Source organism: Mustela erminea, chromosome 7 (assembly GCF_009829155.1).
Source record: "Mustela erminea isolate mMusErm1 chromosome 7, mMusErm1.Pri, whole genome shotgun sequence".
NCBI classification, from domain to species: Eukaryota; Metazoa; Chordata; class Mammalia; order Carnivora; family Mustelidae; genus Mustela; species Mustela erminea.
Window position 1 is genome coordinate 53,984,751 of NC_045620.1, and position 72,089 is coordinate 54,056,839.

The following is a 72,089-nucleotide window of genomic DNA, read 5'->3' on the forward strand; positions in this document are numbered from 1 at the left end:
TGGGGTGCTGACATAAAGCCTCACAGATGCACTCCTCTTAGAACTCATTGGGGTGACTCTTGAGCTCTTTAGGCTTTTGATGCCTGAAAGCTGATTGCCCTGAGGCTTTGTGATTCCTTCCCCAAGATCCTACTACTTGTCTGTGCCTTTTATGTTGAATCCTTTGTATGTTCAGAAGATGTTTCTTCCACTTAACTTCTGATTCCTGTTTCTCCTTGAAAGACCCTACACTCTTTTTCTTGGCTTTCTAGATTGCAAACTCCTGATTAACTCACACACCTCATGCTATAAAGCATAGAGAATCCATTAGCATTCTCCCACCCTCCAGGGCTACTTTGAAACACTGTTTCTCCTCTTGGAAACTTTCTCTTTAAAGGTCAATAGCTACCTTTTATCATCATCCTCTCTTTTTGTTTCTGTAATTGACAAAACTTTCTGGAAGGCCTCTTTATTCACTGAGGACTTTCTTTTTTAAAGAGTTTTATTTATTTATTTATTTGAGAGACAGCAGGAGAGCATGAGAGCGAGCACAAGCAGGTAGAGGGGCAGAGAGAGAAGGAGAAGCAGACTTCCTGCTAAGCAGGGAGCCTGATGCAAGGCTTGAGTCCTGGACCCTCGGATCACCACTGAGCTAACGGCAGACAGACACTCAACCGACTAAGCCATCCAGGTGCCCGTTATTGAGGACTTACGTAGAGGACTCTACACCTTTTTTCCTTTTTTTTTTTTTTAACTTTCTTTTTTTTTCTTTTATTTTTTCAGTGTTCCAAGATTCATTGTTTATGCACCACACCCAGTGCTCCATGCAATACGTGTCCTCCATAATACCCACCACCAGGCTCACTGAACCCCCACGGCCTCTTCCTTCCCAAACCCTCAGTTAAGTTTTTCAGAATCGTCAGTCTCTCATGTTTCATCTCCCTTTCCAATTTACCCCAATTCATTTTCCTTTCCTTTTCCTAACATCCTCCATGTTATTCCTTATGCTCCACCTTTCTTTAATGCTATGCCTTCATTTTAACTTTCATATTATTTAATTGTTGCCTCCCACTCCTATAGCTATGTTCTGGATTTTTAATGACCCAGACCTTTGGCAGAACTTCTTAGCTTAGACTTCTACACTGAAACAGTGCATGGCCAAATTGTTTTTCCAAATGTCAACCTTTCTTGCCATCTGTCTGCAAACTATAATTCTACTTGGAGATTGTAAACACTGAACAAAAATAACATCTCTACAATAATTAACTTCCACATTATATTTGAAGATACAAATAATATTTTTCTTTCAGGAACAAAACAGGCTTATTTTTAAGCCTCAGAGTAACTCATTCCTTAAGGCCTATTGCCAATGTTTATGTATCATAATTTTGCTTCCTGATTTATGTACTAGTTTTGCAGTCTGTATAGTAGAAAAAACAACAGAACTAAATATGGTTTTTTTTTTCTCATTTTGCTTATTTCACCTGGGATAAGAAAATATCAAAGATAATATGTGCTGAAAGGTGACACTCTGCACCTACAAATTTTAAAAAAATATTTATTTACTTTGGAGAGAGAGAGGGGGGTGGGGAGGGGCAGAGGGAGAGGGAAAAGGATACTCCAGCAGAGTCCCCACTGAACACAGAACTGACATGGAGCTTGTTCTCAGGACAATGACCTGAGCTGAAATCAACTGACTGAGCCACTTGGGTGCCCCTTCACCTGCAAATTTTGAAAGCAACTTGAAGTATGTTTCCATAACACAGCTATTCATACCCACTAAAAGATTTCCTCTGGAGTGTGTGTGTGTGTAATATATATATAACCTATATGTGTGTATAACCTATATATAACATATATAAGTAATATATATTTAAAATACACTCTGCAGAGGAAATAACATTTTTTATTTTTAATTTAATTTAATTTTTAAAAAAATTATGCTTCCTTACCTTACCGCTGGGCACTTTTCCTGTCCATCTGAACTAAATTCTGATGAAAAACATTTTTTAAATCTTATTAATTTAATTGTATTTTTTCAGTCATTTTTTAAAATTTTATTTTATTTTACTTAAATTCAATTAATTAACATATGGAATATTATTGGCTTCAGAGTTTCATCATTTGTGATGGAACTAGAGGGAAGTCACGTTTTGAAGAGAATCATTCTTTTGCTGTCCTGAAAGGACAGAGTTCAAATTCCAATAAGGAATCATAATAAAGAAGGCTGGCTTCCCTGAGCAATTTGCATTCTCTATTCTCAACTCTGTTAACATAAGATGTTGCTTTGGGATAATGCAGCTTTAGCTTCACTCTGTCCCACTCTGCCACGTGCCCCCTCATGGGCAGCACTCACAGAAAAATATCAGCTTTAGCCCTGAGAAGTTCCACAGGAAGAGAAATGGGTTCATGTGACAGCTCTGCCATTTATTCGTCTGTCCCTAGGCCGGTGTTCAGCCTCTGTAAGTGATGAGCTTATTAAGGCTCTGCTCTTTCAAAGTCTCCCAGGGGACGGTTCTCTGTCTCTTTGGCATTCTGTGCTCAGTATGAAGCAGTCAAGAAGTTCCTGTTTAGCTAAGTGTCTGGTTGTGCTCAGCTGTGTCCTTTGTTTTAGCTTGCACACCAGGTTTGGTTGGTGAAGGTGTCCTTCCATAAGTGAAGTCTTAGAAATGGAAGCTGTTGGGCCAGTGTATAATTCGTGCAGGCCTTTCTTCCTTGGCCTGGCTGACTTCAAGGTGAGCAGGAAAAAATCAAATGGAAAAAATTGCAAAATAATGCCATTCAGTAAATACTTGGAAGTGGAAGACATTGACCCTACCAAGTCAAGTCAGAGTTTGGAGCCACCTGTAGGTTTTAGTTTGGTGTTGATAATCCCCTACCTCCTCAAAGTGTCACTGCTGAAGGCTGTGGTAGATTTCCAGAAGCTGGAGTAGATACTTTGTTACTAGAAGCTCAGAAAGTCATGCTATGTACCTCTCAGCAGGAGGGTTACTTCAATTTTTTTTTGAAATGTATCAAGTGTCAAAAAAACACATCCAGTATTAACATATGGCAAAATTGGCTGCAGAAGCAGCTGAAGCCTCAATATTTTCTCCTTTGGACTGTTTCATTTTTTCAGTAAATTACCCTTGTGGAAGAAAACATATTATCACCATCCACATTTTGATTTACTGTCAATAAGATGACAGCCTAAGACTTACAAATAATTACAGTCATATCTCTATCACTTTATCTTTTTGCATTGCTGAAAAATAAGGAAACACAAGAATATATACATATATTGAAATTTGTATGTATTTGTAGTTATATATTATATATTTCTTTGGTTTCTGGTTGAGATTATGTGTGCAACACCAGGATTGATGGATATGCCCCGACCTACTCTTCACTCCACCTCCACCCGAAATGAGTGAGTGACCTACAGCATAGTTCATCAAAGGTTGTACCTTTAAAGAGCAAACACTTTCACTCAAGATTCAACTAGGGTCACTTTCTGTTACTCTGCCTCAAGTGAAGAAATATATACTAAGGGTGCTTCACTGATGACTGTTTTTTCTCTAAAGAATTTCCTCTTTAGAGAAAAGTCTTTTGGAATCCTTGAAGATAAAATGAGTCCGTTGATATGTAAATTGTAAATTTATTATATGAATGTTATGGAACTAAGTGACAATGTTAATGAAAATATTTGAGACCAGTAAATCCTAACGCCTGGGACCTAGGTAGGAGAGTCTGACTTAATGCCTTCTGGAGATGTGATAGGACCTTGGGTTCTTAAAAGTGTTCCCAGGAAATTTTAATGTGACCCAAGGTAAGAATCATGCTATGAAACTCTTCAGATTAAATAAACAGAATATTCCTTTATGAAACTAGAATTCTAGACAAAAGAGAAGAAAATACACAGAAACACACATACATGCACACACAGAGTTCCTAGTTTCCAATTTGCTCTTAAATGTATTATTACATTTCTTCTGCATTAAAAAATTATAATTTTCCACTTTAAAAACATTGTTCTTGAAAAAGAAATAGAGAACCAATAAGAGTCTTGTCATCTGTAATTCTTTATAGTTTACAAATGTTCTCCATTTAATACTATCTTCCTAATTAATCTTCATGACGTCCCATTTAACAGACAGTAGAACTAAGAAGTTATGAGCTGCTTTGTACATAGTGCATTAATCACCAATAGGTATTATTGAAACAGAAGTGAAAAAATACAAATTTTAAAATCTTATTAAAAATTAAAAATTTTAATTCATAAGAAAGCTTATGAATATTTTTATTTTATTTTTTCAGGTATCCTTGTCCACTTTTGGTATCACAGTAATGCTGGCCTCATAAAATGTGTTTAGAATTGTTTACTCTTATTTTTTGCAAAAGTTTAAAAAGGATTGATATGAATTCTTTTTTGAATGACTAACCATAAGAGACTCTTAATCTCAGGAAACAAACAGGGTTGCTGGAGGGGAGGCATGTGGGATGGATGGGATAGTTGGGTGATGGACATTGGGAAGGGCATGTGCTATGGTGAGTGCTGTGAATTGTGTAAGACTGATGATTCACAGACCTGTACTCCTGAAACAAATAATACATTATATGTTTAATGATTAGTAGAATTCACTAGTGAACCCATCTGGTCCTGCACTTTTGTTTGTTTGAGGTTTTTGATTACTGATTTAATCTCCTTACTAGTAATTGGTCTGTTCAGATTTTCTATTTTTTCATGATTCAGTTGTGGAACTGATTTATCCATTTCTTATAGGTATCCAATTTGTTGGTATATAATAGTTCATAGATGTCTCTTGGTGTCTTCTGCATTTCTATGCTATCAGTTGTAAAATTTCCTCTTTCATTTCTAATTTTATTTGAATCCTCTCTTTTTCTTGGTGAATCTAATGAAAATTTTGTCAATTTTGTTTATCTTTTCAAAAAACAAAAACTAAAAAAAAATTAAAGAAAAAAATTCTTAATTTCATTGATCTTGTCTGTTATCTTTTTAGTCTTTATTTCATTTATTTCTACTCTGATCTGTGTTACTTCTTTCTTTCCACTAGCTTTGGGCTTAGTTTGTTTTCTTCTTGTAGTTCCTTGAGGTATAAAGTTAAATTGTTTTTTTTTTTTTTGAGGTTTTTCCTTGTTTCTTGACGAAGTATATATCACTGTGAACTTCTCTATTAGAACTGCTTTTGTTGTACCCCAGACTTTCAGTATGTTGTGCTTCCATTTTCATTTGTCTCAAAGTATTGTTTTTTAAATTTCTCTTTTGATTTCATCTTTGATCCACTCATGGCTTTAGTATGTTGCTTAATCACATATTTATGAATTTTCCAGCTTTCTTCTTGTCATTGATTGCCAGCTTCATGTCATTGTCAGAAAAAATACTTGGTATGATTTCAATCTTCTTAAATTTGCTAAGACATGGTTAATCAACTGATTAAGATATGATGTATCCTAGAAAACATTACCTCTGTACTTGAGAAGAATATATACAAGCACACCTATGAGAAATTGAGGGCTTAGTTCCAGACCATGACAATAAAGTGAATATTGAAATAAAGCAAGTCATGTGATTTTTAAAAAATTTTGTAGTGCATGTAAAAAAATGCTACTATATTGTAGTCTATTAGGTGTGTATTAACATCATGTCTAAAAAAAGTACATATTTTCATTTAAAAAAAAGTTATTTCTAAAGTGTTCGCCATTATCTGAACTTTCAACAAGTCATAATCACTGATCACAGATTATCATAACAAATATAATAATAATGAGAAAGTTTGAACCATTGTAAGAACTGCCAAAATGAGACATAGAAAGAAGAAGTCAGAAAATGCTGTTGGAAAAATGGCACTGATGAACTTGTTCAATGCAGTGTTGTCCAAAACCTTCAGTATGCAAAAAACCACAGCATCTGAAATACAGTAAAGCAAAGTGCAATAAAACAAGGTATGCCTATATTCTGCTGCTTTGGGATGAAGCATTCTATGTGTCCTGTTAGTTAGGTTCTGTTAGGTATGTTAGTTTCCTTTGGTATAAATTATATGTCAAGTCCATTGTTTCCTTTTTGATTTTCCTATCTGGATCCATTGTTGAAGGAGGGATATTGAAATTCCCTACTATTATTGTATTATTGTTTATTATTCTCTTCTGGTCTGTTAGTATTCGCTTAATTTATTTAGGTGCTCTGATATTGGAGATATATTATATATATCATCTAAGTGATATAGATAATATAGTAATATATATATTAAAATTCTTATATCTTCTTGATGAATTGACCACTTTATCATTATCTAATTACCTTCTTTGTCTCTTACAGTTTTTTACTTTATGTCTATTTCTTCTGCTATAAGTGTAGCTTCGCTTGCTCTTTTTTGGTTTCCATTTGCATGGAATATGCAAATTTTCCTCCTTTTTCCATCCATTTTCCATCCTTTTTCTTTGAGCCTATCTATGTTCTTGAAGCTGACATGAGTTTCTTGTGGGCAACATATGGGTAAGTCTTTTTTTTTTTTTTAAATCCACTCTACTACTCTGTGTTTTCTGATTAAAATTAATCCATTTACACTTGATGTAATTACTGATAGGTAAATACTTAGGATTATTATCTTATTAATTTTTTTCTGTTTTGTAGTTTTTTTGTTCCTTTCTTTCTGGACACCATCCTTCAAGAACTGGTGAGTTTCTGTATACATATACTTTGATTACCTTCTCTTTATCTTGTACATATTTACTATAGATTTCTGTTTTGTGGTTAGCCTGAGGCTTACTTGATTGACCCATCTTACTAATATAACAGTCTATTTTAAGCTAACAACTTAACTTTGGTTGCATAAAAAACTCTCCACTCTTATCCCCCTTACCCATTTTATAATTTTAATGTCACAATTTACATCTCTTTATATTGTGTATTGTTAAACAAATTATTGCATAGCTATTTTTAATACTTTTGTCCTTTAACCTTTATATCAGAGTTAATTCTCCACCATACTACAGTATTAAAGTATGATAAATCTGACTTCATGCTATGCTTTACCAGAGTGCTGTATATTTTCATATGTTTTCTTGTTACTAATTGGCATCTTTTCCTTTCAGCTTGAAGAACTCATTTCTTGTAACACAGGTCCAGTAGTGCTGAACTCCTTGTTTGTTTGGATAAGTTTCATCTTGCCTTCATTTCTGAAGGACACCTTTGTTGGCTAAAGTATTCTTGGTTGGTAGTTTATTCTTTCAATACATTGTATCATCCCACTTTTCTGCTGAGAAATTTGTTTATAACCTTATGTTCCCTTATAGGAAAAATGTTTCTCTTTTGTTGTTTTAAAGTTTATTTTTGTCTTTGATTTTAGATAGTTTCATTATAATAGTCATTGTAGAAGGTCATTTTGGATTGAAATTATGGGGCATCTACTAACTTGGATGTCCAAATCTCTTTCTAGGGTTGGGAAGTTCTTGGCTGTTATTTCTCTAGGTAAGCTTTCTCTGTAAGAAAGGTAAGCCCTTTCTTCTCCATTTGGGACTCTCTTTCTAGGATTGGGAAGTTCTTGGCTGTTATTTCTCTAGGTAAGCTTTCTCTGTAAGAAAGGTAAGCCCTTTATTCTCAATTTGGGACTCTGGTAATGTGTAGATTGTTTCTCTTATTTCTCTTGTTTCTCTTCCTGTGAGTGCCATAGACTTTCTTTATTCCTTTTCATCCTTATTTTCTGTTTGCTTCTCAGACAGAATAGCTGAAAATGATCTATTTTCAAGCTCACTGATTCTTTCTTCCCCTTGCTTCAGGTGGTTATTGAAGCTCTATTGCATTCTTCAGTCCCATCACTGTATTCTTTGTATTCTTAAGATCGAAAATTCTATTTGATTCTTCTTTATTTTTTATATTTTTACTGAACTTCTCATTTTGTTATATTGTTTTTCTGATTTTGTCAAATTCTTTATCTGTGTTCCTTTATAGCTCTCTGAGCGTCTTCAGAAGTGTTTTAAATTGTTTGTCAGGTAATTCATGTATCTCTATTTCTTTGGTGTCTATAAGTGGAAATTTACGTGTCCCTTTGATGATGTAATGTTTTCCTGATTCTTCATGATCCCCATAGCCTTGTGCAAGTGTTGCAAGTGTCTGCACATTTGGAGAAGCCATCACTGTTTCCAGACTTGATCGACTGACTCTAGTAAAGAAAGCTCTTCACCTCCTGGTGGGAGAACCATGAAGTGTACTGTAGCACTAGGTCTAGTCAAGCAGGACCATATGGTAGCTCCAAGTCTGGGGTGGCATGATGTCTCATTGGTCCAGGCCTCTGAAGTCCCCTATCAACAACTGCATGGTCCTTGGTGAGTGCTATGGAGCCTGAAGTGGCTGTAAGGCCTATACATCTCCAGTCCAATGGCTAGGAGCAATGGCAGGCAGCATTGTGGCTAATGCTGGTGTTCTGTACATGTTTGGTTAAGAGGGCCAGCTGCAGATGCCTGTGTAATAGTTGGGACTAATTGGAAACACAAGATCTTGGGTCAGCTGTGGCTGTGCTGGCAGCTGTGGGGACCCTACCTGTCAGTATGTACTCTCTGGGCTACAGAGTCTCCTCATGGGTGCATGCATGGCAATTGAGGGTGGTGGAGGGATTTGGCTGCTGGTGTGAAAGTGCATAACTGGCAGGGCTTGCTGGAGGCAAGTCCAGTGGTATGGGCCAGTGATAGGAGCCAGGGCTAGAGTTAGGCCTACAACTGTGTGGGCTAGCTGCAGATGAGCCAATGGTTCAGGCCAGGTATGAGACAGGGCCAGATCTGGGCCCACAAGCATCTGTTAGGACCTAGGTTTTTTGGGTGTACTTCTGTGTCTGCAGGACCTTGCCATGGGCACATACATGGTGGCAGAGTCTGGTGAAGTGTAGTGCACAGCTGGAGGGATTGCCCCTAAGCAAATACATGAAGACAGGGGTTACCTAACAAAGTCTAGGCTAGTGTTTTGTGCTCACACAGCTGCAGAGGCTTGGGCTTGTTATTGGTACAGTTCCTGGGCTCTGGTATGGTGGTAGTGGATAGGGTGCAGGAGGGACTCAAATGACTGGCATCTGAGAATGCAAATACTTATGGGGAGAACACCTGGTAAATCTGCAGTGGGTTTATGACTGCTGGGCTGCTATACATTTCTTCAGAGAGGAAAGCTACTGGGGTCTTCTGCAGAAGTCATGGGGACCTCAGTCATTCAGCATGGCTGGTACCAGTAGCCCTTGATTTTATTCCTTGATCTCTGTTTATCTTAGCTTTACCAGATTCTGAGTGGGGTAAATTTGAAGCAGGCCTTCATATGGTTCCCCAAAGGCTGGGAAGCTGGTTGTTCCTCCTGCTCTCCAGTGATGAATATTCTTTTTAGCTGGGGAGCTCCCATATGGTGCTCAGCAGTGCTGGCCTGGAGAATGGGATGATGCAAGCAAAATGAAATTGTTCTTCCTTACCTTTTTTGCAGTTATTCTCGGGTTTTCCCACTGTGTTCCTGAAGTTTCTTAAGTGGACTCCTGAGCTCTCCCCAGGATGTTTTTATTCTTAGATAGATGTCTAATTATTGATCTTTGTGGGGAAATGGAGCCTGGGGTCTCCTACTTTGCCACTCTGGTGATGTCCTAGAGTCTTTTTGTAATATGGTTTATTAAATGAAATAGGAATGTGTTTCTCAGAAATACAAACCCTCTGCTTCGTAATAATTATAGTTAGAAGTATTGCTGTAGCTGGTGCAACCACTCTGGAAAACAGCATGGAGAGTCCTCAAAATGTTGAAAATAGAGCTACCTTATGATCTAGCAATTGCACTATTGGGTATTTACCCTAAAGATACAAATGTACTGAGCCGAAGGGGCACATGCACCCAAAGCTTTATAGCAACAATGTCCACAATAGCCAAACTATGGAAAGAACCTAGATGTCCATCAACTGATGAATGGATAAAGAAGAGGTGGTATATATACACAATGGAATACTATGCAGCCATCAAAAGAAATGAAATCTTGCCATTTGCGATGACATGGATGGAACTAGAGGGGATTATGCTTAGCGGAATAAGTCAATCAGAGAAATACAACTATTATATGATCTCCCTGATATGAGGAAGTGGAGATGCAACACGGGGGGTTTGGGGGGCAGGAAAAGAATAAATGAAACAAGATGAGATCAAGAGGGAGACAAACCATAAGAGACTCTTAATCTCACAAAACAAACTGAGGGTTTCAGCGGGGAGGGGGTTAAGGAGAGGGTGGTGGGGTTATGGACATTGGGGAGGGTATGTGCTATGGTGAGTCCTTGAAATGTGTAAACCTGGCGATTCACAGACCTGTACCCCTGAAACTAATAATACATTATATGTTTATAAAAAAATAAAAAAATTAAAATTAAAAAAGAAAAAATTAAAATTAAAAAAGAAAAAAGAAGTATTATTATAGCCTTATCTTTGATTTCTACTAGTACCCAATAAAATTGTTGCCTGCTCTCTTAAAATTGACTAAATGATTCTATTTCCACCCCAGAAATAGCCTTAAGAGCCTCAGAGCCTTTTTGTTGGCTAACCAAGCATACTATTTTTGTACTAGGCAATATCTAGAATGGTACTTCTGATCTTTGGCCTTATTAATTTTTTCAGAGGAAAGATATCTGAGTTCCACAATTCCCTAAGCATCAGTAAGTTTTCTTTGCATAACAACTGGGTTAATATGGACAAAATAATGTTTTTAGGGAATTGGGTTGGCTTCTGTTCACATCTGTTCTCCTATAATAAAAGCCAGAATGGACTATGTGTACAGTTCTGTTTCTTCTGAACCCTTAATTATCTCCCTTAATATCTCTAGTAGGGAACTGCAAAGAGCAAAGGCAAGGAATCTCATGATTTGCTTCCTCTCTATTCAATGCAATTTTTGATGTATCTATAAGGAACATAAATTAGGACACTTCCCCTGAATTATCTGAAGTCCTTTGTAAGATATGTCTGAAATCAACAATATTGTTCTATAGGCAAGAGTCCAGATAAGATGAATAGCTTCCACATAAATGATAGATGAGTTCATGCTCTCATGGAAGTTATTCCTTCAGTGAAGAGGTAGAAATTAATTCACAGAATATGGTATCTTATAACCATGTGCATTATGACCATGGTTTTGATAAGCAATGGCTTTTGCCTGTAAAATTAAAAGCATTCTTTTATTTTCTGTTGTTTGAGTTTATGTTAGCTCTAGATTTTGTAGACATGCCTAAATATGGTTTTAGAGACCATGAGAATGTTGTGCTCTTAGAATATTAGCAGAGTTGACATGCCCAAATATTGGGAAAATACATTTTTAAAAATGGAAGCTATGTAGATAGTTTCTCTCTTTCTCCTGGCCTAAATAGGGCTTTGTAGGTTTGCCACCTTTATTCCGCTCATCCAAGTATAAAGAGAAGATACAGGCTTCAGGAAGAAAAAAAAAAAAATCCATGAGGACAAAAGGTGACAGGAATTTACTATATTAATCAGATCACTTGTTACTTCCCATATGGCATCATCTGTACCTATTTGAGTGGCAAGAGTGTGACATTTCTGTTACATTTTTCCATCAAAATTGTGAGTAGGGAGGCTATACCACTTTGTGGCATAGAAAAATGTTTGTTTCAAGTTTAAGGGAAATGCAGATTTTGTTCAATAAAGCAAATACATGTTAAATAGTAAGAACTTTGTAATATTTGAGTAGGCTGACTCAGCAGTTGGTGAATATCCTTGACCAGTATGTTCCAAGATGGACTGAAGGACCACCTGGAAGGAAGGAATAGGTAAACATTATTTACAGATCCAGAAATTTTAACCAACTTTTTCAAGAATGCAGTGGATCTCTTTTCCTGGGAAAGCTTGGAAAAGGAAAGAAAAGGAAACCAACTATAGCCCTACCAGTGCACGTGCTTTCAGGGCCATGACTAACACTCATTGTCTCCCTTCTCTCCTAGACATCTTAAATGCCCTCACTAGCAAGTCTGCTGGTGGTGACACATATTTCATTCCTGAGGGGTCTAAGGATGAGACTCCATGTCCATTTTCAGGTATATTTGTTGAACTTGCTCATTTTTATCCTCTCAAGTGAGCAAGAGAATACCAAAAAGCACAGAGCAGTTGCTTGGGTGCTAAACGTATTCCTCCCTGCTCTCACTGGGTAAAAGCAGTTCTAGCTCCATCTTACAATCAGAACCAATATCCCCATTAAAATGATAACTTTTCTTCTTGCCTGCTAGAGCCTTGGTAAATGAGCTCAAGTGCCCAGGTGACAGCAGTAGCTTTTAATGCAATGAGATTCTTGCTGGTTTCATTGGCAAAAGTGATTTATCATTGGGGTCAGGATTTCCAACTATGCAGAGTTCAGAGCTATAGGGTCATATAGGGTCATATAGGGTTATATAGGTCCATTGGGTCAATAGGAATATTGGTTAGTAGGATCAGTTCTGCTTCTCCATTCCTTGGTTTCCAGACACATCTATTTTTCCAACTGGGTACACAGCACCAGGTAAAGTTCTCTAATCCAAGGTGTACACTGCATTTTAGAATATGGCACTGTATTTTCATAAAGTCTTTCCTCTGAAGCAGTGTTTCACTTGTACTTTCAGAAGGTTGTTATATTCTGACAGGCAGGCAGCTTCTGGGTTATATGTTGTAGAATGTGACCAAAGAATCGCATGTACTTGCATACCCCCTTTGTTGTAAAGTAGGTCCCTTGGTTTGATGTGAGATTATTAGGGATCCTGTGTCAGAGGAGCAACCACTCTATAATCTCTTAGATGGAGATGATATATATCATATATGATATATATCTATATATATATCTATATATACATATAGATTTTTCTGGGTATGGGTTGCCTTTCTTGACAGCATCTCCATCTAAGATATCTATATATCTATATATAGATATATATAGATATCATTCTTGTCAGAATTAATTATTTATTCTTCAAGAGTGGAAGAAACCCAATGACATCAACTTGCCGTAGTGTGGCCTGTTGGTTGCCTCAAGGAATGATGCCATATCACACCTCTGTTAGTCTCTGTTCCTGGTAGGCTAGACATGTGGGCGGTAGTATCTAGATCAGCTTGGCAAAAAGGAGCCTGTGTCGCCAGTCTCATCTATAGCCTCTACTCTTGCCACAATAGCCAGTTCATTAATGTGGTCACCATGTCAGCACTTAAGTGGCCAATGACAAGGAATGTGTTGTATACTCAGTTATTGCTGTCTCTTCCAGACAAGAAGCTAATTGATGGGGGCAGTTGCCTAAGGTACAGGATCTCTGGCAGGGACCGCTAGAGATGGTGTGAACTCATTACTAGAATAGCTGTAGAAACATGAAAATGTTTGGGTCTGGCTCAGTGAAGTTGAAATGCCAGAATTGCCATATTAGATAGTAGAGGAAGGGATTAAAACATTCTAGGAAATGCGCTTACTGGGGTGGAATACACAGTAGTGCTGGAAATTCAGTGGTGCTTTCCTTTGTATGCCAAAGCAGAGGGTAGCGGGGGCTCACTGAGAACGGTTAGAGTACGGGGTAGGACCACAAAACTGTAGAGACCTTGGGGCTGCTGGGTGACTCAGTCAGTTAAGCCTCTGCTTTCAGCTAAGTCATGATCTTAGTGTCCTGAGATCAAGTCCCGCATCTGGCTCCCTGCTAAGCAGTGAGGCCGCTTCTTGTCTCTGCCCTTCTTCTGTGATCTCTCTTATTCTCACTTTCTCTCAAATATATAAATAAATATCTTAAAAACAAAGGAAAACAGACAAACAAAAAAGTAGTAGAGTCCAAATGGAGGCACTCAATTATCAGGAGGCAGGAGACACAATTATTGGAATAGGCAACAAGATTCAGGGGCCATTAAGGGTACCTCATTCATAAAAAGTATGGTAATGGTGTATGGCATACAATGTGAATACTCCACAGGTGAGAGATGAGGAAAATTACTTCTTTTTTACAGAGGTGAAGAACATAGCTGTCTCCTTGGAAGGAATTAACAGGCATTCCAAACTTTTTTTTTTTTTTTTAAGATTTCATTTATTTATTTGACAGACAGAGATCACAAGTAGGCAGAGAGGCAGGCAAGGGGCGGAGGGAAGCAGGCTCTCTGCTGAGCGGAAAGCCCAATGCAGGGCTCAATCCCAGGACCCTGAGACAGTGAGTTCACTGAGCCAAAGGCAGAGGCTTAACCCAATGAGTCACCTAGGCACTCCTAATTCCAACCCTTTTGATATTTATTTATTTATTTATTTAAAGATTTTGTTTATTTGACAGAGTTTGAGAGAGATCACAAGTAGGCAGAGAGGCAGGGGTTGTGGGGGTGGGAAGAAGACTCCCTGCTGAGCAGAGAGCCCAATGCGTAGTTTGATCCCAGGACCCTGAGATCGTGACCTGAGCTGAGGGCAGAGCCTTACCCCACTGAGCCACCTAGGCACCCCACAACACTTTTGACATTTAATGAAAATCTCTCCAAAACTCAGAAAAACTCAAAATTTGGCTTTTATGACTTAGAGACTCTTCCACGTTCTGAACCTCATTTCTGTTGAAATGTAAATATGTAGTAAGAGAACTCTCCAGGGCTCCTGACATCCTTGGAGGTTATCCAGAAACCTACTGTGAGTATTCATTCGATATAGGAGATGTTTTGGTCAATTGGTATAAGAGAAATTTTCTTACACTTTGGGTCCGATCCATTACCTAGAAAAATGGCCTCAGAGCTAATGCTCATGGTATTTAGAGTTTCAGAAGCTTGTACTCTCACAGGAACACTGAAAGAAGGCAAGTCTTGTTTCCGCTGTTGTATGCAGCTGTGTCAGACGTATGCATTTTCCTAACCAGTGCCATAATCAAGTGAGAGGACAGGTCCATCACCACAATTTTCTCTTGCCATTCCCTTCATCCTTTGGTTCACAGGAAATGGGGAATTTGAGATCCAGAAAATTCGATAATTTGAATAGTTCCAGGATGAGTAATGAAGTATGTTTGAACTGATTTGGAGGAGAGATGTATACTCATGTAGTTGTTAAATTCCAGGTCAAAGAGATGCTCTAAAATCATCGTTTACAGAGAATTACTCTGCACCAAGAAAGGTCAATTAGCTGATCTAAGATTAAACCATGAATGAAGGGTAATATCTCCTAACTTCTTGTTCAATTAGGGATGAAGGTAAGAAAGTAGAATTCCTAATAGGTCAGCAAAATGAATTTTGAAAACTTGTTTCACTTCAGCCTTTATTGTTTAAAATTCTCTATTTTTTTTCTTAAATTAGAAGGTAGAATGAGCTAAAATTAATTTTAAGGTTTTTTTCTAGCCACCTTTCTAAAAATAGTGATCTTAGAATTATTTTGTAGGTAATAGGTATAAAAACAATAGAAGTCTGAATCAAACATGCAGAAGGCTACATAGTCAGATAGGTGGTTTTATTTTATATTATGTTTCAAAATCTCTAGTAGGAACTGGTTTGCTGGAGCTTTATAGCTTTCTCTGAAAACTGAAATGTGGAAAATACTAAACATAGTGTTACTTAATAGAAATTTTATTCAAAAACTAACATGAAGTGAAAAACAAGTTGTTAACAAAATGGAAGCCTATGTGGGTTAGATTTTTTTCTGAAGGCTAAATGTCAACTCAACTTTGAGTAACAGAAAATAGTTCATGTGGCATCCATTGTATCTAATCACGCTCTGTGAACACAGACAAATGTGGTTGTGGCTGCAATTGTTTTGCCTGCGTTCAACCCAAAGTGCTTCCTACACTTAAGTCATAGCTTATATTTTATGCCCATGGCCATCTGTGGTCAGGACATCTTAACCTACATAGAATAATATGGTTTGCAATGCTTTCTTGATCCCAATATTTTTAAATTTCATGTTAATTTCTATTGGTGTCTATCAGCACATTTCCACTCCCACCCCCAACAAACATTTATGAGCTTTGAAGGCCAGCTTCAAGTGGTTTTCAAAAAACAAAATTTCCTTTTTCAATCTCCTACCATTTTTTTCTTCCTTTAAAAAATTTTATTGAGTCATGTGATGCTTTTAAATGGGATGACCATAAATATACACAACAGCCAAATTAATGAAACTTTTGATTGACTTTTCCAAACTTCCCACAGACTTTCCATTTATTACTCTGATCACAAAGTACTCTTGGGAGTGGTATTGCCTGAGAATTCCCACACGAATAATGAGATAAATTTTCCCACAGACTTCGTCACTCCTTCTTAAGTTCATATTCATACATCGACCACAACTGTGGTGCATGCTGAGCTGCACTAAAATTCTGCTACATTGGGTTCTTGGAAAGACAAATAAAGCAAATATAACCTATGTGTCAATGTACTTTAAAACACGACTCTTCTCTCTTCATCCCTAATTTAGAATCCAGACTTAAAAGTAGTTGAATATGACAACTCGACATATTGACAGGCAAAATAACTTCCCAAATAACCAGATGTGTTTTGTCCAATTATCCCAGTTGGAGATCTAGTTTTATAGTTCCATATTTTTACACTTATTAAGTGTGTTTTATATACCATATAGCCTTTAAGGTATCCTATAATTTCATCCTAGTAACAGATAAATGTAATTCTCATTTGGAAAACTGAGGCTTTAGAGGTTAAGTGCCTTGACTAAGACTATGACTGTTGTGATCCTCAGTCGGAGGCAGAGCTGCTGTTTGAAGCCATATGTTCTTCTTCTGCATTTCTACTCTTACCTACTGTCTTCCAAGTGATGCTGCAATCAGGCCAGAGGCTAGTGAGTCCAAGCCATTCACTCACTCCAGCTGCACTTTGCAGCACCTCTGGGAGGCTATTTTCAGTTATTCCTTTCATTAATATCCACTATTCTATCATGGTTAGCCTTTTGGTCCTATCTGGTTTATGTTTTTAACTACTTCTAGTTCAAAAATTCATAAATCAACAGCTTCAAAATACATAAGGTGTTACTTATTTTAAATAGGTAACCATAGCTTTCCAACCAAAAACCAAAACAAAATTACCATATACTTCTTGATTATAAAGAATTTAAATACTAGAAGTTGGATGTTTTTACTGATTTGGGGTTCTTCTTCGGGTGATTGTATAAAACATGAAGATATAATCATTTATCATGATCTTATAATTCTTTGGACCTCTCTCAGATTATCTGCCTTAGAGGAGAATGCTACCAATCAAATTAAACTCTCTTAACTCCAGGGTTAAAATGAAGAAAGCATACACAGGCTCCAATACACATTGTCTTTTCTAGCTCTGAATACTTTCCTCCATAGTATAGCTTTGTGATAAAGCAAAATATAGGATCTCTGAAATGTGTCCATAATGACAGACAAACTGGTATATTTCTTCCTGTAACTACTTATTCTTTCCTTCATTCATCCTTAAGCTCATTCTAGGTCCCTCCTCTCTATATATATCCAAAGGCAGAATTGCTTATGATTAAGGTGTAAGGGGCAGTTCTTCTGAGGATACATATAATTATACTTTTCAAGATTCTTAGAGTTAGTAAGATATATAAAGTATATATAGAACATAATGAAGACAGTTCTTTAGTTAGTGATTGCTTGTGTATCCTAGATCAATAATTATCAGACAGCTCTTTGGTTTTTAAGATGCAGATATTTTGATATTTATGGAATAGATATTCTGTCTACTGATATGCTTGACTCAAAGAAAGTCCTGTGTGCAGTGACAGAACTTCTTTTCCAGGAATAGCAATTCATATTTTTTGAGATATAATATCATATATTTCCTTAAGATTTATGCAAGGTGAAACTTTTCCATTTCATATTTTTATATGTTCCAGCAGTGAGATGGTTTATTTTAATTCCATTGCATAGTTGTCTCCAAGCACCACTTATATTTATTTTAAGAGAGGGCCGCAAAAAGCCACGCCTGGACAATGATCTCCTGAATTGCACCAGCACAATTTAATACAATACCATTACATTGAAAACATTTACATGTATAGCTGCAAATCTACTTATTTTAAGCACAGTTTATATAATATTTTGACAGACAAAAATATATGTTTAGAACCATTATTTGTATCTGTCTGTTCAGTAGCAAATTTACAATAAATTATACAGTATGCAGGAATAAATTTTCTCAGAGACTAAAAAAAAAAGTCACACTTTATGTTTAAAATACAATGCAAATTCATTATTTCCAAATAAAACAGCTAATAGCCATTAGCGTAGATTCACTTATTTCAAGCTTACATTCATTTGACATTCACATAAAATTCATTACTTTTAACAGTAGCAACAAAGTAGAATTTTGACATTGAGTGTTTGAAAGCTTGTTGACTTATCAGTCCAGCTATAAGCTTGATGTTTTGGAAAACATGTGTGTGGAGAAGAACACATTAAAATTACCCAAAAAAAACATGTTACAATTATTGTAGAAGTATGAAAATAAAATATATGTTTTATCCTAATGCTTTATCCACAGGTATTGCCTCCAGAGGTTAATATAGCCAGTGTCTAAAATGTTTCTGTTGTTTTATTTTCATTGAGAATGGGTTTTTGAAAATTAGACTCACTGAGTGAAGCTGGAAGAATACAAAGCCACCAGCATTACCCGTGAAGTCAAAACAGCAGAGATGAGCATAAGGCATTGTCTTCTGAGAGTCACAACTTTGTTCCTTCCTTGGAAATGGGAAAATGTGCATGTGAATGTGCCTAACAACTCTGTGATCATTGTTTCATTCCTTCTGATCAACATTTTTTGTCCTTTTAAAAAAATCACCTTACTCGGGATGCCTGGGTGGCTCAGTTGGTTAAGCAGCTGCCTTCGGCCCAGGTCATGATCCCAGAGTCCTGGGATCGAGTCCCACATCGGGCTCCTTGATTGGCAGGGAGCCTGCTTCTCCCTCTGCCTCTACCTGCCGCTCTGTCTGCCTGTGCTCACTCTCGCTCCTCTCTCTCTCTGATAAATAAATAAAAAATCTTAAAAAAAAATCGCCTTACTAATATTTAGCATATTTATTAGTGGATTTTATACTAAACTAGCTTTTTTTGTAAATTTAGTTTGAGAGTAGGTATGAAATAACACATGAAGTAAAAATAGGGCATTATTTATTGGTCTATATTATTTGTGACAATATATTATTTAAGCGATTTAGTTTTTAATATTTTGGACAAGGTAAACCCTTTCCCCCACTTTATCTTTCTATTGTTACAAAAATGAATGGAATGGAAGAAATTTTCACTGTTAATATTTATTCTATTTCCCCAGATTTAAATATGGTTATTGCACATATCTGAACATATTTGGACAACTGTTGCCCAGTAAAGTTGCAAACTATAACATCTTCAGAGAGACTAAATCCCTGTTGTATTTTCTTATGGGCGATGTTTTCCATGGAAGTTGCCACCTTAATAGGTTGAAACAAAAACTCAGGGTGATGGAGTGCATCGAAACAATTATTCAGGCAGTGTGTTGGAGAGCATGGCACATGTGAAGGATCAGAGGTACCAGGAACAGCAGTCCCCAGCAAGTCATCACTTCCGTGCCGAATGTTTCCATCATTGTACTTTGTCCTTTGTGAGCTTCCTGTCCTGGGTTCTTCTCTCCATCCATGTCGTAGAATCTTGGGATTCCCACACTTACCATTTCCAAAAATGTGCTCCTTCCAAGTACTCCATTGGGCACTAGGCGTAAAGAAAATTCTGAGCAAACAGAAAAGTGAAAGGAATTTTCTTTTCACTTAAACATAGATGATGTTCTATAAAGATTCTGAATGCAACATCATATTCTCCATCAAGCTTTTATAAAGCATTAAAGTATGGGACATTATAACATGTAAAATTATTTAATTCCTATTTTAAAAAATTACCCTGTGAATTTAACTCATGTTTAATAACAAAGAGATGTATTATTTGATGCTTTTAGACAATTATAATTTTTTAATAGGAATTCTAGCTTCCTGGACACAATTTTTATACTTAATGCTGAACATGGAATTAACTTTATTTTGTCTATGAATTGCAAAACAAATGTTTTTGGACAATGTGCTTTAGTTTAAATAAGTCATGTTGCCTTTCCTTATTGGATGAAATGCTAAGATCATATTTTAGCTCATCAATTCACTCTGTTTTTATAGACACAGCTCTGGTTATTTCTATAATGTGGCCTCTGAGAAAGAATTTAAAATTCTAAAATGGATACAAACCATTGCATATATATATATATATATATTTATATATTTTTTAACTCCAGAAAAGGAGAAAAGTAATATTTAATGACCAACCTCATGAAAGTTATGTGGACACCAAATGTTAAAATTGATGGCTTTTCCCCCTTAGGACTTATTTTTACTTTCTGCTTTCTTCTGCATTTTAAAATTCACTACTCTCCGTAGTGGTGATTTGTCTAGTACCTAAGACCGGCTTTTGCAAGAATTACCGCAGAGTCACTCTCTTGACACTAAACCATCCTCATGAATGAATGTCCAAAATTAAGTGAATTTTGTTTTTTTAGTGTTATCAGGAGGTGCTGTTTATCTCTCATTAACTTTAACTGGTGCTATGCTGCTACCTCACTTTCTATATGGCTCAATTTTACTTCCAGTACCAGGTTAGATAGGAAGCCAAGACATTACTTCTTTTGTCATGAAGCAAAACTACAAAAGCTTCAGATGAAGGTAAAAACCCACTCTTCTTCCTGTCACTTTCTGCTTAATGGCCTTCTTGATTTACTGCTTTCAGGTTGCCGAATTATCATGACTTCCATCCTCCAGGTACGTGTCTCAATGCATATGGTAGTTGTTAGACATACTCCAAGGAGATAGTGCTCTTCTACAAAGATGGATTCTACTTTTCTATTACCTTGTACCTAAAGAAATGACACAACACAATATTTTTTATGTGTTTGCTTTGTCTGTGCTCAGAATAATACATGCCACTACCAAAAGAGAAACGAATTGCTTATTCAGCAAATGTTCTAGTTAAGAACGTGAAAGAAGGAATTAATCATCACATCAGGACAATCAGTGGTTAATTTGTTGCACCATTCATTGGAGTGATGGCAAGTTCCTCTCCTGACTTCACTGTGACAATAAACTAGACCCACTAGTGCATTAGCAGACAGGTCTTGATCAAGTCCACCTAGATTCCTTGGTTCTTTCTTATCTACTTTTTTTTTTTTCAGAATAAAGATAAATAATCTGTTTGGCCCTGTGTTCTTTGAGGGGGGCTTAATTCAATTTTGAATACTTAAGAAAACTAACTAGAGTCAGAATCAAGTGAGGATGAGAAATATTGATGAGAAAGCAAGCTGTTGCTTTTACAGATGCTTCCTTCTCGCTTGGTTTGCATTTGTGCAATTGCACTTCTATATGGATTTTTGTCCTCCTGAATGCTGTTCACTTTTAAAGTATATTTTTTATATGCTGCAACCCATCCCTCCCGGACTAGCCTTCCGTGGTACTCAGTTTGTGAAAGCAGTATTTAATTTGGATGGGGGTGTTACGCGTTATCTTCAGTCCCAGACCCCTCTGGGCTGGAGTCGATGTCAACGAAGGCCTCCTTATTGGTAAACGTGGAGCTGAGAGTTAGGCTTTGTCGGGGCTTCACAGGGGCAAGTTCATCCAATTTAATATTTTCATTTTTGACCAGAATTGTCTTATCCATGTTTTCTTCACTGTGCCTTGCGACAACAGCATCAAACACATCTAATTTGGGAGGCAAGCTTCCACTTTCAAATAGGTATTTGGCTAGATAGGAGATGCAAATGTTGGATAAGAAAGAGGTAATCATGGCGAGGGTTTTAAATGGGAATCTCTGATTGTATATGCCGTTCTTATCAGAGTAGTAGCCAGGGTAAAAGATCAAGGGCTGAAGGTACAGATATGGCTCCCCACCGGTGATTCTCAAGAAAAGGCCAGACACGTAACCCGCCACAGCCCCGTACGTGTTGGTTCCCTTGACGAAGAGCACACAGAGCAGCTGGGGGAAGATGATGATGTAAACGAGGTCTGAGCTGAGGTACCAGAGCCCGTACACGGTCTTCGTGAGTAAGGCCATGGCTGTGGCGGACGCTCCAAACACAAACACCGTGATTCGCATGACCCAGATGATTTCCTTGTCTGATGCCTGCAAGAAATTGCCACAGTGACAGCTTTTCACACAGTGCATTGGTTCATTTACGTGAAGAGTGAGATGCCTCTCTGTGCTTTAAAACTGGTCTAAACAGTTGCCCTGGTTCATATAGTTCAATGTGGGCAAAATCAGCCTAAACCACAGCAGAGGAAGTAAGCCATCTAGGTGGCCTCCCTGGTGGGCCTTTGGGAGGGGTTTCTCTGTGCCATGTGCAGAAGCATGGGCAGCTACATGTTTCCCTGAATGTGCATGGGAGAGGGGCGTGAGCTACTGTGCCATCATAGGGAAATAATAATGCAAGAAAGGTCTTCACATAACGGAGTTTACATATTAAGGAATAATTCCTAGGTGGCTGTGAGGAGGCACAGCCCACTCTTGCTTGCTGTGTCCTGGGAGTCCCATCATCTTTAAGTCTAGCCACCCTAAAAACAAGTGGGGCCATTTTGTTCACTATGACCTAGAAAAACTAAAAAAACTAGAGAAAGACAAAGCCTTAGTGAAGGAGGAAGGTGAATAGGTTTATTGGCTCCTTAGTGACACAACAGTGCTCTTCTGCACCGACTTGATTCAGTCTGGTCAGTCACACCGAGGGCAGTTTTCTTATCAATGTAGACTTGGGAGTTCAACTGCACAAATGCCTACCAAATAACTTGCTCACTATGTTCTGCTTCAAGTTCTTTTTTTTTTTTTATCATACTTCATTAAACTCAAAGTTTTTTGATACTTTAGGTTTCATGACTCTTTCATTAGAAAGACAAGCAATGTAAATTATAGCAATATGAATGTACCTCTCAAAAAATACTCGTGTTGATATGTTCCTTTCCATATGAACATGAATGATAACATGCATTAAAAATGTTTATGTACAGCTTAAATAAAATTCAGCATTATTTAACCTTGTGTGCTTAATCAAACTAGGGTCTGATTTTAATATAGGATATTACTATATATACAATACTACAGACACAATAAATATAAAGGTAACAACAACAACAACAGCAACAACAACAATAATGTTATGTCTGAAAAAAACCATTCTTACATTTTGTCTGAATGAAAGCTGGTAGATGTTCCGGGCAAACATGGAACTTGCTGACAAGATGGAAGAATCTGCTGAGGACATAACAGCAGCAGAAACTGCACCAAGACCAAAGAAAGAAATGTACACAGGGCAGAGGTACTTCAGAACAATTGGTAAAATCATGTCCGCTTCATTGTTGTCTTTGGGATCTAGAGGCCCATATGAAGTCTGGTTCCAGTCTGTTGAACAGAAAAAAACAAATATAAAAACATCCAAAGAAATGTATATTCTTTATCCATCTGGGGGTCATCCTATCTACTAAGAGCTTTTGAAATTTAGAATGTATTAATAAGTCTAATTAGAGGAGAAGTCTATAATTAGGTCTAGAAATCTAACTAGGTATGTTGGTCTAAGTGGGTGGGAAGTCCATTGTCTTATATATAATCCTGGCTTCTAATGGGTTTGGGTACACTTAGCCTTATTCATAAGACCTGTTATCTATCTATCTGTTTATCTATCTGTCATCTATCTAATCATCTATCAATCATCATCTATCATCTACCTGCCTATCTATCTTTCAATCATCAGTTTTCTATCTACTTATCTGCCTAGTTATTACCTATTTCTCTTCTGTAATTATGACATAAAATTGTACAGAATCACAGATCACAAATATTATAAGACAAAAGCATGGAGTATTTCTTCAACCAGTTGGAGATGTGAGAGGACACTCAGTGATCCAGTCCTCAGTCACACATGCATTAATGTTTAGGCAATAGTGGAGATATTCTCACCCATCCTTTTCCTGTATATAAACTTGGTTTTGGAGCACCCTCAGCATTATTTTTCCCTCAACTAAATTCCTTCTTGCATTGGATTCCACTTATTGGAAACAGGGGGCAGGGTAGATAAAGGAAAGTCCTTGTTTATTGAGTAGAAAGTGCAGGTATGAGACTGCACTTCAGAAGGATTTTGGAATCTGTGTAAAGGGACTCAAAACATAAAAGATAGAAAAAGTCTCAAGGAAACAGGAGGGCATGGGCACCAGAGATGCCCAGACAACAGTTTGCAGCGCATCTCTAAGTCTGTGGGACAGGCTGTTAAAAACAATGTTAAAAGCAAGTTTGACATTGGGAGGATGAGAGAGAAATGGGCAGAAAATGGCAAGTGCTTGATTTTATTTTTTTTTTAAAGATTTTATTTATTTATTTGACAGAGAGAGATCACAAGTAGGCAGAGAGGCAGGCAGAGAGAGAGAGAGAGAGAGGAAGAAGCAGGCTCCCTGCTGAGCAGAGAGTCTGATGAGGGACTCGATCCCAGGACCCTGGGATCATGACCTGAGCCGAAGGCAGCGGCTTAACCCACTGAGCCACCCAGGCACCCCTAGTGCTTGATTTTAATAAAGCAAGAAGAAGAAAGAAGAATCATCACTGGATTCATTCAGTGGTTCACAAGCCTTAATGAACATTGGGATCTCTCAGGCATGCCTTTACAATGCAGAATATCCTGAAAGATTCTGATAGCATAGGTCTGAATGATGACACGATTTGCCAAGTCTGGGAAGTCACCAATTATAGTTAGTGCAATATATTAACCTTTGGAGTAAAATTTTATTACAGAGTGTTACCAGTTTATTTTATTTCACAAAATAACAATGTGAAGCTGATTTAGAAATTACATACATAAATTGTGCAACCACTACATTTTTATAAAATAAATAATATATATGTGCCTGAAAATGTTTTTTAAAACCACAAAGCCAAAGTAAACAGCATGTAGTTTCTTCAAATATATAAAAGGTTTTTTGAAAAAAATAAAATAAGAAAATGTGCTTTCAAGTTTTTAAGCTTGAAACTTAGAAATTATATCTGATATTGATACTACAAGGAAAATAAGACACTGTATTTTTTGTTTAAGAAAGTTTATGTCTTTTTATTGTAATTGAAGGTGTTGCATGGTCAATTAAACACTATCAGCATTATTTTCCAAAATTTTCCATTATTCTTTTAAATGCAGCCAAAACCCCGAGTGTTTTGACTTATACAAACCTATCCATTACCAGTCGAAGACTCACCAACATTAATATTATTCTTTTTCAACAGAATCTGAGATGAACCACTAGTAAAATAAGGTATAAGATTATTTACATTTTATGATGAGTTGGTCTGCTGAACTCTAGAATTCATAGAATAAATTACATCTTCAAACTGACTTTTTAGCTAGTGAAATTCTGCATTGTGCTAATTAATCTGTTTTTTTCTTATTAAGTAGAAAATGGCCATTAAGATTTTATTGTAAAGGGTACAAAAATATCTTGTGCACCATGCAAGATAGAGAAAATCATGGTGAAAACAAACAAAAAAAATAAGTTTATCTTTGAATATATAGTTCTTTTTTTATTATGTTATATTTTTCACCATATAGTACATCATTAGTTGTTGATGTAGTGTTCCATGCTTCATTGTTTGGGTATAACACCCAGTACTGTTTACTCATACTATTGTGTACTGAAGAATACAATGGAATCTTTAAATGTACATTAATATTGCTCCTTTTTTATTTGCTGAACTTTGATGGTATAATTCCAGGAGCAAATAAGAGTAGTTTCCCTTGGATCTTACCACTTTTTTCTTCCTCCATTTTCTACTATGGTTGTTCAAAGCTATACTTTGTTGAAGCCAATTTTATACATTCATTGAGACTATTATGGTGCCAGAAATAACAACCAAGAATGTGTACTCAATCCAAGAAAAAAACAGAGTTCACATTAGTTTTTTTCTGTCTGTTGTCCTACAACACACACACACACACACACACACACACACAGAGGCACACCCACACACAGACAGAAGTCAGATCTGTTTTCTGATTGTGACTTAAGTGCTATCTTTTGCTCTAAGACACACAATGACCTTTGTCAGTCATCTTTTTAAGTGTTTGCTTATGTCATGAAGGAACAATTGGAATGGAAAATATACACATGACCCATGACTGCTCTTGTAAATGTTACATAATCCAGTAAGTAGCTCTATTAATTGAAAATCAAAATAGCGGTGAGTTTATCACCCTGTAACATCTCTACAAAGCACAGTGGAGTGAGGGGTAAACTTCTTTAGTTTGTTTTAATGATATCTACCTACAGGAATTCTTTGAATTTGGGTTACTGTGATGTATTTTCATGAATGCTCATGGAAGTTATATAGCATAGATATGTAAGTGTCAGGAATAATTAACAATTTCAATTAAATTAAGGGTGATATTTTTAAAATGTTTTAGATAGAGGCTAACTAGGAGATAAGCATCTTACGATGCTCTTTTTTACCAAATTTGAATAAATTATTCTCTAAATCTCAGTGCCTTAATTTTACCTTTACCTGCACACTTATTGGTTTATTTCTCCAAGAAAGAAAACTCTTAATTAACAAACAATTACAAATATAAAGCGAAAATCTCAAGTTCAAACTGGTCCTTAGGTGTCATTAAATTTCTAAGCCAGTAGATTTCAAATCAGGTTAAGTTTGACCAACCAAGGGGCTTTAAAAAAAACCCTAGTCTCTGGCTCCACCTTATATTATTAAAATAAAATCCCTGTGGGGTAGGGTAGAAAGAGTTATTTTTTAAAGCATCTTTTCTCCTCCCCAGATGATGTCAATGTGTACTTTTGTTGAGAACCACTGTTGACAGAATTACATATACACAATTGATAAGTATATCAACATGAAGGGGTATGCTCACATATGTTTTACTGGTGGGGAGAGCATTAAAAACTGGAGACACTGAGCTATGATACAATTACTTGAATGCTATAATAAAGGTCTCTATATGAATATGATGAGAAACATTCAAGCAAGTGGAAGTAAGAGGATCAGTGGGAGAGGGAGGGTAGCTGGGTGGTAATTGGTCATTTCAGTGAAATCTCAGTGGGTCAGTTAGTGGAGTTCCAAGAGATATACCTGTTGATGCTCCAATGGCCCCAATGAGTATGGCTGGTAGAGCCATCACCAGGCATCCAAAAGCTGCCAGGAAAGACAGCACCTGAGCATAAGTGGCTGAGGATGAAGAGAGGACCCTCTGGAAGTAGGCCTGCCATGGGATTCCACCCAGCATCTGCATGGGAACAAAAGAGACTCAGAATGAATTGGAGCCGAGCAATATGTATTAGGATTTTTAAATAAGATTTTTTAATAGTCACATTCACAATAGTCATATGTATGATTCTTATGTACCATAAATGGTCCTACCTGCCAAACACCTCAATTGCAGTCACGTTGTTGTCCTGTTTTCAACTGTGCAGAATTTCCTGAAGTTTTTTCCTTCATTACATAGCCCAATCTTTTCTATTCTTTAATTTACCTACTTCAAACTGCACTACAACTATCCAGAACTCTTCAATTTGTATTCACCTGGAGGTTTTAACCATCATAATTTTATTTTTAAAAAATTAAGATTCTGAAAGGAGTAACTTTAATTTGAATTAATAAAACCCAATAAATATTTCTGGACCAGGTAGTATGATGGTTTTGAGGGGAATGGTTCTTGCTCTGGAGCTCCCTGTTCACTGGAAGAGTCAATGAAATGCAGCATTTTCCAAAGCAGGGTGTGCAGGGTGCTCAAGACAATATAAAGAGCATCAAAGGAAAATGAGAATTTCTATTTATACTCAATTTTACCTCATACTTACATGTTACTTTTTCAATTAAATGATATAACATAGTAGTACACTATGTGTAAGTAATTCATAACTACACATACCTACATCAGGATTATGCTCAAAATTCTTATTGAGGATATACAATCATAAAAGTTTTGGAGACAGTGAACTGTAATGTAATTTGTTGCCTTCTATAAGGATGTATGAATGGGAAGAAAATTGAGAACAATTAATTAATTAGGGTTAACAGAGGCGGGGGAAAAGTGGGAGGAAGGACAACTGCATAGTAATCAGGAAAACCTACAGAATTGACCTGGAGTCAGTTCTTAAGCATTGAGAGGGTATCACAAGGTAGAGATGGAGAGAGAAGAGAGCACCTAGCAGAGAATTCAGCGTGAAAAAGGAAGAAAGAAAAAAAGCAATGAAGCAGCGCTGAGACCACTGTTTCTTTAGTTTAATTAAAGGTTAGGGAGTGGCTAAAGAGGAGGCTGGGGAATACCTTCCCTATGATTACAGCCATGGTTCTTTGACTTGCTTAGAGTCGGTGTTCCATACATACTTATCATATGAATGAGTGAACTGGTGAATAAATTTCCATATTCCAATGTACTGAAGCTGTTTCTTTATTTGCCTGTCTTCTCTCACTGGGCTCTAAATTCTGGGATGTATTGTTTATCACTTCCACCTCTGTGCTGACAGTGCTTGTCATGTATTGATTCCAGGATAATCTCCTCATATAAAAGCTATACATGTTCGAAAGTAAAAAAAAAAAAAAAAAAAAAAAAGTAAAAGAAGGAATTCTAAAATTCATAATCCATGCCTCAAGTCTATACTCTTCCAAAACTTTTCCTTTGGTTTGTAACTTGTTAATCAATATAGATCTTCCTTGACTTATGTTGGTGTTATATCTCAATAAACCCATTGTAAGCTGAAAAAATCTGAAGTCAAAATCCAAAATGCATTTAATACACCTAAACTATTGAACGCCATAGTTCAACCTAGCCTACCTTAACGTGCTTAGAACACTGACATTAGCCTATAGTTTGGCAAGTCATTTAACATAAATGTTAGATACTTTGTAATGAAGTCTTGATCATTTTATATAATTCGTTGAATATTATACCTAAAGTGAATAGCAGCTTGGTGTATGGGTTCAGAATGTTTGTCAGTGTATCTGTTCACCCTCATGGCTGACTGGGAGCTGTGGCTGGCTGCTGGTGCCCAGCACAACGAGAGAGGATCATACCACATACTGCTAGCCCAGGAAAAGACCAAAATTCGAAGTATGGTTTCTACTGAATCCTATCGCCTTCTCACCACTGCAAAGCTGAAAACCTGTTAAGTCAAACCATTACAAGTCAGGACTGTATGAATATCACTAACATTTTCTATGCCAATGAATATTCACCAATAATTTCAATGCCTGTATGAATTGAAACACTCTAATTTTTTTGCCAAACTCTCTGGACATTTAAGTCATCAGAGCTTTGTAAGTAAGGTAAAATCTGACCTCCACGGACAAACAGAAGCCCTGATGTGAAAGGTGGAAGATGGATTAGGACAAGTGAGATGCAGGTGGGCTGCTACATGGAGACTGTGAAGGGCTACCACAATAGGCCAGGGGAGGACTGCTATCAGGGAGCAGGTTCAAGGTGGGGCTGGGAGATCCTTCAGAGGTATCCAGAGTAGGACTCCACAAGTCATTTATGACAAATGGAAGTTCAGGGAGACAGTTGGAAGATCAGAGACCCTTGGTGAAACATTTTGAGGCATACTTTAGCAGTCATTGGATATAATACATTATTTTGAAGATTAATAAATCTGAGGACTAAAGTGTAGTGTAGGAGAAATGACTTCAGGGTCTTGATGCTTTATTTCAATCCCTCTCAGACAAGGGTGTGATTATCAACAGACTACCTATCTTCCCTGAGTGCCATAATCTCCTCCATATCATCATAAATATATCCTGCCATGCAGATATAATTTCACATACATGTTATATTTAACTCCTTTCTCCATTCAATTCATAATCACCCCACCACTGGAAACAACCTATTTACATGTTTTCCTGTCTTCTTACCAGAAATTTTTCTTTTTCTTTCTTCCTTTCTTTCTTTCTTTTTTTTTTTTTTTTAAGATTTTATTTATTTATTTAACAGATGGAGATCACAAGTAGGCAGAGAGGCAGGCAGAGAGGGAGGGAGGAAGCAGGTTCCCTGCCAAGCGGAGAGCCTGATGTGAGGCTCGATCCCAGGACCCTGGGATCATGACCTGAGCTGAAGGCAGAGGCTTAACCCTCTGAGCCACCCAGGCGCCCCTTACCAGGAATTTTTCTACTGGGACAGACACATTGACTTTAAGTGCTGAAATTTAGCAAAGTGCAACAAATACAAAGTGAAATCACAAAATATCATGAGCCCTTTAAAAAGGAAACAAAAATAATTTCCCCTTCACTTTGATATAAACATTAATCTATTTATTTTGAAATTAAATACAATGTTTTATTTTTGTAAGTAACCCCTCCAGTTAGCAAAATCACAAAATATGGCAGGTTCTTTTGGCTCTTCTGTCAATCTGTGATCTGCCTTTATTGTTTCTGTGCCCCACGTCTCACTACCAACACCTTCACCCCAAAGTTCTGCATGTTCCTAAGCTGTCTCTGACTTCCCAGCGCTTCTTTGTTGGCATCTTTCTTGAATGACACCTCTTTTCCCAACTTCTTTGTGCACCAAAGACCTTTTGACAATAATTTGTTTATCAGTAATTAGGGACTAAATGGGTTACTTACTCCGAAATACAGATTAAAACTTTCAGATGGCGTGGCCCCAGGTTGGGGAAGTCTCTGGGGGTAGGGCATGCTGTTTCTGACTTACAGCACAACAGAAATATGGATGCACCATACATCACACTATAGACATTCTCCCTTTAAGGCTTCACTTTCTCTCCACTTTGACACTAGTCAGCTGCCACAGTAAGTGGCCCCATCTTCCAACAAGAAGCAGTCAGTGCAGAAAGAGATATGAGCCAGTAGGTGAAATTTACATACAAGCCTTAAATCTTAAAAATGTATTTGATTTTAGGAAAAATGAGATTGCAGTCCTCAGGTAAGGGCATTACTTACCAACAGCAGAAAACTATCAAGCCAAGTGTAGACTTCAAATGATTCAATGGTCCCCAGCCAAGGCTTTTGATACTTGGTATGCATAGCAGTGTACCCAATGTCAGTAACTGCAGAATGTGACAGGGCAAAAGGGACGCTGATCCACTGCAACCAAAGAGGGGCATGACAGAGTTAAGCTACGACTTTTGCCACACATTTTATTTTTTCATAGACCACACAGCTCAGTTTTTCCTTTGGTCAGACAGAGAAGAACCTGGAATCACGTTCTTTGTGGGACGCCATGAAATTCTGATTTAAAAAGTTAGAGTAACATATTACCTATGCCTGCATTTATTTACACCATGTCCTATCAGTTATAGAAGCAGTCAGCCAACCTTTGGGAAGAAAACATTAAATTTAAGAACATGAAGTATATCGATATATAAATTTTCATGTTTTCTTTGAATTAGAGAAAGATGTCCGTTTATTAAAGTGACAAGGAAAGATCTGATTGAGAATTTGGTGGGGAAGACAAAACTCCAAGGATGAGCCCAGTGCTAATAAAAAATAAGGAACAGAATGGGGAGGCCTTCTATGTGGATCAAGGTAAAGAGGAGAACCTATGGGGTGAGCCCTCAGTTCTTTTGCATGACAAGGTGTGCTGACATGGGAGTGGCCTAGGGAAATGGGATAGATAAACCTAAACACATGGCAAGAAATTTGAATTGAAAGCAAAGGGGTTTATATTTTGTTCTGTAGCAACTGGAGGCATTTCTCCTGAGTTGTAAAAAGATTTTAGTAGATTTCATCTGCATTTTAATATCATAGATGTGAACAGTGAGATTAGGAGAAGGAGGAATCAGGAAAAATAGTAGGTGCACTGAAATGACCTACATAAAAGCCTTAAATAGAGCCATCATATTGGAAATGGAAAGACACTGGTATTGAAAAGGGTTCTGAAGGGAGATTGAGCAGCCCTTGGATTATAGCAGGAAGAGATCAGAGAGAGAAAATGAACAGATGAACTTTAAGTTTACAGTGGTGGGGCTCCAAGGATGGTGATAAGATCAACAGAATTGGAGAATTTGAGAAAAGGAGATAGTTTAAGGTGTGAATTGATTCATTAATTATGTATGCATGTATAGCCTTTTGCAGCTTGGAAAACAAACCAAGCTTGGCCTTCTACTCAGTCAAGTCAATTGTCTCTTAACTAGTAACTAAGACAACTCGATTCCTCACCAGTTTAGTCACATTTCGTAGAAGAAAACCACTCTAACATCTGTCTGCACAGGTATTTGTCCCATCACCTTTATGCTGGCATGCTTGATTTATAGTCCCATGTATTTTAAGTTCTGGTCTCATGAAAGGCAATGAGAAATTACATATATCATCAGTAAGTAGCTTCATCCCCTGGCATTGTCTGTCTTTCTTTCTTTCTTTTAAAATTTATTTATTTGACAGAGAGAGAGATCACAAGCCAGCAGAGCAGCAGGAAGAGAGAGAGGGGAAAGCAGGCTCCCTGCTGAGCAGAGAGGGCTGATCCTGGGCCTGATCCTGGGCCTGATCCCAGGACCCTGAGATCATGACCTGAGCTGAAGGCAGACGCTTAAGTGACTGAGCTACCCAGGTGCCACAGCATTGCCTTTCTTAAAATACCAAGTACATCAGCTAAGAGATCTGTCATTGCCAAACCAAACTTGCTTCCAGTGTTCCAAACAGAGATCTATTTCTGGAAGTTTATGATGATGCTAAGGAGAATTCTGAATTTCAGCACTGTCCACTTGCTTCTCACAATTTAAAAATAAGAAAATAGGAGCAAATTAAATTGACTTGAATTCAACAAAGCTACTAGTGAATGAGATTCCATGACATGCACATAGATGCTAAGGGAAAAAGAGGAAATGTGATCATAGCTAGCATATGTCAGTTTATGGCTAAGCTGTAATTTTAGTTGTAGTCCATTCTTTTAAAAATTTCTTCCCATTATTGAAGATGCTAGAAAATAAAAAAAAATGAATATGAGATTTGACTTCACTTTTCATTTCTGTCTAGTGTAAGCATGAAAATAAAGAGCTTTTCATTCTGAGAAAAAGAAGGAAAAAAGAGAAGTCTCAAAAAGTGCTTTAATCATCCATGAGAAGGAAGTCATGATGTGCAGTCTCAGCTTCTCTCCATGGCTTTTCTCCAAGGGCACTGGCCCAACAGGCTGCACAGCTGGGATAACAATCATGTGTATGAACTCACTACAGTGCCCAGCATGGAGTGCTCACGACATTTTTTGGGTTATGTCCTAGATGTTGGATATTATTATATGTGTGATAATACAGTCTTCACATTTAAGATTTTGAGTTTGCAAAGCCTCATCATTGACTAAAATGTGTTCATAATACACAAAAGCACTTTTAATGTAGTATCAATAATATGTCTCATAATTATGTAGCACTTTTTACTGAATAAAACACACATATATTACATAATCTAGTTTAGGACCTAAAAGCAAAACATGATAAATCTTGTTAGTGCCTTATATTATTAAACATTTTCTTTGTTTTTAGACCCCCCCAAATAATAAAGATTAATATTGAAACCCACAGTTTTTTGAATGGGATAATTTCTGTCTTATTAACAGTCTTATGGATCAATTAAAATGATTACAGGGAAAGATTAAGAGACCAATGCAGGGGGTATCTGGGTGGCTCAGTCAGTTAAGCATCTGCCTTCAGCTCAGGTCATGATCCTTGGGTCCTTGGATTGAGCCCCACATTGCGCTCCTTGCTCAGTGACATTTTAACTCTGAGTAAAATGTGTTGCCTTCAAACTCAAGGAAGGGCACACATAGGTTTCCTTCAAATGTAGGCATGAAGGAAAGGAAGCTCTAGACCTTTCTAAGAATTAAACTGAGAGCATATTTTCTGTCAAAAAAATAAGAAAATGACTACAGTTTTTTGTCCAATTACTTTGCTAATAAATTTGAAATTTCAAATGCTACATGACTTACTATGTGTTAATCATGATGGAAAATAACATTTTTATTAATTTTTGCTGAGTTCATATAAAATGCCACATTACTGTTTAGAAAGAAGAAGGAGAAGAAAGTAAAAGAAGAAAGTCTGTGACTGGTTCCACTTACCAGGCCTATGAAGATGCAAAAAAGCTGAACAACATCGGTGTAGGCCACGGAATAGAGACCACCCACCAGCGTGTACAGAGTGGCGATCAGTGCAGAGACAATGACAGAAGCTTGCACGTTGACGTTAATGATCACGCTGATGGTGGCTCCTGAAGAAAGCAGACAAGAGAATTCTGTAGTCAAGGTACTCAAGTGGATTCCACTTTCTGTTCAAGGATATACTGAATGTTCAGTGACAGCAGGTACTTCCCCATGTCATGTGAAATATATTGGATGATAATAGTTAATGTAAGTTTTCATATAAAAATCTTAAAATCTCTATAACTTGCATATCTGTATATATATATGTATATATATATACACACTTATGTATATAATACATATTATTTTAAAATATCCTTTCTTTCTGAAATTGATGCTTTGGTAACTTGTTCATGTGGGACACCCAAAATCCATGACATAACTTTAAAATTCCATGATATATACTAGCTATATGCAATGTATTTAGTCATATCCTCAAAATAAGCACAATCACCCATTTTCCATTTTGCATTAACTCTGACCCCGCTAGCTTTTTAAATTTATTTTTATTCTTTTAAAGATGTATTTATTTATTTATTTATTTGTTTGTTTGTTTATTTGACACTCAGAGATCACAAGTAGGCAGAGAGGCAGGAAGAGAGAGAGGAGGAAGCAGGCTCCCTGCTGAGCAGAGAGCCCGATGCGGGACTTGATCCCACGACCCTGAGATCATGACCTTGAGATCATGACCCAAGCCGAACGCAGAGGCTTTAACCCACTAAGCCACCTAGGCGCCCCAAGATGTATTTATTTATTTTTGAGAGAGAAATAGAGAGAGAGCAAACAGGGGAAGGGGCAGAAGGAGAGAATATCTAAGCAGGCTCCCACCGAGCGCAAAGCCCAACTCAAGGCTTGATCTCATGACCCATGAGATCAGGACCTGAGGTGAAACTAGGATTCAGATACTTAACCAACTGAGCCACCCAGGTGCCTCCTTGTTAGCTTTTTTTAGATAACAGATGGTAAAAGGTACCAAGGTTTAAGACAATTTTGTAAAAGAAAATAATAAAATTGTTAAATTTTATTCCAGTCCCACTGCTAGATTTTAACATCATCTTTCTAAGTAATTTTCATTAGCAGAGCTTTTTTTTCTTAGCAGAGTTTTAAATCTGCCTTATAAATAAAATTTATGTTTTTCCTATGTTATGACTTTGTTTATTGTGTTTGTTAGTATCTATATTTCCAGTGAGAATATTAGGGAATGCACAATTGGATCACTATGGTTCCTGGACTTTCAGTTTGGAATTAACTTGCTGGTTTACAAACCCTTTCCCATTGTTCTCAAAGTTATATAGTTTATATGTTATATTACTAACACAGCAATTAAGGAATGTTAACCTACACAGAACAAATATGTGATTTCTTGAGGTATCATTAATTGCAATCTTATGTTCTGCTACCGCTACCATCCCTTAATTGCATGTTAACAGTGTATGCAACCTACCAGAGATGAAAATCCATTTTGTGAAGGGGCAAATTATATATATGATATCAAAGATAACAATATAAATATTTTGCAAGATTTTTTTCTTAATACTTTGGATTTGGTTAACAAAATTATTTTCTTGAGTAAGGATAATTAATAAAAGGAAAAGTCTGGTAAGGAATTGGAAGATGAAGACAAGGGAATGCAGTCAGTTATTTCAATTATTTAGAAGTGACTTTGGATAATTGAGTTATTTTTGTATAGAAACATAACAAGCTTTTTTTCCCTTGCAATTATTTACTTCATGTTGAAACTTTAGTTGCAATTCTTTGCCATTCTTTTGGTCTGCTTTTCTCCTTTAATAACAACATTTCTAAGCCAAATCTTATGAATTTTGAAAAGTACAATTATTATCCTGACTCTTTGGGCTGCTGTTTAATTTTCTACCCATTAGTAAGTCTTACCTTTACTAATGCTACACCTCCAAAAGTGGGGTGGGAGGCTACATGCTATAGAAGAAAGAGCACTAGACTAGGATCCTAAAGATTGGGATATTGTTAAATACTGCCATTTGGTTGCAACTCAGTGGTTTCACTGAATTTGAGTTTTGAGAAGTATAAACATACATTTTTTTAAAGGTTTTATTTATTTATTTATTTTGAGTGCATGAGTTGAGAGAAGAGTGGAAGGAGAGGGAAAGAGAAATCCTAAACAGACCCTGTCCTGAGTGTGCAGCTTGATGCAGGGCTTAATCCCATGTCCCCGAGATCATGACCTGGACTGAAATCAAACGTCAGATGCTTAACTGATTTAGCCATCCAGGCACTCCTAAATATGTATTTTCTTTAAAAAAAAATGCATATAGGACCACCTGGGTGGCTCAGTGGGTTAAAGCCTCTGCCTTCAGCTCAGGTTGTGATCTCAGGTCCAAGGATCGAGCCCCGCATCAAGCTCTCTGCTCAGTGGGAAGCCTGCTTCCCCACCCCCGCACCTGCCTCTCTGCCTACTTGTGATCTCTGTCTCTGTCAAATAAATAAATAAATAAAATCTTAAAAAAATTGCATATAAAGGATGTGCATTTACGGCAAAATGACAGTTTAAAATTCTCCTCTAAGTTTCAGTGGTGAACTAAGCACGTTCACAGGAAGGTGGTAATAGATCTTATATTTGTCTATTCTTAAGCATTCCAAGTTATTTCTAATAAACGCTAATTTTGCATTATGTCCAACTATCATTTTTGAAGAAAAGGTTAATCTAAAAATGCACATTCTCTTTACCAGAGCATATATTTCGAAGAATAGCAGCAGTGTTTTTATACATATTGTTTGAGATGTGTATGCATCTCTGTAGAGAGGGATATATATATAGCAATGTATATATATATATATATATATATATATAGTCACACACACAGACATAGACACACACATATACAAAAATAACTAATTGCAGCGAAGTTTAGAGTTTAGGTCAAGTTTATATGTCCAAAGTACTTCAGAAATATTATTTGGGGCACCTGTGTGGCTCAGTCGGTTGAGTGACTCTTGATTTAGGCTCAGATCATGATCTTAGGGTCGTGAGATTGAGAATTATGGCAGAGCAGGGAGTCTGCTTCTTTCTCTCTCACCTCTGCCCCTCCCCCTGCTCATGCTCTCTTTCACTTAAAAAAACAAAACAAAACAAAAAAACCCAACCTTTTAAAAAAAGATTTTAAGTAAAGAGAAATATTAGTTTATTAATTCAATTCTCCCCTTAGGGCTCTATTATATAAATTGATCTTTATTCCATGAGAGTGAACATTTTGTATTCTGTTAGCTATTCAGCCCACTCCTTTTAAAATACCTCAGCGGGCAGCTTGTCTTAAAATCAGCATTTTTTAGTGTTGAAACTAATGACAAATAAACTACCCATTGCTTCTTGGCTAATGAGAACAAGGTGGGAAGGGAGGTATATTTTTACACATAATTTCATGAGGATATAAGTGCAGTTGTAACTGTGGAGTATTATTATATTGCACCAAGAATGTGCAACATTTTCCACTGAGTTACACAGTATTTTATAGTTATCAAACTCTCTTCTTTTCTACATCAAATCATCCCTTCATTTTACAGTTGAAGACCAAGAAGTTAAGATTATATGGGAATCTGAAAAAGAAAGGCGTGAAAGGTAACATAAACAAATATCTGATATTATAGAGGTCAGATCTGATGATAATACTGAAGCCAGCAGACAAGTTTGTGGTCTGGAATATATACTGTAGAAGGACATTCATCTTACTTTTGGTTTGACCACTTGGGGTCTAACTGTAGGCTGAAGCCCTTTATCTTCCTTTGGAAGAAATGATGGGGAGAAACACACACAGATGCCTGGATGTCAAACATGCACATAGTTCACTGAGGAAGGTGGTGGAACTTCCAACCCTGTTGATCTTCAAGAAGGAAATCAATGCTTAGTGAAATGGTTTATATTTTACTTGATCAAAAGGCAGGTTATTAAGCCTGGCTGCTGAAGATCTCCCAACATCCCACTCCCACTGAAATCTCTCATTTTCTAAACCTTACATGTGGGCTGAGAATCAGTGAGCCCAGGATGGGCTGTCCCTTAGCATTAATTGGAGTCTAAGTTCATTTTCTAGATCCCTAAACGTGTCTACAACTCAGTACTTTAGGATTACATTGAGAAAAGAAGTACCATTGTTTTTCTTCTCTTTTGAAGAAAGAGATAATTTGCTCACTCATTCATTTATTTGTGATAAAATCACAACTATTAACAAGACACAAATCCTGCCTTCAAGAAATTTATAATCCCTTTTGTGAGGTTGGTTTTGGGTGTGATACAGATAAACAGGCACATAGTCACACGAAGTGACAAGTCCAATGAAAAGAGAATTCCACGTGCCTCGGGAAGCCCACAGGAAAGTCATCCAGCAAGGTCAGGGTTATGATTCGAGTAAATGAGGTCTAAGAGAAGACTGAAGGACATTTTCTGGTTGGTTAGGCGGAAGTCAAAAAGGCAGAGGGGGAACAAGTCCAAAGTAGAGGGCACCTGGACTTTCACAGTGTTAGAGGCAAGAGAGGAGGTGAAGTCTAGAGTTATGGAAGAAGGAAGGGAGGGACAGTGAGAGGAAGCAGAGCCTAAGTCATAAAAAGCTTTATGCACTCACTTAAAAGTTTGGAAAGGAACAGTAAAGAGACTTGAGCAGATTTGCATTTTAGAAGGATGAGTCTGTACTATGTGTAGACTAGAGGAGGAGCCCTGCACAATAAGCACGGAGATGGTTGCATTCATCAAGATGAGGGAGGCTGCAGGTGGCCTGGCCTGTGGCTTAAGTGAGTAAAGTTGGGTATGTGATGTTCCGTTAACCAGAGAAAGGCAGAGGTCCTTACCTAAGGCAGAGAAAATGGCAGCAGCCCAAAACATTTCTCCCATTAGCGCAGGAATAAATAGGAGCCCACCCATGCGTTTTCCATAGATTTGCTGAAATGGGTCTAACATGGTCACATATCCCTTGGAACGCATAGGCTTTGCAAAGAACAAACCACCTAAAATAAATTAAACAAGTGTTTATGAGAAAATAAAAAAGTCATAATGTAATAGTATTTGCCAACTTTTTACTATGCTATAATTTCTCAAGGGAAATAATTTTTTTAGAACACTGATATGTGTGGAAGAACCAGTCTGAAATATACCGTGACTACAGAACCAAGACATATGTAGCAACCAAACATGCATTTCTTAATACGTTTGTCATTGTACTCATCCAAAGGACCACTGAATGGTATCCAAGGCATGTAGGTTGAAAAACATGGACCGGTGTGGGACTCACGAAAATGCCTTTGTATCACCAAGCATAGCATTCAGACACTGATTAAGCACATGATCAATGAATGTATTTTAAGTGCAAAAAAAAAAAAAAAAAAAAAGGGAACTCTGTTATATAATATTTTTGACCTTTCCTTAGTGTGGCTACAAAAAGAAATTCAGATATAATTCAAGTTGATTTATTGTTAATGATACCTCTATACTATTTTTGAAAGGAAAAAAATCATATGCTAAGAAATTCACTCTTGCCATAGATCAAAGGATTAAAAAAAAAATATTCCACAATCAAGGGATCAAATAATCTTAAGCATAGTGTTACTGATTTCTGGTAACATCTACTTGAGAGATCTCTGGTAACATTTTCTTTTTCACAATAGTTATTCACAGTTTGACTTGTTATTTCACTTGTTATTTGTACTCCTGTTCTTTATGCTTTACTGGTGGGTCACTAAGGTTTAACTTTCACTTACCTAAAATCAGACTAAGAGAATATCCAATTGGTGCCTGAGCCCAAGCCAGACCATAATCTGGTACATACACTGCTTCGGCTGTCCCGTTGATGTAACCTCCTCCGACCCAGGTGGCTGAAATAGAATGAACAGTGAGGGAAAGACGCCACCATACCTATCATACCCTAGACCTGCTCAGTTTAACACAGTCCCCATTAGCCTCCTGTGACTATTGAGCTCCTGAAATATGGCTAGTCTGGTTTGAAATGTTCTGAGTATAAAATACACATTGGATTTCGAAGACTGACTATGCAAAAGTAAATGTAAGATGCCTCAATAATTTTTTTGTGTTAATTACCTGGTGAAATGAAAACATTTTCAATGTATTGAGTTAAATACATTCTATTATTTACATTTATTCCCCTATTTTTTCATGTTCTTTAAAGTGGTTTGCAGAAAATTTAACATTCTTTTTATGGCTCACATCGTATTTCTCTTGGACAGTGTTGCCCTGGGTGTTTTCTGAGTCCATTTAGTCATCAATACTTTCAAACAATATTGTTATATCCCAAAGTCTGACATCATATTCAAAATATATGAAAATTTCTATTCTCAATAGTAGTACAACTTTTTCCCCCAGCTTCCATAACATGATGTCAAGTTTCTTTATTTTAAGGTCCTTCTATTTTAATCATATTCATCTTCTCACATTGATCACAGTTACCTTCCTGGGCGGGGGTAGGGCAGGGTGGAGCAGGGTGGGAATGGAGAAGGGCACGTGTGTGCAGTTATGGATGTATGCGCTTGTTTTTTTTAATTTTATTTTTATTGATAAGACCACTTCTTAAACACCCTGAGTACATAGGATTTTGGCAGATCTGTTCTCCAACATAGCATATTACTTACTTTCTTAAATTGTTAAAGGAGAGAGGACACTTCTGCTCCAAGGTGTCCTAAAGTGGGTTTTCCCCTCCCCCTTCCCAAGTACCCAACATACACTTAGGCATAAGAAATAGCATTTAGTATTTAATGTAGACTGCATACCTACTTTCATTCTTTGTTTTAATCTGGGTCTTTTAGTAAGATATTTGATATTTCATGAAGCATAATAAGAAATACTATCTTCTTCAGGTATTATTTAATAGAATATCTGTAGCATAATAGTTGAAGGAGGAGGTCAAGGAACCAAAGAAAACACATGTTGGTTAAACAAGCTTGGACCAAGAAGTTGGACCAACTCTACCATTTTCAGTGAGAAAGCAATACCATATTTGATTATTTTATTTGAATTTGAGTATGATAAAGCTAAAGTTAATGGAACACTTAAATCTTTATAGTTTATATCCTTTGAAGAATATTGCCAAAATATTTTAAAGAATCCATTGTAGAATTTGTGTAAGATTATAAGGAACATAGGCTGGCTTACCATATATGAGTCTGACTAGTAGGCGGTATCATCCAATTGGGACTAAAACTTGACTCTGAAAAGTTTTCTGAAATCTCATAGAATGTAAGTAGAATAAATAATATGTCAAAGACAGGTGTCTCTATTGTGTTCATGCCAAAATTTATCTGACTTTTGATCCAAATACAAAGCAAAGAAGAAAATGTTGTAGGGTTAGTACTATTGTTTAAAAGTTAACATGAAAAGAGCTCCCTGTAAAGGAATTTTAAGCACATTTAAGTGGAAAGTTTATATACAAAACCCTAAAGTGGACAAGTGTGCACTTAGCATCATCCACTCTCATCTGCTTGGGAGCTTTTACATGGGTGTTAACAAATAACAAATGCTATTACTTTTTTTCTCATCCTAATCCTTCTTGAAAATTTAAACAGGCTTTCCCTGTGCAGAAGACATGAACAGACACTTCTCCTAAGAAGACAAACAGATGGCTAACAGACATGAAAAAACGCTCAACATCTCTCGGCATCAGGGAAATACAAATCAAAACCGCAATGAGATACCACCTCACACCAGTCAGAATGGCTCAAATTAACAAGTCTGCAAACGATCAATGTTGGTGAGGATGCGGAGAAAGGGGAACCCTCCTACACTGTTGATGGGAATACAAGCAGTTGCAGCCACTCTGGAAAACAGTATGGAAGTTCCTCAAAAAGTGGAAAATAGAGCTACCCTATGACCCAGCAATTGCACTACTGGGTATTTATCCCAAAGTAGTGATCCGAATGGGTATGTGTTCCCCCATGTTTATTGCAGCAATGTCCACAACAGCCAAACTATGGAAAGAGCCCAGATGTCCACTGACAGATGAACATACAAAGATGTGGTGTATATCTACAATTGAATATTACACAGCCATTAAAAATTGAAATCTTGCCATTTGCAATGACTTGGATGGAACTAGAGGGTACTATGCTAAGCAAAAAAAGTCATCAGAGAAAGACAATTATCATATGATCTCACAGATATGTGGAATTTAAGAAGCAAAACAGAAGATCAAGGGAAGAGAACAAAAAAATAAAACAAGATGAAACCAGAGAGGGAGACAAACCATAAGAGACTCTTAATCATAAGAAACAAACTGAGGGTTGCTGGATGGAAGGGGGGTAGAGGGATGGAGTAACTAGGTGAGGGACAATGGGGAGGGTATGTGATGTAGTGAGCGCTGGGTATTTATGTAAGACTGATGAATCACAGACTTGTACGTCGGAAACAAATAATACATTATATGTTAATAAAAACATATGATAGGAGTTAGAGAGGAGAAGGGAGTTGGGAGAAATTGGAAGGGGAGGTGAATCATGAGAGACTATGGACTCTGAAAAACAATCTGAGGGGTCTGAAGTGGCGGGGGGGTGGGAGGTCGGGGTAACAGGTGGTGGGTATTATAGAGGGCACGGATTGCATGGAGCACTGGGTGTGGTACAAAAATAATGAATACTGTTATGCTGAAAATAAATAAATTAATTTAAAAAAATATGATAAAACTAAAAAATTAAAATAAATAAAAATTTAAAAACATAAAAATAAATAGGGATGCCCCCTCCACTGGGTGTCTAACTGGGACTTGAATAAATGATTCTCACAGGCGCAGAATCAGAATCCTGCCAGGCACCTGGAACTGCTAACAATATGCCAACAATGTTTCATTGCATAAAGTAAGTGGTCTTATGAGCACAAAGCTTATCAGTGATCACTTTTCATTGTGTAGGTCTCCTCTCCCTTGTCCAAAACAAACTTGGTGACTGAATGATTGATTATCAACTTGGTTACTTATCATGTTAAAGTCCTCACATTTTTACCAGTCTTGTCCCTTCTACACCAGAATTTGCTCTGCATGTCTGTATATTTCATGTCAGATTCACCAGTGAGAACAAGAATTCTTTCAACCTATATGCATTTTTTAATTTTTTAAACTTTATTCTTTATCAAATATATACAATCAATGAATCTGACCAGGTTTAGGTAATACGGTTCGTATTTTAAATGAATTATGAGACTGACCACGATTCTTTTCAGTCTTGGAAGACTGAATAAAATCTTTAAAAAATGATCTATACCATGACCAATCATATGAGACATCATGATTCAAATTTTTCTATATATTATGAGACTGACCACAATTCTTTTCAGTCCTGAAAGACTGAAAAAAATCTTTAAAAAATGAGCTAGACCATGACCCATCATGTGAAACGTCATGATTCAAATTTTTCAATATACCTTAATAGACTGTTACATCATTCTAGATGATAAGAGAACAAATTCTAAAATATTACCTTTATGAACACAGTAGATACAGCATTAAATCAGAGTAATAGAACATTATAAGAATGAAAAAAATCAGTCATCAAAGACTTTGATATAGAGCAGCTCATTTATTCTTTACATCAGTTTTTTTTGAGGGAGATCAACTTTCTTTTTTTTATTTTGTTTTTCTTCTCATTTTCTTTGTACAGAAAAAACCTGAAGGGAGTACAATCACAATGTTTTAATTCCCTTCCAATGCCAGTATCACATCTGGATCTTTAGGGCAATGAAGAAATGTTTGCGGTATAATAAACAATGAAAATGAAGATGTAAAGTTGTGTACAGTGTTCATCAATAGGTGGATAATAAGAGAAACAACATCTGGAAATGTATACCAACGTTTCAGGAAATGTATATGCCGGTGGTAGTCTTATGGATGAGTCTCACTCTGGTTTTGTACTTATCTAAATGTGCATATTAAATTTCACAAAAAATATTTTGCAGGATACAATTTGCTCTATGTACGTGTTTATGTAGAAAAACTGAGAAACAGAGGGTAAAAAAGGACTTCTTTACATACGATGTGCCTTTATAAAGAAAGGGAATGCAGTCAGCTGGAGGTCTGCCTGTAGCGCAACGTGCAGGAGACTCAGGGCGTGGCTGCCAGAAGACCTGGGTTTGGTGCTGATTCTAGTCCTTGTTAACCACGTAACTCTGTGTCCTTACTTAACCCCAGAGTCCTTTCATGGTACTCAAATATAAAGAATTTCATGAAGATCATACGAAACCATATATAGTTGACAGAGTTAAACAACATAAAATGTTTATATCTGAAAAATAAAACCTATAGTCCATAAACTACTCTAGAATATGATAAGTTTCAGATGGCCAGCAGTGACGTAGTCTTCATGGATTGCTTTGGTGAACTACTCCATTTACAGATGAATCACCTTAATAGCACATCAGGCCTAAAACTGGGCATCATTTGGATATAATTTCTGATGGGATATTTTCCAATGGGCCCTCAGAGTTCCAGTTAGTGTGAATTAATTTGCTAATGTTTAAAAACCTAATAAGAATCAGAAGTGAAATGTGTGTTGTTAGTGAATATGTATCAAATAATATTAAAGATATAATTGTAAATTGTTGTTTTTCAGAAATATTTTCTACAACCTAGAGGAGTATAAAAAAGAAGCAAGTTACCTCTTAAACAGAACCACGTTGGGGCATCAGACCCTCAGAACCCAGAGGCGGTTTGAGTGGGGCTGCAGAAGCTGGCTGGGGCATTTCTGTTAGGACACACCCTAGCTTTTCCCCTTTTATATCAAGGTTCTTGGAAATTTTTTTTTCCCAGTGCTGTGGATTCCTAATATGTGATTGTCTTCTCTGATGGAATTAGTTTACTAAATGGGAGAATTAAGTTTCAAAACAGGGCATCTATCAATTTGGAATTGTGTTGCCCCAACTGATTTATTCAGTTGAAAGCCATCACGAGTTAATGTTCATTGACATCCATCATTTAAGACAACCCAAAGTCACAACTTTGTGCCTGTGTTGGTGAACGTGATGAGACGCTGACTTTATCATATAACTTGTAAGACCAAGACACTTTTCTCCACCTCTTTGTTTTTACTCTGTTCCCACCCACCAAACTGTCCAGATAGCCCAGATTCCTTTCATTGATATTCTGGCCAGCGATTTATTATAAAATCATTTTGTTCAAGTACTACTGAGTTGCAACCATTTTACCTTTGTTTTAAATAAATGTGAAATTATTTTTAGAATATATAAGCAGTGAACAAAAGGAATCCCCAAAGGACAAAGGCTAAGGTCTGCTTTGTCACTCTGAGAAGCCAAGGAGGGGTGGACAGCATGGAGCGGAGGCATCAGAACCTACCTGTCATGGTAAATCCACCCACCAGCAGACCAATGTCTCGGCCACCAACTATGATGGCCTCACTGCGCTCTTCTGAGCTGCCACTGTTTTTGGTTCTCCAGGCTGCCCATATTCCAACCAGCAATATTAGAAGGTAGAACACGATGATAGCTACCAGTCCTTCCACATGGAAAGTCATTTTTAGTTAGGGGTCCAGATTCTTCCACAGCTAGCTACTTCATTAAGATTTCTGAAGAAAACACAGTAATGAATTAAAAACCAGCCAAGCATGCATAGGCAGCTGGGAATAAACCAGCTGGCTCATGAGAGATCCTGTACCACTTATAGGAACAGCACACTGAAATTATATATGACACTAGCAGTTGCCAACACAGCCCACTATTTTATTATAATTACTATTTACAGTTTAATATTGTTTTGAGCTTTCAAGAAAAAGAAAAAAATAGAAAATGCTGCTGAACAAATACAACCACCATCACTTTTTGTGTTTAATAAATTCTTTCAATTTAAAATCAACCTTGTCTTGTAACTTGGTCAAGAAATTATTTCCAAAGATTATGTATTTGGCTTTTGGAACTAACTTACTATTCCATCTAGAATGATTCAGTAATGTAAAGGGTATTGTAAAACTACTCTGAGAATCTAACATAATCTTACATCCATTCATTCACTCATTCATTCATTCCTCTTCCTCTCCTTTCAAACAATTTCAGGGAATGGTTCCAAAAGTAATGTGGCATGCAAATACCCCGGGGGCGGGGGGGAAGGTTTAGGAACATCAGTTTCAAAAACATATCAATTCCGATTTTCAACAAGTGCCTGTGGTCCAACTTACTGTACCAACTAAAGATGTTACATTGTTTGAAGAGGGCACCCTCTTGACCAGCTCTTTCTTTCTTCCTCATCCATTGTTCTTTGCTCTGTCATCTCTCCCCCACCCTCTTAATGGTATATACAAGAAAACGATATAAAAATACAGAATTGACTAAAAATATAAGAGGACGTCAAAGGTATTAAAAACAAGAATTTTAAGAGGCAAATGTCAAGTTCTAACGCCTGCACTTTCTGGAATTCTTGTTCTCTGTTATTTTTCAGCCCTTGCGATCATGGCTATTTCATGCACTCGCGTTCACACAAGCCCGTTTCTGGGAGAAACACAAGTATTTGTTTCTGCAGGTGGGTGATGAGACCCTTGGGCGAAAGAACGGCTAGCTAGCCTCCTTGGATTCAAGGGAAGCCAAAGAAGCGGCCGGGATGCGCACCGCTTTTGTGAGCATCGGAACGGGGAAGTTCTTTCTTTCCCCCGCCCAGCCCGGGGGATCCTCTGCTCCCCGTTATCCCTCCCGCGCCCCCGCGGTCCCTCTACAGCGCCCGGACTTTCCCGCCGATGCGCCTCGAGGGCCATGGGTGCCAGACAGTGGACCCCCCCCCCCACCCCGCACATCCCCACCGAGACGCGAAAAAGCTCCGTCCTTGGGACCTAAAAACGCCGGCGGGGCGGCCACGGTGTTCCCGAGGTGCCGACTCCGACGTACCCAGATGCCCGCTCTGTTCCTACCTGGAGTGGCTGCCGCGCCGGGAAGCGCTCCGCCGTCTGGGGCTCGTACCGGGGCCGCCGCCCAGGCACCGCGGGGTTGGGCGCTCCGCGGTCCGAGGCTTGTCCCGGGGCCGCCGCCCAGGCACCGCGGGGGCGGAGGTCAGGGGTGCGGAGGGGCGAGGAGTAGGGCCAAGCAGCGGGGTTCCAGTCCCTGGTCTCCCAGAACCTGGGCGCGCGCAGAGTTGACAGGTGTGTGAGCTGGGGTGGAGGGCGCTGGACGCGGGCGAGGTGGTGATCGATCCCAGTATTGGCAAAAGTCCCCTTTATAAGGGCGACCGGCGGGGGCGATCGTCAGAGATGGGAAGGCGGACGTCAGAGCAAAGTGGTGCTGGGGCGGGTGCTGCGGGACAGTGCCCTCGCGCGCTAGGTGGCTGTGGGGGTGCGGAGGGACGGTGGCCGAGGGACTGGGGCAGAGCCTGGTCTCACGGCTAGCGCCGCGGAGGTATCCTGCGCCCAGGCGGTGCGGGCAGAGTCCCCGCCACTCCCTCTCCCCTCCTCCGGGAAGGAGGGCGTGTTCCTGAGGGTCATTTCCCATTCTGCTTTCCCGCGACTCTAGTTGGAGAATTTTCTAGCCGAGAATGGAGAGGCTGGGAGGGTCTCAGAGCTTCGTGTTTTCAGATGGAGCAGCTGGAAGTCCCACAGAGAGGAAGGGGCGAGAATTGTCTTTAAAGACTTTGCCCGAAATGGTTTCTTACATCTCTCACGGAGTAGAGGGGCTCTCTCTCACTGCCTCCCATGCGCCCTGGGTAGAGGCTGGTTCCCACTGTCCTGGTGAGGGGTTCTCTGAAGATAATTCAGGAAGGTTTCCAAAGTCATTTTAAATTCATGTCCCTTCTGCTTAAAAATGGGGTTTAAAGGAAAGACTCTTAAGAGTTGTCCAAAACAACAATGAAGTTATCACCCAAGCCAGACAACATAGTTTCCCTTTAGAGCTAACTGTATTGCTTGCCTACCAAAATATCCAATTAAGCATCACAAAAAATGTACTGTATTAATTTAAAATGATCTATCATCTATCATATCTATTCCTAGAAATCTATATTTAATGTCTAGGGTATTTATATATCCATGAACATAGTTCACATCCATAACTCTATTTATATATCTAGATATATAGCTAGATTGATAGACAAAGATATCTGTGTGTATTTATATATATCCATGAGTGTATGGAAAAAGAGAGAAGAGCCACAAGTCACAAAGCCACAAGTCCCTCTGGTCACTTTCTTCCTTTTTTCCATATTCCTCCATGGCAGTCTATTGAGCAATGAAATATGTAAATCTAGTAGCTGATAGAATAAGTAAGAGTATTCTTTAATTACTGGTTACCTCTCTCTAGGTGAAATTTTTAGACCATCCCCCATTTTCTTTTTATTTTTTTAAAATATTTTATTTATTTATTTATTTGTCAGAGAAGGGGGCGGGGAATGCACGAGCAGGCAGAATGGCAGGCAAAGGCAGAGCTCTCTCTCTCCCTGCTGAGCAAGGAGTGCCATGCGGGACTGGATCCCAAAACACTAGGATCGTGACCTGACCCAAAGGCAGCAGCCTAACTGACTGAGCCACCCAGGCGTCCCCCATCCCCCATTTTCTTATGCTGGGTTTGAAAATGAACTTTCAAATTTATATCTTTCAAATTTATAAATACTTTTTTGCTTTGTTCTCTGTATAAACAGTAACTGCAACCAATCACCTTGTTTGAGATAAGAGGCTGATGGAATTTAAACAGAAATTAGGACAAAGGAGAAGGATCTGCACAGACAATTCTTTCATCTGGTTCAAATGATCAGCTCACTGATTTTCTGGAAAAGATTTAGAAAGTCTTTCAATGTAACTCCCATTTTTACATGGAAGGGTAATGCATTTAAGCAATTTTAAGGAACTGATATAGAGAAAACAGAGATGGAATTTCTTATCATTACTCAAGTACTTTTCAACAGAAATTCATTCATTCATTCATTCTTGATTTTGTTTTTGACAGTTATATATAAGTCAATTTCTGATTCTGGACTTTGGCCACAGGTTAATTTAATGTCTTCCCTACAAGAATACCCTTAAGGTGATGATGACAAAAAACTTGTGTTGGTAGCAGAACAGATGTAGTCAATGAGAGTGTATGAAGTAGTGCATGAGGCTAAGGTCCAGGGGGGCTAGACTCAAATTCAAAGACATGGCTGTCCTCAGAGAAATATCGCTAGGGCTTTCAGATGAAGGAATCAGGAATGCAGCCAGGACACAAAGCTCTCTGTGGGGCCCACCTAATCCACTTTAAGAGGACAGATTTGCCAGCCTCTAGATTCAGTGCCAGATCTGGCAAGGTACAATGACCTTGAAGGTGGCCAAAACAATTCTGACCTGGCAGAGCAGCTCTCCTTCATGACAGAAGGCACCAGTTGAAAATAACAACTGCTGATGTAGTGAGTCTACTTCTGTGGAGACATTTCCTCATTTGCTTAGCCCTTTGAGCTTCTGCGTCTGATCTAATGATGACGTCACTTGTGAATTTCTGTTCCAGGATGTACCTTCCCAGACACCCATTCCTGTTTTGTCCTCAATGCATACTCCTTCATCCACTCTCCTAAGAATATAAAAAGTACATAGCCGTGGAAGCTTAACTGTAGCTTTGGGAGTCAAAAAGGCAGATTTTGCTTTTCTAAATCATTTATTCATTTAACAAACATCTCTTAAGTGCATCCAGTGTTCTAAGCACTGTCCTACGTACTGAGAAACGTGTGGAAAATTATATTGTCCTTGCCTGCAGGCAATTTATCATTAGTGAAAGGAAAGCAGGAACAAAAAACAAAAGCTCTACTTGAGTAGACTATTATAAATGCTGGCAAAGATATTTCATATCCGCACACATAGATTTTATGGAAAGCACACAGAAAGGCTTTAACCAGAACAAGGTATTCTTGGAGGAGGGGGAGAGTCATTCATTCAACAGACACAATGTGAAGATCTACTATGTGCCAGGAATTACGAGAGATGCCAGGTACATAGACAGAAACAAAGAGAGCCCTGTCCTCATTGAGCTTACAGTCTATGACCTTAATGCTCAAAGTATGGTCCATGTAAAAGTGTCAAACATCATCTTTCTCTCTCTCTCTCTTTTTTAAAATAACTTTGGTCATTTGAGAAGGACGTCACTTTTCATACAAACACTGAACATGACTTGGATATGAATAACAATGCATAATGAGATTTTGGGAGAATCCATTCTCCTTAAGTCATTTTCCTTCATAACGTCCTAGTGTCCTCATACAACTTTTATTTGAAAGTTTCAAAATTTCTAATTGATTACCTTCAGCTTCAATTGCAATTTGGCCTACTATTTGAAAACCAGGGTGATCATCAGAGTCATAGAATACTTTTAAAATTGTAGATACTAGGACATCATGGCAAAAGCTCTGATTCAGTAAATCTTGGACAAGAGTTCAGAAATACCTTTTTAAATAGATTTTTTTTTAAGAACAACTGAAGTCCTCAGAAAATTTGAGTAGAAGGTATTTCTTAAATACTACCTCCCCAACACATGCATAGTCCCTACCGTTATCAATGCCACCCATGTCCTCACCCTTCCCAGTGGTACATTTGTTACAATGGATGGACCTACACCGACACATCATGATCACCCAGAGTCTGCAGTTTATGTTATATTTCACTCTTGCTGTGCTTTCTATGGGTTTGGACAAATGTATAATAACATTTATCCACCATTATAATATCATACAGACTAGATTTACTGCCCTAAATATTGTCCGTACTCCACTGATTCATTCCTTCTTTCTCACTAACCTGTGGCAACCACTAATCTCTTTACTGTCTTCATAGCTTTGCCTTTTTCAGAATGTCATATAGTTGGAATCAAATGGAATGTAGCCTTATCAGATTGGTTTCATTTGCTTAGTAACGTGCATTTATGTTTCCTCTATGTCTTTTCATGGCTTGATAGCTCACTACTCTTTAACGGTAAGTAAAATTCCATCATCTGGATATATCAGCTTATTTATCCATTCACCTACTAAAGAACATCTTCTTTACTTCCAATTTTAGGAAAAAAATATGAGTAAAGCTGCTATAAATACCTGTGTGAAGTGTGTGTGTGTGTGTGTGTGTGTGTGAGAGAGAGAGAGAGAGAGAGAGAGAGATACATAAGTTTTTAACTCCTTTGGGTAAATACCAAGGAACATGATTGCAGGATCGCATGTTAAGAGGATGTTTAGTTTTATAAGAAACTGTTAAACTATCTTCCAAGCGTATGGACCGATTTTTATTTCCACCATCAATGAATGGGAGCTCCTATTCCTCCACACCCTCAGCAACATTTGGAGTTCTCAGTGTTCTGAAGTTTAGCCCTTCTTATACATGTGTAATAGTATTATATTTTTATTTTAATTTGTATTTCCCTGATGTCATATGATGTACAGCACATACGCATATTTTCCATCTGTGTATCTTCCTTTATGAAGTGCTTTAAGGCCTTTTTAGCCCATTTTTAAATCAGGTTATTTTCTTGTTGTTGAATTTCAAGTGTTCTCTGTATCGTTTGGGTAAAAGTTCTTTCTCACATATGTGTTTTACAAACATTTTCTTCCAGTCTCTGGCTTTTCTTCTTATTCTCTTGACAGTGTCATTTGCAGGGCAACAATTTTTAATTTAATGAAGTCCAGTTTATCGATTACCTCTTTCATGGATTGTGTCTTTGATGTTCAATTAAAAAAATTCATCTTCATAGCCAAGACTACCTGTATATTCCTCTGTTATCTTCTAGGAGTTCTGTGTTTTGTATTTAGGCCTGAGATCCAATTTGTGTTAATTTTTATGTGGGGTGTAAGGTCTGTATCTACATTCGTTTTTGTTTTTGCATGAGGATCTTCAGGTCTTCTAGGACCATTTGTGAAAAGGCTTTCTTTTATATATATATATATATTTAATTTTTTAAGATTTTATGTATTTATTTGACAGAGGGAAAGAGATCACAAGTAGGCAGAGAGGTGGGCAGAGAGAAAAGGGGAAGCAGACTCCCTGCTGAGCCAAAAGCCCAATGAGGGGCTTGATCCAGGACCCTGGGATCATGACCTGAGCCAAAGGCAGAGGCTTACTCCACTGAGCCACCCAGGTGCCCTGAAAAGACTTCCTTTGCTCAATTATAAGGCTCTTTGTCAAAGATCAGTTGACTACATTTATGTGGGTCTATTTCTGGGTTCTCTATTCTTTCTCCTTAGTGTAGTTATTTGTTCTTTCATCAATACCACTTTGTCTCATTGTTCTAGCTTTATATGTCTTAAAGTTGAATAATGTGAGTCCTCCAAATTTCAATATTGTGTTGACTATTCTGGGTCCTTTGCATCTCCATGTAAACCTGAGAATCAGTTTCTCAAATACCCAAAATAACTTTCTGGGATTTTTATTGAAATTTTAGTTCAATCAATTTAGGAAGAACTGACATCTTTACAATATTTTTTTTTTATTACGTTCAATTAGCCACCATATAGTACACCTTTAAAATATTGAGTCTCCCTATCTTATCCATGAACATGGACTATTTCTCCATTTATTTAGTTCTTCTTTCATCAGTTATGTAGTTTTTCTCACACAGATTCTGTGTTTTGTTATATTAATATGTATATTATTTTGGGGGGTGCTAACATGTTACTGAGCTTCTAATTTCATATTCTACTTGTTCATTGTGTATATAAGTGAATATGAAAGCAGAATCTTTTTCTTTTCCCTTCCTTCCTTCCTTCCTTCCTTCTTTCCTTCCATTCTTTCCTTTTTTTTTTTTTTAAACCTTCCTTGGTGAACGTGATAATCAGCTAAGTTTGGGGATACTGTTGTATTTCAGGGTGGAAAAAGTTTTGAAGTTGAAACACACAACTTTAGTTGATATTTGCTAGTTATGAGAACTTCAGCAAATTATTTTGCCTTCTTTGAGTTTTAATTCTCTTTTGTCTAAAGTGGAAATAAAAACTGTGCAAGGTTAGTGTTGATCTCATAGGAATGTGAGGATTAATTGAGACAGTATTTTTTAAAACATTATGTGCAACACATGTTTTCCCGCTGGTGCTCAGTATACAGTAGGTAATTGCTACCTCAGCAGTAACTTCTGTTATGTTGCTTGATTCACTGTTGAAGCCTGCTGATGTTCCAGCCTCTGGTGGCTGTTGATTACACAGCTAATGTGGTGGATAAATGTTTCTGCCCATTTTCTTACCCAATGACAAAGAAATGTTTTGCTAATAACTTCAGGGCTGCTTCAGAAGTTCATATATTCCATGAGCCACATCACAGACTAAGGCCTAGAGTCTACTTCTTGATCAATTTTTAACTAAATTCGATTTATGCTTTTGTAGGTAGGGCTGGGAGGACTGGCATAACTCACTTTCATAGAGACACACGTGAAGAGACATCCAGCTTCTTCCTCTGCCTGACACTCAGTCCTCACCAACAGTGCTCAGAAGCTTTTCAGTGACATCCTCCTTACCTTTCATAAGGCTAATACCTTTTCATTTAGATTCCAGCTCAGACATGCATCCAAGAGAAAATTCCATGATTCCTGTCTACACCCAGCCAAGGTGATGTGTCCCTCTTCTAGTCTGTTGTCCTGTGGCCCTTACTACTACTACCTATTAATTACCTACAGATCATAAGCTGATTTCTCTTTTACCCTCTGAACTCTGGGAAGGGAAAGATCACTTTCCATACATTTTATATAGTCAGCACTCAGCACTGTGCCTAGAATATCACCAGTCAAAAACTTAGTTGAGCTAAACTGCCTTATTATTTTACAGAAAGAAAAATTGAGATTCAAAATGAAGACCTGAGCACATTAGAATAGACCTCTATGTACTACAATAACACTAAAATTAATCACTTGAAAACAAATCAATTAGAATCAAATGCAATTGCCCAGCAAATGCCAAGTTTTTTCTTCTGTCCTTATGATAAATGGCATATGATGACTAAATGTTCATACTTTTAAAACAAGAAGTCATATGGGAACTTTTTAATTGTATATCCTCATCACAGTTCTTTTAGAAAGTTTAACAGTAATAAATAATGCATTTTCGGGTCACCCTCCATTGGCGGTATCAAAGTCATTCTGTACAACCATTGCTATCATTCTTGTAGTTGCAGAAGATCTCTTTCCTTCTTTTTTCCCTTAACATTTTATTATGAACATATTCAAATAAACATTAAAGTTGAAACATGTATCAGAGTTAACACTTGTATAGCCACCATTTAAATCCTACCAAAACTTTTCTATTTTTGTATCTATCTTCTATCTATTCATCCATTCATCTTATTTATTTAATGCATTTTGAAATAAATGCATAAATAGAATACCCCCCAAGTAAGCATATTATTAACTAGAGTTCAATAATCATTTACAGTTTTTTTCTTCCTTATAAAGGTAAAATTCATGTGCAATGAAATGCATGAATCTTGAGAGTATAGTAGCTGAGTTTTGGTAAATGCAAGAAGCAGTGTAACCCAAATCCTGATCAAGATAAAAAACATTACTTGTGCCCTCAGAAGGTCTCTTTCAACCCTTCTGAGTTAATCTTTGACATTGTCCCTAAAAGGCAAATGATGTTCTGATACAGATTAATCTTGCCTATTTTAGAACTTCATGTAAATGGAATCAGTATGTACTTGTACCCAGAATAGTCTTTTGGTGAGATTCATCCATGTTGCTGGCTGGCTAGGTAATGTGCTCCTTTTTTGCTGTCATTTTCCATTGTATGAATATACCACAGTTGGTGATCTATCCTTTTATTTATAGGCAAATGACTGTGTCCAATTTTTGACTATTATGTATGCTATGAACAACTATTTTTGTGGACACAAGTTTTTATTCCTCTTGTGTAGATGCCTAAAGTGATATTTCTGGGTCACAGAAAATGTATGTCTGTATTTTTTTAAATGCCAGATCTTTTCCCAAAGTAGTCACACCATTTTATACTCCCACCAATGACATATAAAATTTTGCTGTATATCTTTGCCAGCATTTGGTGTTATCTGTCCTGTCTGAAAATAATTTATTAAGGAGGGCACATGATGTGATGAGCACTGGGTGTTCTACACAGCTAATGAATCATTGAACACTACATCAAAAACTTATGATGTAATATGTTGATTAATTGAACAAAATAAAAGAAATAAAGAAATTATAAATTTTTGTGAAATCCACAATTGAATTGGCCAGTCTGGTATTTATGTAGAGATATGTCATTGTGGGTTTAATTTGCATTTTCCTGATGTGCTTAATGATTAATGCTATGTCTTCTTTTGGGGCACCTCACTGTCTCAGTGGGTAGAGCACGTGACTCTTTATCTTGGGGTTGTGAGTTTGAACCCATGTTTGGTGAAGAGATTACTTTAAAAAATAAAATCTTAAAAAATAGCATGCCTTCTTTTGTGAAGTGTGTATTCAATTTCTTCCCCATTTGTGATGAGTTACTTGTTTTTTAAAAATTATTATTAGTTGTAGACATTTTTTATATATCTACTTATTGAGGGTCAGAAGTTTTTAATTCTGATCAAATCTAATTATTTTCTTTAGTTTTATTAAAGTAATTGAGTAGTTTCTTTAGTTCCTAGTTTCTTAAGCTAAGTTTCTTTCATTTCTCTAAGACATTTTAGCTCAAGTCAAAGAATATTCTCCAATATTTTCTTTAAAAAAAACTTTATAACTTTATCTTTTACATTTAGTTTTGTAGTCTATCTCAAATTAATTTTTGTGTGTGGTATCAGGAAATTTTGTGTCATTAAAAAATTCCATTTCTGCCCCATTCTCTCTTTTCTCCACATCTGTGTCTCCATGTATATGTGTATAAAACTTTTTAAATTTGTCCCATGGATTCTTAAGATTCCAGTTGTATTTTCAGTTTTTTTTTTACCTTCGTTTTTCTTATTGGATCATTCTTATTGAGATATTTAAGCTCACTGACTTTTGAAATTTGGGGGGGATCAATCATCTCCATTGTGCTTTTACCCTATCCAATGTACTTTAAAATTCACACATTGTATTTTGTAGTTCTGGAAATTCTGTTTGTTTTCTTTAAATTGTTATCTTTGCTGAATTTCATATCTTCCCGGTCAGCACAACATATTTTCTTTATGTAGTCAAACATAGTTCAAAATAGGTGTGCTACGAAGACATGAACAGACATTTCTGCAAAGAAGATATCCAAATGGCCAACAGACACATGAAAAAGTGCTAAACATCACTCAGCATCAGGAAATACAAATCAAAACATCAATGAGATACCACCTCACACCAGTCAGAATGGCTAAAATTAACAAGTCAGGAAATGACAGGTGTTGGTGAGGATGCTGGGAAAGGGGAACCCTCCTACTCTGTTGGTGGGAATGCAAGCTGGTGCAGCCACTCTGGAAAACAGTATGATGGTTCCTCAAAAAGTTGAAAATAAAGTTATCCTACAACTCAGCAATTGCACTACTAGTCATTTACCCCAAAGATACAAATGTAGTGATCTGAAAGGGCACGTGCACCCCAAAGTTTATAGCAGCAATGTCCACAATAGCCAAACTCTGGAATGAGCCTAGATGTCCATCAACAGATGAATGGATAAAGAAGATGTGAGATAGATATATATATATATATATCTCATAAATATATATATATGAATATTATGCCGCCATCAAAAAATGAAATCTTGCCATTTGCAATGATGTGAATGGAACTAGAAGGCATTATGCTAAGTTAAATAAGTCAATCAGAGATAGACAATTATCATATGATTTCACTAATATGAGGAATTTGAGAAACAAGACAAAGGATCATAGGGGAAGGGAGGAAGAAATGAAACAAGACAAGACCAGAAAGGGACAAACCGTAAGGAGACTCTTAATCTCAGGAAACAAACTGAGGGTTGCTGGAGGAGAGGGTGGTGAGAGGGACAGGGCGGCTGGATGATGGACATTGGGGAGGGTACATGCTATGGTGAGTGCTATGAATTGTGTAAGACAAAGAAATAACAGACCTGTACCCCTGAAACAAATAATACATTATATGTTAATTAAAAATAATAAATCAAAGACAAAAGTTTAAATAAATTTACCTTTTTTTGTGGGAAAGTAAAGATAGAACAGGTACTAAAAAAATTTGTAAATCATTTATCTGATTAAAGACTTGTGTCCAGAATATAAAGAACCATCACATATTAGTCAGAGTTCCCCAGAGAGAAACAGAACCAAAAGGATATATCTATATACTCTATATATACACATAAAGTTATATATTATATATGCACACATATAATTAATATATATGTTAACTATAATTAATATATATTTATATATAATTCATATATAATTTGAATTAATATTTATATTTATAATTCATATATATTTTATTTATAATTCATTTATATATTATTTATAATTATGTTTATAATTTATATATTATATATAATTATATGAAAATATATTAATTATAATTAACATATGTGTTAATATATAATTAACATATTATATGCAGATATAATATGTATTTATGCATATACACATATATAATTATATATAATATATGAAATTATGTATAATGAACCAAAAGGAAGATTACATATTTTATATACATTTTCTATATCTCTCTCTCTCTATATATAAAATACATAAAATAATAGATTGCTATCCCAGCTTATGCAGTCAGGCAGAAGGCAAAGTCAATCCTCCTCTGACGTTTTGCTCTATTCAGGACCTCTGTGAATTGGATGTTGCCCACCCATTTGGAGAGGACTATCTGCAACACTCAACTCAGTTCACCAATTCAAAAGCTAATTTCTTTGGAAACACCCTCACAGACACACCCCACATTGTAAGGGCATTCTGTGGCCCGTCAAACTGACACATATAATTAACCATCGCACTTAACTCAATAATAAAAAGACAAATAACTCAATTTTTTAAATGGGCAAAATATCCAAAGAGGTATTCCACTAAAGAATGACTAACAAGCATATGACAAGATGCTCTACATAATTAGTCATTAGAGAAATACATATTAAATACAAATGAAAACCTCAATGAGATACACACTATAATGGCAGTAATAAAGATAATAGCGAAACAATCTGAGGGTTTTGAAGGGACGGGGGGTGGGAGGTTGGGGTACCAGGTGGTGGGTATTATAGAGGGCACGGATTGCATGGAGCACGGGGTGTGGTGCAAAAATAATGAATACTGTTATGCTGGAAATAAAAAAAAAATTTATACTTATACATATAAAAAAAAAAAAGATAATAGCGAGTGTTGAGAAGGATGCGTAGTAACTGGTGTTTCAGATGTTACTGGGGGGAGCATAAAATGATATAGCCACCTTGGAAAGTAGTTTCGCAGTTTCTGAAAGCTTTAAATAATAATCATAACATATAACCCAGCAACTTCAGACAACTGAACTCAAGAATCCACACAAAAATTTACATGTAAATGTTCATAGTCACATTATTCATAATAGTCTGAAAGTAGATACTTGAAATATCCATAAATGGTGAAGGAATAAACAGGATGGGGTATGACCATACAGAGGAATACTACTTAATAATAAAAGGAATGAACTACTGATACATCCTACTACATGTATGAACTTCAAAAACATAGTAAGTGAAAGGAAGGCAGACTGAAAAGATTACATGTTTGTGATTCCAAGCAATAATCAGTCAATAGTGGCAGAAAAGAAATCATTATTTGCCTATGGCTGGTGCCTGTGAGTGGGAATAAATTGCATACTGGCATGAGGGAACTTCTGGGCTAAAGGAAATATTCTAAAATTCAAATGTAGTATTGTTGCCCAACTCTATATATTTACTAAAAATTACTTGAATTTTACACTTAAAATAGGTATTTTTCTTTTTTCTTTTTTAAAAAAAAGATTTATTTATTTATTTGACAGAGAGAGAGAGAGACAGCAAAAGAGGGAGTACAAACTGGGGGAGTGGGAGAAGGAGAAGCAGGCTTCTAGCTGAACAGGGAGCCCGATGCAGGGCTGGATTCCAGGAGCCTGGGATCATGACCTATGCTGAAGGCAGACACTTAACGACTGAGCCACCCAGGCACCCCCAAATAAGTATTTTTCTTAAATACAGAGAACAAACTGATGGCTGCCTGAAGCGAGGGGGGGGGATGGGTGAAATAGATAACACTTATCTTGATGAACACTGAGAAATGCACAGAATTGTTGAGTCACTATATTTTATGCCTTACACTAATATAACACTACATGTGAATTATACTTGAATAAAAAAGAATTTCATCATACGTAAATTATACTTCAATGAAGCTGTTATAAAATTTCTGATCTATGAAACAGCATGATGAATCCCAACATCAGTTTGAGTGTAACATGCCTTCGGAAAAGAGTACAGACTGTATGAGAGCAGTTACATGAAGTTCTAGAACTGGCTGAACTGATTTGTGGTTAGAAGAGCACTAGTTCCCTTTGTTGGGGTGGGGTGAGCACTGACTGGAAAGGAACATGAAGGAAACATCCTGTGCAATGGTAATATTTGATATTTTGACAGGAGTTTGCTAGTAGTTCGTGTATCTAGAGTTGCTAAAATTCTTTAAGTGTATACCTGAGACCTGAGACTTAAATATTTCATTTTGTAAATTCTGTCTCAAAGAACATAATCAAATATTGATATTCATAATGAAATGCTTATATGTGAAATATGTCTATAACTTACTATGAGATCCAGAAAAAAAAATAAAGTAGAATGATTGATAGAGGGAAGGATGAGTAGATGTATGAATTTGCAAATATCACAAGATGTTGATTACAGAATCTAGGTGATGAGATGGTGCATGTTTACTATACAGTTCTTCCAATTTATTTATATATTTGAACATTCTCATAATATAATGGAAAGTGACCCAATAGATACTGTTCTCGCTAATATTATTTGGTAAAAGTCATAAGCCAATTATATTTAAGGCCAACATATTCCTTAATATATTTGGTCAGTATAGGAATCTTCCCATTTTTATTGAGAAAGAAACACTTGTAATTTCTACAGAATTCTTGATACCACTAGAGGTTTGTTCACTGCTGTTACTTAAAGCTTTGAGAAGAGTTAGGATTGCCACTACTTGTCTTTGTTTCCATTCCAGATTCTAAATAAACCATGGAAATAAGATGACTATTGGAGCAGAAAATAGCTTGGTGGTCTACAGGGTAAAATTTCAGAATCCTCTAACTGGTCCTAGTTTTCTGCTTTAGGGCCTGCTTGGTTTACAGAATTGAAGTGTTATCTGGATGTGATACCTAGAATAAACATTCTTGGGACAATTATTTAATTTTTTTCCTTTAAAAATTGTAGCCTAGTGGCATCTGGTTGGCTCAGTCCATTAAGCATAGAACTCTTGGTTTCAGCTCAGGGTCATGATACTGAACCCCAGCTTAGGCTCCACACTCAGCCCAGGGTCTGCTTGAGATTGTCTCTCTCACCCTCTGCCCCTCCCCCCCGTATTCTCTTTCTCTCAGACAAATGAATAAATAAAATCTTTTAAAAAAATTGTAACCTACTACCAAAAAAATTATTAAGGTAGTTGGCTGTAATTCAAAGAAAAACATGTGAATTAACCAAAACTGTATGCTTACATTACATAAAATACTTGACACTTTTCCTTTCATAAACCTTTTCTAGTCTTCTTGCCAAAAAAGTAATTTTAATGAGTTTCAGTGCTACCTACCCATAGAAGGATATAATTATATTTCATTCCACCCCTTTATATTTGCTTTGTTCTTTGACATAAAAAATTTGCAGTGAAACTATGAAACAAAATAAAGGCTTTTGTTATACTTAATAATAATATTAATTTCTTTCTCTCTGTCTACACATGAAACTGTATGTATATTTTGTTATACATAGAGTTACTTAAAAGGTAGAAGGCTTTTATTTTTCAAAACTAGAGTAACATTTTTCTTGTATTCTTTTGAGAAGTTTTTCCATTAAATTTAAATTATGCTGTTTTGAAAGAATAGCTTGATGTGTACTTTTCATTGATTGCAAAACCTTCCATTTTCAAAGAACATAGGAACATGATATATGATGGATGGGCTGTCAAATGAATTTAATAAACTGTTGCTAAAGCAACTTCAAAATGAGTCAGTGAGCTGCCTGAGTACATTTGACCTTGACCGGTTTGTGACGGCAGTAACACCACCAGACTTTTGGCCGTAACCACCAAAATGTTTCTTATTATTGCAAATATAATTTCAAACATATTATGGGATTCACTTTCAGGTATCATCAGTAAGGATTTGGGGAAAAGTAGGCAGTGCAAGCCAGTTTATAGCACTGAAGTCAATAAGGGATTGTAAGTGCCAAGAATATGGAGAGAAAACAATCTTTAATGTAAAAGAAAATCAAATACAAATTCTACTATTATCATTATTCCAATAGGAGAGAGACCAATGTCATTTTTTTCAGTGAACTTTTATTTTAGAATACTTTTAAATTCTAGAAAAATAGTGAATAGTAGAGAATATATACCACACAATTTCCCTTACTGTTAATACCTTATGATATCATGGTACATTTGTCATCATTAACTAATATTGAAACATTATTATTAACAAAAACCCATCAATTATTTAGATGTCTTTAGTGTTTACCTAATGTCTTTTTCTGTCCCAGGACCCGATCCAAGATGCTATATTACAGTAAGTCATCATATCCCCTCAGGTTCTACTAGACTGTGACAGTGTCTCAGATTTTCCTTGTTTAACAGTCCCAACAGTTTTACAGCGTACTAGTCGGGTATTTTATAGAGTGTACCTCAACTGGGTTTGTTCAAAGCTTTCTTGATAATTAGACTGTGATTATGGATTTGGGAGAGGAAGGGCACAGAGGCATAATATCATTCTTATATCATGCCAAGTGTACATGTTATGAACATGGATTCTCACTTGGCTGAGATAGTGTTTTTCATGTATCTCCGCTGAAAAGTTACTCTCCCTTCCGCTCCCTCTTTCCATACTATACTTTCCGGAAGGAAGTTACTAAGTTACAATTTAAGGAGTGGAGACTTACATTCCAATTCTTTGAGGGAAAATTTATTTACATAATCATTTACATAATTATTCACGTAAATTTATTTATATATTTTTAATTATTCACATAATTTTAATAATTTATATAAATTATATGCATAATTATTTACATAAATTTCTGGGAAGTCTTCTGCATGAAATTATATAGACTAGTCTATTCTTCCCAATTTATTCATTTATTTGTTTAATCATTAATTTAGATTGGTGTTATCTCATGGATATATATTTTATGCTCTGTGATTATGAACCAAAACCAAATCATTTTTTTTTTTTCCTTAAATTGTTCCAGCTTTGGGACTGGATCTTTTACAATTGGCTACTGTGTCCTTTTGACATACTGCCATTATTTTGTGTGTAACTGCCATTATTTTATATATCTCATGGATACATAAAATATATATCCATGAGATAACACCAATCTAAATTAATGATTAAACAAATAAATGAATAAATGTGTATACACACACACACAATAATGTAAAATAATAAAAATAATAAAAATGTTTTAACATTTCTTTACCTTCTACCATGGCAAGATGGTCCAAGCTCATTTTATATATTCCCTGACCCAGCTGTAGAATAAGCCAGTTTACCAGGGAATTCTAGATCCTTTTTTTTTTCCATTTCATTTCATTTTATTTCTTTTCAGTATTCCAGCATTCATGGAGAATGGTCAAAACAAGTTATAAAGCAAGTTATGATCTCTGGGTGTGTTCCTTGTTTCTGAAACATCATTGTTTCCACTTCTCTTAGATAAGAGTTTGGAAATATGTATGAATACTAACCATGTTTACACACATATTTATAAATATTCTAAATATATTCATCTCTATCTATCTATCTATCATCTGTTCACTTACATCCATCTATATGTAAGCATGCATGTATGTATCTATCAATCATCTATGTATATCCATCTGTATCTATTTTAAAACATGAGTTCATACTGTTGTCTCCAACTCTAATCCAGACCCAGCTGGATCTTTCTAGCTGTTGTTACCTCTTTTCTGTAACTTCTCCCTTGAACAGTGATAAATCAGGTTTCCGTCATCTTCCATGTACTTACTTGCTTAATTCCAGCGTACTTGTGTAGGAGTTTCAGAATTTCAACATTATATTTTAAGATTTTATTTATTTATTTATTTGTCAAAGAGAGAGAGAGAAAGAGAGAGAGCACAAGCAGGCAGAGTGGCAGGCAAAGGCAGAGAAAGAAGCATGTTCTCGCGGACTCCCTCACAGGATCCTGGGATCATGACCTGAGCCGAGGCAGAGGCTTAACCAAGTGAGCTACCCAGGCGTCCCTCAACATCACCTTTTAATGATAAAACAAAATCATGTTAGCCAAGGCCATTCTTGAACGCTGTATATTTTTCTATGGTAAAATAGAATACTCTGTACTGAGGACTCACAAGAAATATTTTATGAATTTAAGGAAGTTAAAATCCAATTTAGATGACTAATTGAGAGTGAACTTTAGTTTTTGCCTCTAATTTGTGGGAATTATTATTAGTATTTGCTACTTAAAAGTGGAGAAGTAATTAGAGGAAAAGAGATAAGCCAATTCTTCATCCATCATTCTGGGGCCACAAAGAAGTAATGTTCTTAGTTTACTGTTGAGAGAAATGTAATATTACGATGAAGAAACCCAGCTTTGATCCATCAGACATAAAGACTTACCCCTTAACCATGAAAGAGTTTCTTTTGTTCCCAGAACCTTGATTTCATCTAGGATATATATATACTATCTATTGGGGATACTTATGTTTTGAATTACAGAATCCTAGATTTTTAGAGGACAAATATTTTAAAACCTGAGAACTATAGGTATACCTCAGATCTCCTTGCTTATTTTTTTCCCTGATGATTGGTATTGATTTAATTTAGGTATTTTAAAGATTAAAAACTCTATAAGCATTAACACCTCACTTAATTCAATTTTATAGGAAGTCTGTGAATGTGAATCTAATGGGCCATTTGGCGAGTCTTCTTTAGCTCCTAACAGTAAGAGACATTAATCATCTGTATTGTGTATCGTGTTCTTCATATCATACTTGATGATTGGAATCTGTTTCCTCTGTTCATGTTGAATGTAAATACCTTCTGTTAGTAAGTGTTTTTGACATTAAGCACTGCTGCTCAGTGAGGAAGAAAATGAAAATGAACATTATCTTTGCCACTAGTCAACCAATGATTCAAAAACCCAGTAAGTGTGGCAGTTCAGAAGATATTTGGCATAAAAATTAATAGGAATTACTGCTGAAATCACTTATGTTACTGACTTCTTTAAGATAACAAATAGAAGATTTTCATATTTTATTAAGTATAGGTGTTCTACATGTATTTCCAAAGTTTTAGAGACAACCTGAGTTATTAAAAGGAAATTTATCTTGCATGCAAAGACTTTAACCCAAACAATAATAAAGCTATTTGACCTACAATTTCCATTTTGGATACTTTCATATTTCTATACAGATTAAATTTTAGTAGCTGCAATAAGTCTGTAATTAATTGTTTTCAGATGGTCACATAAGCAGATCCAATTACATGTTTCTGTTAATTTTAATTATAGATGATTGAGACACATGTGTGTGCTCTTGCTGAACATGGTAAAATAATCCATTTATTCTTTCAGCAAATATATATTAATCACATGCCATGGGCCAGGCTTATGTGCATAATAGCTTTTTAATTATTTTTTGTATTTGCCATAAAAGTTGAATACTAAAAGTAAAATTTTAAAGATGCCTGTAATGATGCAATTGTGGCTCTCTGGTAATAAGCATTTTTTCAAATTGTGCTGATATTGTGAATAAGCAAAACAAAACTCATTTTACCATTTGTCTTTTTTCTTTGCTGAACTAAAGCAGCACAGACTACAGAATCTCACATTAGCAGCGTAATCCTGCTGATTGGCCTAATGTTTTTTAACTGCACTCTTATTTTTTATTTGCGTGGAGGGTGCTCTGGAAGCAGAAGCACGGCAGAGATGGCAGTGCACAATGGCTTGTGGCAATTAGCTTCGCACGTGGCTGAGAGGGAGGGTGGAGGAGAGGGTGGGCCCGCTCCTGCCTTGTTGGTGACATCCCTGAACATAGCTGCCACTGCTTTCACCTGGCCTGCTTATAACCCTCCACACTGCTGCCCTAGGCGCTCAATAACAGCTTCATCCGCTCCTTCCCTGACTGCAGGACCAATCACAGTAAGCCCCGCCTGCGCAAGAGGAGGGGGAGACTTCCTTTGTGTATGACCATGGAGGGTGTGGCAAAGGGACTTCATCAGGGACTGTCATTTGAGCCGTCATGTCCTGATTCACACCGAGGGAAAGCCATTTGTACAGCTAGTGGCTCCTTTGGCAGTGAGGTAGTGTTCCATGAGCTGGATTCAATCTGCAGATCTGTTTTTGGTCTATCCCAACATCTTCAAATCAGATTTCATATAAAAATTCGGATTTTCCATGAAAGTTGAAAAGCCCGCCTGGCTGATTGTCAGTTCCCACCAGAAAATGCCTGGCCTGGCTGAGTGATCACTGCTCCCTTTACGTGTGGAGCCATAGATCTTTGTGACTGCTCTGGCTTTCCTGAGACCAAGGGCTCGAGTCACCTTGCCTTCACTTCTGAATACTTACTATGCCTTTCTCAGACTGAGGGCTAGGAGAAAAATAAAGTAGTTGTTGAATTAATATCTCTGTCAAAAATGGGAAAATAAAAGATAGAGAGGGTCAATTGTTTCACCATTTCTCTCTCCCTTATTGGATTATCTGCCTGGAGCCCATACACAGTTAAGTTTGTGATGTCTAGTATGCTTGAATGTTATTTTGAATAAATGTGCACTCGTGTATATAGGTGTGTTGGGGTTTTCACTAGCCATATTCTGTACAGCGGCCATTGAATTAATGAGATACCAGGCACTTTGTTAGGAACTGAATTTATTTTAATGAGGGAGATGTTATTATAAAGGAGTGCATAGTTCAGGCAACTGCAGTGGAAGTCCATTATAACTGTTTCCTCTTTCATTTAACATTCTTTAAAATGTACTTCCTTTTGTTGTGTGTTGCATGGTAATCCCTTGAGCCAGAGTTGCATTCCTCATGTCATTAGGTAGTACAGATATATACTAGTCTTTAGATAGCAGCTAAAATCAACACTCACATATTTCAAAGATACTCTCCATTTAAGTCTGCAAGATTTCCCAAAACTTATTGATAGTGTACAGTGAAAAAATTTTGATAACTGATTTATTGAGGAGGATACGATTATTTTTATTGAGGAAAAAGTAATTCCTGTAAAGAATTATAGAGTGTGCCTAGATGAAAGGAAAATATCCTTTAAAGAAAAATAAAACAATTCATCTGCCAGTGCTTGAACACCAGTCAAATCTCTGAATGGATTTATATATTGTCTGGGAGAGAAAGTAAAAAAAAAAACAAAAAAACAAAAAAAACCAACAACAGTATAAACATCTATAACTCCAGGCACGTGTCACCATCACTAACTTTCAGCAATTCTATTGTACACACTGGCGGTTCAAGAAAAGATGGTGTCTGTTTCCTAATCCATCCACCAGGAAAGGCCCACAGAGAGAAGTCAATTTATAAATCACAATGGCAGTGGATTTAGCTGTTACCGTTACAATTTAAAGTCATAAGTGATTGCCCTGTTGAGAGTTTGATAATCCTCGAGATTACTATAGGAAGGTTGATGCAGTATTAAGGGTGAGGCTAAAGACTCCCCAACATAGAGAAACAAAATGAAGCTAAAGAAAAATCCTATGGCTTGATTTGTAAACTAGCTGTAAGGTAACAAGGGTAGACATTTGATAAATTCTTAAGACATCGGAACTAAGCCTTCCCACAGCACATTTGTATCCCTGTTTCCTTTTTTTTTCTCTTAAAACTTTTCCTCTTTGAAAATGGTTAAAGCAAAACAGTTGTCATAATTGAGGACCATATGAGAACAGCACACATTTAATCTGATGTCCTTAATGCCTCTGGAAGGAAAAGAATGCTGTGATTTGATTACCTTTTACTGCCGACAGTCTTTTTGTCTTTAGAACACAGATCACGTTAATAATTTTTAAAATAATATGACTAAATGTCATTTCTGATGTCTGAAAGTGGCAAATATTAAAAATATTGTAAAGATTTCCTAATTTATTGTGTAAAATCTTTTCCCCACACTGCCTCTAACCACACTGGGAAATGATTTCTTTGTACTTCTCTTCAAGCAAATGATATTGCAGGTAATTTTCTTTTATACTTAGTCTCATGTGTGAGTTATCTGCATTTCATAGCAACATTAATTAAGTTATTATTAGATTTCTGGATGATGATCTAAAAGTACCACCTGAATAAAATGTCATATTAAAGGCTGAGTGATTAACCACTACTCAAAGACAGGTCTCCTTAATACACTTATTCTTTCTTCCCTGAGGATTATTACAAAACTCCTTTAAGGCTCAATGTCTTCTTGAATATCCATGGTTTCCTTTTTATCATCATTACTACTAGATTGGACCATGACCTAATTATCCAGGTGATATGAACCAGCACAATATTGAGCCTGCTGACTATTGTTCTATGTTCTGCATGCCCAGGAAAAAAGTGGAGAAAGAATGAGAAGAATTGACTACTTATCAGCCTTACATTACTTTTAGTCTTCCTAGCAATATGAGGTGGTATCATTATTCTGATTTTGTAGATGAGTCCACCAGGTCTCTCTTGAGAGTAAACCATTTGCCTGAAGTCACACAGCTGGTAATAGAGTGTTGGAACCAAGATTCAGTTGTGATTCTCCCTGACTCCAAAGACCATGCTCTGTCCCTCTGTCCCTATACTGAATACACAGAATGGAGCATTTCCTCTTTCTTCCTTGGGTTCCTCCTCACTCAATAGGATAAATTCTAAGATACATGGTACCCAAGCTACCACTCTATCTGATCAAACAGTGGATATCATATTCAGGCCTTTGCCCCCCACCACAGGGATGGAAGCTTCTAGATAGCTTCACAGGAAATGTCACATAAAAATTCTCCTGAGATAAGCATATCTTATAGAATATACTCCTATTGGGCACACTATAGGTCAATATATAATAAATAATAAATGTAAGTACAATAAAAAGGATTAGTTCAAAGTCCATTTGTTGAAGCTTGAGAATGAGAAGGGAAGTTAAAGTTTATGCCAGTTTTTCTCAAATTGATTTGTAATACGAGATAAATAAAACAGTACTGTGGTCATGTAAGTTTAGGAATTCTGGTCTCAAAAAGTCTGAAGAGGTGCTCCCTAACCACTCTTTAGGAAACACTGGTTTATGCTAACAAAAAGAGAAACCATAAGTTTCAGTCTGTCTTTGCCTTTCATACAACATAATGCAGTTGCTGAAACTTATAGTTTCTCCCTACAATCTCTCATTTGATTTCCATACAATCTGTGACCCATTCTGAAACTTCTTGCCAGTTTTTAGAAGAAAGAAACTTGTGGGCATCAATGGAAAAATTACTTAATGAATTGCCTTTGATTACTTGGAGAAGTCTTCATTTTATTGGAAAGACACCAGATTAAGCCAATCTGATCCCCTTCATTAGATTCTAAATGTTGACATCTTCTAATGACTACTCTGGGTTATGTGGATTAACTGAAAGTCAGACTTACCATTACTGGTGATAAAATATTTTCATTAGTTGAATAAGAATTATCGGTTGCTTGATGGCATTGAAATCAAGCAATTGAGGAAACCGCAAATCCTTTTTTCAACATCAACTTACTATCTTCCCCATAGACCTCTGTGACAATGCATGGTAGCAGTTTTCCTACAGATAAGACTAGAATCCATAGAAAAAGAACTGGCTCATAGTTAGAGACTGTCAGTAGTAAACTCCAATACAATCTCTTAATCTTTACCCTTTACCTAAAACTATATTCATGAGACTGCAGGATTCATCAACATGTTTTGAGATATTGAATATTGTTTAGGAAAGAGAAACTTTCTTTGTTTTGTAAATGAAAGAAAATGCTATAGTACTGCTGTATCACTACTCTGGTATCTGAACTTATGTAGTTGTCCACAGTTTCTTGCCCATATAAATTTGTTCACATAACCATCCTACTCAAAACACTCCGGTCCTCCTCCTCCTCCCTCTCCTTCCTCCTCTCCTCCTTCTTTTCCTTGTCCTTCTTCCTCTTCTCCCCCTTCTCCTTCTCCTTCCTCTTTCCCTCCTTCTCCTCCCCCTTCCCCTTCTCCCCCCTCCTCCTTACCCCCTTCCTCCTCCTCCTCTTCCCCCTTCTCCTCCTCCTCCTCCTTCTTCTCCTTCCCCTTCTCCTCCTCCCTCTCCTTCTCCTCCTCCTCTTCTTCTTCTTTTCCATATCCATATCCCACTATTTTTAAGGGAGTAACTAAAATGCCAATTTATCCATGGAGTCTTTCCTAACCCCTTTAATCAAAAATAGCTCTCTTCTGAGTTCTCAAACTACTTCATCTGGCTTCTCTGGTGTCACTTAGGATGTTTTGGGTTTGGGGAACAGAATCTGCCTTTAATTTAGGCCCAAAGAAAAGATTTGAGGTAGCTCATTTAATCAATGAAAACAAGAGTTGTGTTGATCTGGAAAGCTAGGTAGTAAGAACAGAGGTTGAACATCTGCAAGATGCTCATTGGAAATACTCAAGCAGATTATTGTCCATTCTCATGTATGTTTATGAAAATCCTGAAGCCTCTGGAGAGAGTATCAGATTGAACTCACTGGGTCAAGAACATTTAGCTTGGGTAGCAGGAGGGAGGGTACCATGGTGGATGTGTCTACCAGGAGTAGGAGTCCCACCAGAACAGTGGAAATGAGCTGCTTCTTCTGTGGAAAATAAGGTATTCAGTTAACACAGAAAAAGAAGGGAAACCTGAATTATAGAAACCAGTGGATGATCACTACACTTTTGTTCTCCATTACTTTTGACCTCTAATGACAGATATGTTGATAAGTCTAACCTTCTGCATTTTATTAATTTTTGGATACTTACCACACAAGCACATAACACACACACATACACATTTTTTCAGCAATTATAAAAAAAATGTGACTTCTTTTCATAGGACAGAGAAAAACACAAAGACAGAATGTCCTAAACAAAGTTTTGAGCAACATATATGGTAAATGTTAGATGAGTTCTTCCCCTTCCTGTACATTCATATTACTCTGTATTTAGGGTATTTTTAAAAAATTAAATCTGTACCTTTATTATATTCATATTTTTTTAGTTTCTAGGGTACTTTATTTTCTGTTCTCAAAATATTTGCTTTTTTAGAATTTACTCAAAGGTATAAGAGGAGTAAAGTTCTTTCCTAGTGGGTGTGTCTCCTGATGTCCATGATGAAAGTGAATAAAGTTTTAAGTTTGGGACTTGGGAGAAAGGTTTACAACTTTTTGTTTAGATTATGATTTTAGTCACTGAGGCTTTATGGACAAAACTTTTAGTTTATTCATTTAAAAATTTTCCTTGTTCAGTGATTAAAAAAAGATTTGCAAGCTTTTCCAATTAGGAATTGAGGACTTTAAGTGGAAGGACAAAGTCCTTGCTGTGAATGAGCTTGCAGTCTGGTGGGGGAACTAGGTGCTGAGTGGTGGGGGCTCTGTTTAGGGCAGGCACCAGGTATTGTGCAAGTAAACTGGCAAGCATGTCAATCAAAGAGTACAGCAAAGAAAGTGTCCTGGAGATGGAGGTCAACAGCAAATCTGGTCTTGAAGGTCACAAAAGTTAGCCAGGTACAGAAGGTGGTAGAAAATTTCAGGGAAGAATTAGCATGGGTAAAAACATGGGGACATGGAGGACATAATGTATTTAGGGAATTACCTATATTTCAGTTTTTATTTTATTTTATTAACATATAGATCCCAGTGTGTGTCAGGCTCTGTCCTAAGAGTTTTAGAAGTTTTTAATTCATTTAAGGTCCCTTAATGTATGTTTAGAATTGGGGCTGGAAAATTAACAACCTAAAGGCCCAATCCATCTCATCATTCAATTTTGCAAATACAGTTTTATTGGAAATAGTCATGCTCACTTATTTATATGCTATCTGTAGCTGCTTTCATCTTACCACGGCACAGGTGAGAAATTGCCACAGAGGTCATATAGCCCACAAAGTCTAAGGTATTTACTCTCTGACCCTTGACACAGAAAGGTGCCAACTTCTAGTGAAACTGGAGAGGGACCACAAGGTTAGGGAGACAGGGCAAGATTATGGAGGTTTTTAGCTTAAGGTGATTCATTTACAATATAGGAGACCTGCCTTATGAGTGTACTTGCAGCCCAAAACAGACATGATTTACAGTGATTTATTACAGACTGCTCAAGAAGAAAAGTTAATGTTCTACTGAAACTACAGCAGTTTCTCTTGGTCTACACAGTTCTGCATGAAGTAGGAAGCTTCATGAGCTAAGTGTTCACATCTACAGCTGAAGTTTTGGTTGACTTCTGAGCAGCAACAAAGCGTTTCTGGATTGACAATCTAATTTTACATAGATAAAATAATGCTTGGATTATAGGTGTTGTCTTAGCCAAAAGACAAATTTTAAAAATGTTTTTCATCATCAGCGATAATTAATATTTCATACAAAGATTCTGTTCATACATAGAACCGCATGCATAGGACCTCATTCATAGGTCCTTACTAATCTCTTGACACAGGGAAAATTACATAATCTTTTTGAACCCCACTTTCCTTGTCTTACTGCAAGATAATGTTTTGAAGATTCAATGAGATAATAAAGGTAGAGCCCTTAGTATAGAGTTTAGTACACAGTAGGAACTCAATAAATAATGTTTATTATTATGGAAACCACAAAGCTTGAGAGCTCTCTTTATGTATCTCCTTAAAAGTGTTTTCTTATAACCTAGTTTTTTATTGAAGGAAAGTTTACAGTTGGAAGTCAACAAACTTTATGTCAGCTAAAAGCTCAGTAACAGCTCAAAGATTGAAAACACAATAGAAGTGCAAACGTAATATTTATTGGATTTCTTTTTTCAAAATTAACCTGAGTGGAAGGCCGAAATAATCTTTCTAAGAAGT

General features: G+C 36.9%; 1 protein-coding gene across 3 annotated transcripts; it reads right to left on the minus strand.

Moving 5' to 3' along the window:
* Nucleotides 1-18,938: 18,938 nt before the first annotated feature.
* Nucleotides 18,939-47,417, minus strand: SLC5A7 (solute carrier family 5 member 7). Of its 3 annotated transcripts, XM_032351659.1 has the most exons (9): nt 46,919-47,417; nt 45,361-45,589; nt 39,776-39,889; nt 38,870-39,025; nt 33,977-34,125; nt 30,868-31,011; nt 27,049-27,202; nt 23,117-23,334; nt 18,939-22,068 (listed from the first exon to the last, which is right to left on the minus strand). In XM_032351659.1, exons 2-9 carry the CDS (start codon nt 45,536-45,538, stop codon nt 21,442-21,444), a joined length of 1,740 nt encoding a protein of 579 aa, XP_032207550.1. In that variant the 5' UTR covers nt 45,539-45,589; nt 46,919-47,417; the 3' UTR covers nt 18,939-21,441. The 3 variants fall into 3 exon arrangements, with proteins under 3 accessions (XP_032207550.1, XP_032207551.1, XP_032207552.1); XM_032351660.1 differs by lacking the exon at nt 38,870-39,025; XM_032351661.1 differs by lacking the exons at nt 45,361-45,589; nt 46,919-47,417 and adding an exon at nt 40,799-40,839.
* Between the last annotated feature and the right edge of the window lie 24,672 nt (nt 47,418-72,089).

Coding starts and splice junctions, on each gene's coding strand:
- SLC5A7 (XM_032351659.1), bottom strand. CDS start 45,538: ATGACTTTCCATGTGGAAGGACTGGTAGCTATCATCGTGTTCTACCTT. Junction 27,203..30,867: donor TTGATAGTTTTCTGCTGTTG/GTAAGTAATGCC, acceptor GTTCCCATGCAG/ATGCTGGGTGGAATCCCATG. Junction 22,069..23,116: donor AGCTTTCATTCAGACAAAAT/GTAAGAATGGTT, acceptor AATTTCTTGCAG/GCATCAGACAAGGAAATCAT.